The following is a 72,089-nucleotide window of genomic DNA, read 5'->3' on the forward strand; positions in this document are numbered from 1 at the left end:
ATCAATGCGTTTTTCTTTTCTTTTCAGTTGTATAAGATGCAGGATTTATAAATTTGTTACATGAAAACTGATTATGAAATTTGCTTGAAATTATAATTCACCTAACGCTCTAATCTAATTTCCTCAATTAACCAGTTGAATATAAAAGTGTGTGCATATATTTGGATAAGTTAAACTTCAATCCATTTCTTGTGTGATTATAGCACATATTAAAACTTACGTTTTATAATGTATTAATTTATTTCTGTTTTAAGTTTTCTATATATATCTAAATTAGAAGAAAATTATTTTCGTTCATTCTCTTTAACACTAAGGTGTATTGTGGCCTTGTGGGTTCTAATTTTACAAGGTAAAATAAATACAAAATGGTATCTTACATCTTGTTTCTTATGAATTAAGGGTCAACAATTAAAACATACCGTACATTTCACATAAAATGCACACACTATTAGAGCATTCAGAGATTCTCATCGTATTCCATATCTCTGTCTCTATAATTACACTAAAAAACATTACATTTCTCTCTTCTGTTCAATTAAATAATATTTTTTATACCTTTATCATTACAGTTTTCTCTCTCATCTACTCACAATCAATTCAACAAATGTTAAAAAATAAATAGGGGCAAACAATGTTTCCTAAATGTTTACCCAAATTTATAAAAAATCACTACATTTCTCTCTTCACCCTATAATTTACACTCACAATCACTCAAACTTCACCTTATAATTTGCAAACTCTCCACACATAATTATAGGGGATGGGATGAGAATGCTCTCACAGTCCATCCCCATCCATATCCCTATAATTATACTACAAAACACTATATTTCTCTTTCATGTTTAATTAAATAATACTTTTTATATCTTTATTATTACAGTTTTTTCTTCTCTACTCACAAACAATTCAATAAATATTAAAAAATAAATAGATACAAACTTTGTTTCTCTAAATTTACAAAAAATCACTACATTTCTCTTTTCACCCTATAATTTACACTCACAACCATTCAAAACTTTACCTTATAATTTACCAATCCCCCTCATATAATTATGGGGGATGGGTTGGAATGCTCTTATCCCAATGTACAAAATCTCCTCCCTAAATATCAAAAAACAAAAAAAAAAAGTTAAACTACTATGAAGGAACATGGTGTGGTTACGAAATTATGTTTTGTGGTGGGCGATAGGAAGTGGATTGGTTAGTTAAACTTGTAGTTATTTAAAATTATGAATAATTATTGATAAATGACATATTATGTGAGCTACCATAATATGAATGGTAATGAATCAGGTTTCTAGCCGTTTAAGAAATTAAAAAGTAAATCGGGTTTGCAATAAATTTGTCATCTCAAACTATATTTTACCTTCATCGGGTATTCATTTACTTATTAATATTAACCATCAGGTTCATGAGTTTTTCTGCATGGATTGAGAATTATGATTTATGATCTTTCATAACCCTAAAACATGTTCTTATTTTAAAACCAATTTGAAATATTAATTAACAATATAATTCTATATTTTAACTATGTTTAAGTTTTTACCCTGAAATTATGTATTCAAGTTCTACCACTATTTTTAAGAATATTATTTAGCAAATGCATGTGCATATAACAAACAAATACAAAACCAAAATTTCCTTATGAGTCCTGACACAATATTCACAAGGATGAGGTGGTCCAAGTTAATTTGTCTTTCAATAATCAATGTAGGCATGTAGTTATGTGAAGTATTTAAATGGTTATATTATTTTATATTTCATTTTACTGTATTAAATTCTGCAAATTAATCTATTCTATTTATAGAAGAAATGTCTTGGCTTTCTTTGGTTTAAAAACAAGTCAAAGAATAGATCGATAGAGTGGATGAATTGGTGTAGATTTGATTTCATGTAATCTGTTTTGTTTTGTTTTTTGTTTTGGTGTTGTGAGCTGTTCTCCGGCTTGTGGAGTTGTTGCTTGCGCGTTTTTGTGTGCTTGGTGCTGGTTTGTTTATAAAAGTTCATAGTTCGAAAAAAAAAAATCTATTCTATTTATAACTAAAACTCAAATTAAAAGACACAAGTATATAAATTATACACATAATTAATATTGGTATTTTGTCATTTCAAAATTTTAAAAATACTTTTTTTTCCTCATATTTATTCTAATCATATTTTATAAAATAGTTTTAATATATACATGCATGACAATAACTAACAAGAAAAAGCTATAAATAAGTTGCAACCCAAACACCCCCTAAGTTGGTTGAAGTAGCCCCAATTCATGAGATGAATGTGACTTCTGCTTGGGCTGAGCACATGAAGTTTGGGTGTTTGAGAGTTATTGGTTTTGTTCTTTATCTATTATATCATTAAAGTGGATGTAGTTTGGATTGAGCCATTTCTCCACCTCATTTAATATCTTTATATATACTATAATATCAATGTGACACAGACATATCACATATAATTTGTTTATGTAAAAACAGAATTGTCACATGTGTGATGCATAAAAATAGTTGTATAAAGAAACTCGGGTTAACTAAAATTTACGTCCTTAAAAGGACATATTTCTGTTGGTAAGGTGTCTCATCTTCATCTAAAAGATTGATGGTTCAAATTGTGAAATGTATTTGAATAAATGATTCATTGCTATAGTAGTGTATCAAATTTGGCATAATCTAAGAGGTTAAAGATAAATTACTAAACGTATCGATGTCACCCCAACCATGATATCTTAATCATGTTGTTAATTTGATATTTACACTAATTTCTTTCTATATTTCCCCCGGTTAAACTTATTCAAATTAATTACTTGGGCGGGATTTGCTCTAGGGTTGATACCATGAAAATAAGACTCACAACTAATCTTCTCAAATCTCTCATGCCTTTATGACTTTCTAAAGTTAAAATATTTTTTTCTCTAACACAACTAAACTTGCAGGAACCCATTAACAACTTGTAAGTCTCCGTGCTCCGTTTGTTTGGGGGTGTAGTCTTTTGCTAGTCTGGTTGTGAATATAATTCCGTCTTTTAAAAACGAAGAAAAAAACAAGAATTGACTCATTGACTCATATCAGCCCAGTTCATTTAACAAGGCCCAGCTTGTATTTGTTCGGCCCAATAGCTTTGGACATGCAGCTATTCCAGTAGTCCCCATTCCCCAAAGCTTTTACTTATGTAAACTTTAATTTTTATATTGTATAAATCAAGTAGATCAACTCCCAAGTTTTTAAATCTAAATATCTAGACAATTTTACATTTTGATAAGAATTATAACTTTGTAATGTCTACTTAAAAAGCCACACTCGCTATTGATTTCAATATTTAAAGTCAAACGAGATGTCACATGCCTTTTGGATCATTAGCATGCTCGAAATACTGAATATAATGTCACATTTCCACTTAACTCAACGCTATGAGTATTTCTTTTGTGTAAACTGGTATTGAGCATTTGTGGTGGACTGAATTACACATTTTGGTTAGTTTATCACTAATCATATATATCACATTCATTTTCATTCAAGGATTTATCAAAGCATTCCATAAATCTCCATTTATTCATGTATTTTTTCACTTGGGTACTATCATTTATTACAGTAATATATTTTATCATAAAATAGTGATTATATCGATACATAAGGCAAACATGTAACAATAAGTTGCGCCGCTAGTTTTTTTAAGCGAACCTAAGTCGTATAAACTTAACATTCATAGAACGTAGGGTTATAATATTACGATTTTTATGACTCGTTGGACACGACTAACTATAATTTGTATAACCAAGCTAATTACCTTTTTTCGTAAACTACTTAAATTCTTATATCGTATAAATAAATAAATATAAATAATGATGTTTGTATATTATGTAATTTTTTTTATGATAAAGCCAACCAAGTGACGATTTAGTGATACTTTTATATAAAACACAAACCGAGTTACATCTAGATCATGGGTAAGCGAGCAACAAGCTGCGCCGCTATCCCCTTTTGAATCGCAAAGCCTATTCTACTAAATATAAATCCTTGGTTCCTCGGGCTCTGCGAGTCACTGTAGATCACCTTCTGCACCCGCTCCAAAAAGCGAACCGCCTGGGGAGCTAGGGATCCAAAAGTGTCGAAGGCAAATGGAATGAACACGTGTTGATTCTCCAAACACGCTGTCTCATACTTAGCAATCTTCCTAGATTCCGCTCTCAAAACCGCATGTCCCAGTACGAAGCCACTTTCTCTCAGCCCCACCAACGGGGACACCCCAGTGAAGTCAACACACGCATGCTTACCCCTGCCCAACCAAACAGAAGAGGGAAATTTTAAAGTTACATAATTTAAATATTAAATTATGTAATTAAAAGTTAAAGTATTAAAGTATATTTCAGTATTATATATGGGAAATTTTAAAGTTACATAATTTAAATAGTTATAGACGTTAAGAAATTAAATATTAAATAACTAGCTAGAATTATATATTTGTGTCGTGGGGATGGGCATCTAACCTAACAAGTGGCTATATACTGAAGAAATGGTCATATTTGGTTTAATAGCAAGCTTTAAAAATTTTAAAACAATTAAACATAGCTTTTTATTTTATAAAAGTTTAATAAATTTATATATTTAGAAATACATACAAAGTTATTACTAACCATTTTTTTTAACAAAAATATAACACTGAAATGGCCTACTATGTCTATGAGCTCGCTCATCACCACCAACAAAGAAACCAACGACAGGCTATGAACGGACCTGGTAATGCCAATATGGTATTCGACTATTCGTAGCCCTTATTTTTGCTCTAGACCGTATAACTTCTAGGAGTTTCTCTATGCTAATATTGGACATCTTATAAACTTATTTTTTGTATATATAAAATATTCGAACACTATATAAAATAACATATAAACAAACGAATGTTTGATACTTTCATCGGATCCCACCATAGTGGTGGCGATGAGGTCTTGTAGCAACCCTTAGACCACAACTTAACAAGTACGTTTCATCTATACTTTTAATTACAGCCTCCATTCTTCTCTTAAGTGATCATTAATGGCAATTTTCAAAAACATATAAAAAATACTAAAATATGCACAACCGATGAGATTCTTTATCCAATAAGACCAAGAAGTGTTGGCCTAAATATGAAATTGTCTTTAATTATTATTAAAAACATTTAGTGCAAAGTTAACTTTTGTTCTATGTTCCCCTTTTACTCCACAACCCATATATTTGCCATTAAAGATGTGGAATCTTTTCACCTAGGCTTGTCACCAAAGATTCCTTTAAAGGTAAAAAGAGAAAGCTCATTTTGAAGCCTCACCTACAAGATATTGAATAAATGGTTCATTAATCTAACAATTTTAGGGTTAGGTTCATCATTCTTTGACCATCCCAACCTGCACTTGGATATTTGCCATACATTCATAGTTTCATACCCACCTTATTCCTATCATAAGATCTTGTGATTACACATGAAATTCTCTAACAAGGGACTGAAATATTTTTTTGTTAACTATCTATATATAACATATATAAACGAAAAAAAAAAAATCCTACGTGTCGCGATGTGGTCGCTCCCCTTTTTTGGAGTCACCAGATTTGCTTGATTTTTAAATGGAGGTTTCTCATGCATTTGACCTGAATTCACGAGTATGAGTCTTATCAAACCCAGATATTTCTTAAACGGGTTATAACATCTCATTAAATTAAAAACTAATCTCATCAAATATTTGATACAAAAATCCTATAAAGTAGGAATATACTAAAAATTAATATCTGATTTATTTAAAAAAAGATATATGTTATTTATAATTAAAAAACCAATTTTATAGTTAAAAGATAAACGGGTCTTGGGTCTCATCAAACTCATATAGCTTTTAAACTGGATTATAATATCTTATTTATTTATTTACGAAACAATTTAATATCAAACCATAAGTATATTATTAACTTTATACAATAAAAAAATAAAAATTCAAAAAATAGATAAATATTAAAAACAAATAATATAAAACGACCCCCGTAATACGGGGTAGTTGCTATATATATATATATATTTAGAGGGTCAGTCAGGATTTATACACTATACTAGTACTAAAAAATATTCTTCACGTACATGGAATGACCGATCTGTATACAAGAAGGGCCACTCCTGCTTGTGAAGAACCACTCAATAATTTGTCTAGTTAGACAATTATATCCTACTATTATCTAGTTATCTTTACAAGACGATATTTCTAATACGTACTAAACAGTTTGTCAAAAAGTTTGATCTAAACATCTAATTATAGGGGCATAACAATAAGTTTACCATATCTTTTAACATGCTAAAGTTTCTTCAACTCATGATCAATATGCATAATAAATAAAAAAGATTGATCACAACCAAGGGTATAGTTAACAATTGTGTAGGATACCAATTCCAGAAAGCCACCATGCAATTTGTTTTTTTTTATCATTTTGTGGAACTGTGACAAACTTTCTTCTACGCGGTGTGAATCTAGACTGACGAATGCTTGAATTGTCTAGTTCCATTAATTAAAACTAATCGATACCGCATTAAGGAAAGTTGCATATATGCAGTGTAGTAAAATGGAGGGTAAACCTGGAGAAACCCTAATCTGTTTTTGTATTGATATCCAAATTTCTATCTACTACAAAAGATAATGGATGTAGATACAACAAGACACAGCAACACGACAACGAAAAACTAATTTAACATCCAAATATCTCCCATAATGTTTTTAAGAAAAGCGATGATAGATTATTACTACTTACATCTCTTTAGTTACATCAAAATAACATAGCGCATACTGTCGTTAACCATAAGATGATTAACCTCAGACATCCGTGCAAGCTCTCCAGACACCCAAACTCCGTCGGTAGCACCACTTATACCAGTTTGAGATGATAAGCATGATAGAAGTGAGAGTGGAGCCCTTATGATGTTGTAAATAAGAGTAAGATGAGTCGAAAACCTTTGCCTTGTATGTTGAGCCATGTTTGGAAACTCTAGTCCATTTCCTTCTACAAACATGCTTTCATCGGCGACTTTAGGACTCTTCTTCATGTTCCTCATGTTTAACCAAAAATATTAGCTAAGTGGTTTTAGAGTTGTGTGGGAATGAAGTGAAGGAAAAAAAGGCATATAACGAAGGACTTTGTATATGGCCTAGCTATGATAGTGGCATGTCATGATGGACTTGTTAGTGCTAGTACTAGTCATAAAAATGTTTATGTGAGTGCCATTTAGAGGACTCTCACTTCAGTCTTTTTCTTCTTTATTTTATGTTGTGCATGTCAATTTGTTGAAAGCAAAACCTGTCGTCAAGTGTTCAAGAGGTGTAAACCAGCCAAACTGCTAGTAAGCTATTTGAGAACAGTTTGTTAACACTACAAATAAACTGAAGTATCACCGACAAAAATATTATGTTTGAAAAGGTCGTCGGGATATTCCCAATAGATACCGTTAAATTTATTTTAACCAAATTTTTTTTCTAAGGATCGAGCCATCGGTTATCCATCGTAACTGACGACACGAAAATCCATGAGTGATAATAATAGGCATACAATTGTCCTTATTAGCCGTTTCCAGGTTTTATTATCGATCTATTATTCAGCAATCGTTTCCAATTCACGACTTTTTTTGAAAACCAGACATTTTCAAGAAAACGAAAAACATATCATCCCCTATAAACAATTAGCTTTCCAACGATTTAAAATTCAAGAGCATTGTTGGTGAGTTAGTTGGAATCGGTGGTCTCAGAATATAAATACTTGGTCACGTGTGCCTAATAACACGATATGATGTCATATTGGACTGGAATTTAATGGCATGGAATGTGGATCCAGGCCTAATCTATACCTTCAAGCTCAAGTGATCAGAGTCGATGGGCACACGACATGGAGATAACGAAAAAGCATGGTACGATACTCCCGGCTAGCCATGTACATGGATGGGCACACATTTTGTGTTACACTTATTATCATTCTCGTCCTAACTTTTTGATATTTGGAAATGTAATATAACTTTTTTGTAACTAATCCTACTAGATTGTTGGTCTTACAATGAAATAGCCTTAATTATTGTTTCAAGTCTTACGCCTCCTTAACCAACTGAGCTACACAGCGGGGACATGAAATAGCCTTAATTAAGTGTTTGCCTAAGAGATTATCGAGCTCGAATAAGGTCATTAAGATGAAAGGACCGGCCTGCAAGTCGTATGTTAATATTATTTATTAGATTTAATGTGTATTTACATAGTTATTACTATAAACAAACTTTACAGAAATAACTAGTAATTTAAATTTTGGTATGTATAAAAAAAGTATAATCATATATATTTGTAAAAATAATTATAAATGTTTATGAACACACTTACATAGTAATTATTAAATAATAAACGAGTCAAGTTCGAGTTGAAAACTATTCACAAGCCTAGCTTGAGCTATAAATTAATAGATTTTGAAACGAGCCAAGCTCAAGTTCAAGCTCTTGTATATATGTTAAACAACCTGAGTCTAGTTCAAGCTTTTGAAAACTAAGAGACTCTCGTAAGCTAAATGAGCCAAGCAGCTCGACTCGACCTTTACATTCCTCTAATTCGCACATGATTTCATTTGCGTATTTACAAAAGCAACCATAAACTATAATATTTGCTTTAACAAAACATAAATACTATTAGTATTATGGTATTTGATTGTTGTTTTATAATTATAAATAGATTTTAATTTGGTGACGAATAATATATAATTACATTGGAGAATCAGTTCTTGCTATCTTAGTATCACATGAATGGCTGCACTTTCTCTGGCCTATCATTGATTCTTGTTTGCTGTAAAGCTTTGCATTTCATGAGGAATGGTAATATTCGCAACCTTTTTTCGATTTGTTTGAACATATATATCCCTTATTTTGCCATTGATATTATAATAACCCGAACTTTAGTATTATATAACAATAATAATAGTAATAAATAAATAAATAGAACCTGGAAGAGTTCAAAGTTCAAACTCAAGATTTAAGCACATGTGTATTATTCTAAATTCAATCATCATCTACTTACCTTCTTCAAATTCAAACTTGCGGATAGATCGAGATGATATGTTCGTTTCTTTATAAACATCTTCAAACTCTCTCAATCACATCTCATAAGACCTACTAGCTCCTATTCTCACACGACCTTTGTTCTTAGTTACCACCATCGCATCGCCCCGCCACTATTAAATAAGCCTCATCCTCCGCTGCCGCCGTAGACTGCCTCCGCCACTACAAATCGGACACTACCGGGCCGCTAACAACCAGACATCTATTTTGTTCTCAGGTCAGTTTGATTCATGACCAGCATTTAAGATTAGTTGCTTCTTTGATGTTCTAATTGATCAGAAACTTTGTTGGTTTGTTGGACCGATGCAGTCGTAAGCGTCTCCGGATTACCGTCTCTGACGCCCCGCTTCCTGATCATATCATCTCACAGTGCGGGTAATAATTCCAGACCTTCCTTTGTTTTATTCATCCCGATACTTTGCGGCTGTGACGATTGACGGTTCCTGCCATTTAAGGCTTTAAATCTCTATGTGTTAATAGATGCATGTTTGCGTTTAAAGATAAGAATCATTCATCAGAAATAAAGTAAATAAATAAAAAAAGAAAAGGAAGTTGACTAAAAAGAAAATTAATCTGACATTGTTGAATATGCACGTGAGTTTTGTAAAAACTTGTTTTGCACCATACAATTATATAAGAGCATTGGAAATTGTTTTATGAAACCATCATATAACTAAAAGGAATAAAGCAACAATTTTGCTCATACACTTATATCTATACACATATTCTAAGTAATATATAACTTGAACTCTACTGCGTAAATTAGTTTCATACGTTATTTTTGTTTAACTAATAGTATTATTCTATTAGTGTTAAATTCAAAACTCTTGCCATCCATTTAACGTTATATATTAATATTAGTAACAATTACATGACTTTTATGAAATCAAGTGTCGAATTATTATTATTATTTTTATTTATAAAAAGCCCTTGTCGCCGGAAGACCGATCGGTTAATCACGCAATATATTTTGAGTTCAATAAATCTTATGTGAACTATATTATAATGTAGATTCTCAATATAGTTGAAGACAACCTTATCTTTTCTTTTTGCTTTGTTTAAGGTACGGATTCTGTTTTTCTTCACTCATAGTATTGGTTCTAGTCCATTTTATATTCGATGTCCGTCACTTCGTAGTGCGGATTTTTGTTATCTAGTTCGGTTTATTCGTATGATATGGTTATATTAATTTTATAGCATGCAATAGGTTATATATATTTTGAATTCATTATTGCATGTTTCTGTTTAAATATCTTTTAGTTATACGACTTTAGTTCAGTACTCTGTTACCCGAGCATTTCTGACTTGTCGTTGGGGCGTCAACGACATGGCACTTATCGTGACAGTGCGTAATCAAAGTTCACGGCGTCTCTGAAAGTACTCATGTAGTACCTTGGCCACTTAGAGGCGTATAGATCGATCTTAGCTCCGACTCCTGACTCCTGACTCCTGACTTCTGTTTGAGATGGAACAATGTGTGCACGCCACCCACACCGTCTCCTTGGTGCATGGACTAGCTAGCTGTGTACCCCTCTGTTTAGGCTCTGGGTGCTTCCGTATTACACGACCTATTTATTTTAACATCATCGTCGTGTATTTTAGTAATTATATTTTGTTTCGCTATATTTCTGGTCCGTTTTGATATGTGTATATGCATTTGGTTAAATTTGAGTATATTCAGATTACGTCCCGATCGTGTATCGGATTATGTTTCGCATTTAATTATAGTTCGGTCTAAAACGTGGTTTTATATCCGCAATAGTTTCAGTTTTATTTCAGTATGTGTTTTGTCTTATGTATGCCTTTACCTGTACTATTGTTCTCTCCGTTACTGGGCAATTTTTGGCTCAGCCGTATTTTCTTGTTTATGTCTGTCTTATTTGCTAACAGGTAATTCGGGAAATCGGGGAGATCAGTGATGAGAGTAAAATGAAGCTCAAGAATAAGGACTTGATTTAATTTTCTTTTATTTAAGCATTTAATAAATTTGACTTAGAATTTCTTTCAGTGTTTTTAACTCTTTTGGTTGCCATGGGATTCTTTTCATTTCATTTAAATGGTTTTTGTTTGGTCTATGATATCTGTAATAGTGACACGTCAGCCTGCTCCGGGTTGGGGTGTTACAGATATGCTGTCTCATGAAAGTGAACCGGTGCATGTAAGAACACGAGATTACGTGATTCGATCAAGGCGAACTACGTCCACGAGCTGCAACGTAGAGTTTATTTACTAAGGTGTATATAGAGTTACAATTAGGTTTAGTAGCTTAGTGACTTGGAAAACTCGAAGCAGGTCTTCCTCCTTAATTAAACGGACCACCCCATTTGTCTTCTAAATGTCAACAAAAACCCGGCCCAAAGCCTTCACAAACCTAACATTAACAACTAATTAAACATCAAAAACACATTCTAAGCTAATGATGATAAGATAACAATAAACAAAAGAGAACAAACATATCTTTTCACTAGATGCTTCTAAATAGCATTCAAACAAACCAACCAACTCTAAACAAAAGTGGGAAAACAAGATAATTGATTGCATGATTACCTTATCTTTATATTAATCTTCATTGTGGAAAGAGTGTGGGACATTACTAGAAGGACAAGTCAACACCCACACAAATAAAAAGTCAAAGGGCAAGGCCATGATGTAAAAATGGGAACCATACAATATTACAAATAGCAACTGCTAGGATTACTATTCAAGATTGCGAACCATAAGTTTTATTTTGAGTACACAATTGGGTCCTCCACTAATTAATGTTTTCAGTAGCCCCCCAACTCCATACTGGATACCATTATCATGTCAACTTTTTTAAGAACCACCATGTGTTGGTTGCATATGTGAAAATATTATATAAGACAACTAGGTATATACATATTCAGATATATTAGGGAGATATGCGGATAACTCGGGTAATGAAGTTTTTTTTTAACTTATTTTTCCTTTTTATTATCTTGTCAATTTTTTTTTAAAATTAGAAAATATAATAAACCAAAAACACGAGAATTAAAGCGACTGATAACCAAGAGACCACTACCGCTAAGAAGTCCAAATTTTCTTGCTTTTAAGTGGAAACTATTTTTGAATAGACGATCATCGATAAGTTGTTGATGATATTGGCATGTAAGCTTGCATGATACTATGTCAGGAGTCTGTCTGTCTATGATAAACCCTGTTGGTGATCTTTGGATAACATTTTTCAGTAAAGTGTTTACGAAAGCCATTTTAGCTGAGTCTACCGGCCCTAGGGTGGGGTTGGGTGGTTGATCACTTGATTGTGGACTTGATCTAGTGGCAAATGGTATGACTCCCAACCGAAAGGTTATGATATCCAGTCTAATTTGAAACATGTTTAGGCATATTTTTATACAAAAGTTTTTTACATAACCCAAATTATAACCAAGGAAGTCAATTCAAAAACTAAATTATTTAAACCCAACAAAATACTTCTTTTACTTAAGGCTTAAAATATTTTTCGCTTTTGATCCAATACTTTTTTTCAATTCCGGAACCGTTCCGACCCTAAGCTGAGAGAGTATCACAATTGGCATGGGTAGAGCCGTAGAGGTAATTTGAAATTGTAGTTGGTGATTCTATAGGGCACGTATTAATATTACTATTTGGGAGGCCCCACACACAATGATCCTATATGTGGTAAGCCACACTAAGATATGTGGATCGTTGCGACATGTAGACTTATACATTTGGATTATTGCTTGGCAGGGTAATAATTAGGGATATTTTTACGTTCAATGTAAGTTCACAGTTTGCCATTAAAATTCAATACGTGGCTATCGATGCCGATGGTGTGCGCCACTCCCTTCATATTGGGGTGAGTGAGCGGCACAAATAATGTGGATAAATTGCCGCCCAACTCACCAATAATATTGTGGCTAAATATGTTTGATTTGATAATTTCAACAAACAAAAACTATATTTTATTTAATACAACCGTTTAGGTTTTACTGGTTACTTAATTTTTTTAAGTAAATAATTTATTAAACCAAATAAATAAACCACTTCTTTTTCATTTTTTCCAATTAAAATATTACAAATTTCTCTTAAATTAAACTTTTAATTCATTTTTGTTATGGATTTTTCATCTGATGACGAGTCGAGTTCGGTCATTCCGCTTTTTATTCACACGATCGTGTCTACTGTAGCCGCTATAGTATCCAAATAGGGCGAAAATTCGACACTGAAAACAAGAAGAGTTGCTTTGAACAGAGATCGTGAAGCGGCTCACGAGCGTCTAGTAGCTTATTACTTTGGCGACAATCCGGTATATGACGAAAAAATGTTTAGAGACTTTTTCGTTTGAGCTAAGAGTTATTCATAAAGATAGCTTAAGATATAGAAGCCTACTACCCATTTTTTAGACAATCAATGGATGCAAGAGGACGTAGAGGTTTTACAACTTACAAAAAATGCACTGCTACACTATGTCAAATGGGGCACGAGACGACATCTGACGCATGTGATGAGTATTTGAGAATGTCCGAGAGAACCGCACGAGAAAGTATGTTCAAATTTTGTATTTGTTTTCCTCGTTTTATGTTTTATATTAAGTAATTTGTATTTCTTGTTATTTTTCCAATGAATGCAACTTTATTTTTATTTAAATTTTAATTTTAGTTGTATTAAATTAATCTTAGTCATATTAAATTAAATTAGTTATATAAATATTATTATTTTATTTGAAAATGAAGGAGAAGTGGTGAATTGGTGACCATTTTCGATTGTGGAGTTGAGTGAGGTATGATGTGACGCTGACGTGACACTATAAAATGAGAAGTAAAAGACATCTACACCTTATGGTTTAAGGTCACTTTTTAGCACGTGTTCAACTACATAGCATTTGAGGTGGCATTTAGAAGAGTATACTTAATAATAGACCCGTGTGCCGGACCATAGACGTGAAGCTTATAAGTCAATAAGTTGAGTAGAATCAAACCCAAACTTGCAACAGTGTCAAAGGAAGAGGCTTATAGATTATGTCTAAATTTTGACGTAGCATAAGCCTTGTAGAAATTTTGCAACTTTTAACTTTCGTTGTTTTGTATTTGGTACCAATTAGTTACAAACGTCCAGGCCCCATATGGCTAGGCATGAGATAAAGATTCGTGAGAATTTGATTAATAACAAGATAACATTGTAATCGTTTTGAGTTTAATGAGATATGAAGTATCATTTTAACGGAAAAAAAATTCCAAATTGGTTAAACACTGGAAATTACCAAGGCTGATGAGGAACCACCATGTGTGTCGAATGGTATGGAGATAACTAATCTGGTCTCAATTGGTTAAACACTGGAAAAAAAATCCAAATTGGTTAATCTCAATAACTAATCTGGTCTCAATTCTTTTCATTTATTTTGTAGAACAGTGACAATTTCTTGAATTTAGGCTATCGCACTCACTAAATTTGGAGAGCCTCAATGCCCCACTCTGGCCACACTATTGTGTCTTAACCGGACCCACGTTAACTTCAAAGTTTGGCTTGGACGTTCTCCTAGAAAACCATACCACCGACAGTCACTTGACATTCGTTGTGCCACAACAAGAGCAGAATTTTCTAGCGTAACATACGATGAGACGAAAACAGGGGAGGGCTCAGGGTTCGAATTGACAACCTTTGCATAAGGCCTAGCTCAAATCATTCATTGTCAATATCCACCAAAAAGTGACACAAATAGTATTCGAACTTTAGTCTCCACTGGAGAATCCAAACCTCCTACTAGTAGGACACATTTGGGGAATAATTCTTTTGTTTATCTGATCTAGTATTAAAACATTTACATTGGGCTTTGTTGCTTGTTTTATAGCCTGTTTGGACCAAATGGATCAATCTATGGGATGCGATATACTAACACCCTCAATCGACACAACGGTTCGGTTAACATACACAAGAACCCTATTTTGCATTTCTCAATTCAAGTGTGTGCTTGATTATAGCTTGCTTACATTATATCATATTTAAGTGTTTGATCATGGTTACTCAAACATTACTCAAATCATCGAGTCAGAATCAAGAACGAGGGATCATCACTTGATATCAGAGCACATTCATTAATCGACACTACTAGAAAAAATGCTTTTAACGACACGCATTGCGTGTCATTAAATGGTACAGATGCCGCTTATCTCCAACTCGTAAACTTAGCCGATACAAGGCTATATGATAGCACCCAAATTTTTCGATTCGGCGGTTCAATCTATGATTTATCATTCATGGACATTGATAAGATCCATCCATTTAGCAGCACAATGCGTGTAGTTGATAGCCCCGTCATAAACTGTAAATGACACGCATCCGCGTGTCATGATTAATGACATGCATTAATGACACACATTTATGACACACATTTATGACACGTGTTTATGACACCAATATACGACACACCCTTTTGCGTGTCATCGTATATTTATTTTTCAAAAAATATATATTGCTACTTTTTTTCCATAACTAATAATTTTTATATTAATGACACAATTATAGAGTAAAAACTAGAAAAATTATTCATTTCATTTCTTTATTAAACATTCTACATCAAAATATTACAAATATCCCCAAGTTAACTAATATATTGATTAATAGTCAATACAATATATATCACTACCAGAAAATAAACTATGTCGTGTAACTCGACCAATCTTCTCGAACTTCATCAAAATCCGCCCCCGTGTATTCCTCTTTGCATCCCCAAACCTAAGAAGAAAAATTAAAAAAAAGTTACAAAATTTGATCATGTCAAAACATATTAGATTAAAATAAAGCAATATAAACATAAGCAAACATGCAAATTACCCTTACGTTTTCACTCATCTGGACCACTTCAAGCTCAGATGTTGCAAGTCATACCTACATTTCCATCATTAAAGTTACACTAAATGAGGACTTCGTGGATTTATAAAAATCATCAATAATACTAAAGTACATAATTAACCAGACAAGAGAAGAAAACAGATACTTATACCCTTATACCCATATGATTTACCAACATTCCAAAATAATTAATATGTGCTTGGCAATTGAGGGATATGAATATGGCGTGGTACTTGAATTAGCGCCGAAGCCATTGTGTTCTCATTCATGGATATGACTCCTACAAAGGCGCCACATACCTGCTAATGGTATTATTAACGAGACTTGTTTCGTTTTGTCCGCATAAACAAAACCAAATTCAAATGCAATTCAGAATAGGTGTTATATTAGGTGCTAAGAAAAAGATAAATATTAGTCATGGATTAATTTAAGCGTACGCATAAACAAAACCATGTTCAAATGCAATTTAGAAAAATGTGTTGTATTAGGTGACACGACACAGGCAATATATTAGTCACGGATTAATTTAAGCATAAAAGAACTTCATTTTGCACCAAATATTAAGACATTTAAGACAGTTGTTGCTGCATGTTGCAAAAAGGGTAAAACTAAAACTAAAACTAAAACTGCTTTAACATGTGGAAAGAGTAAAGAGCTAAGAGCTAGCAATGTGTTTAAGTAACATGACATAACATGATTTGGTTAATATGATTACATAACAGCTAAATATTATCTGTTGATTTAAGACCATGTTATATCCTATTTGTTGCATCAACATATCATATCATATCTAGTCAAAGATACTACACAAGCTTGGGCCGAGCTTAGGATCGTTTTAAGATTTTCCCCAAAACTACATAAAAATAATTAAAAACATCTATAAATTAAATAATAAATAATCTGTGAGCCGAGCTCGAGCTTGAAAAAACAACTAACGAGCCTAGCTGGAGCTTTAGAAAAAAAGTTCTTTAGCTTTCACAAGTCAAAACGAGCCTAGTCCATCAAAACGTTATAAAATGTAATATTAGAATACTTAACTTGTTATATTCAATAACAGTTCTCGAACTAATCCATCAGATTTGACTTTTTAGTTTCTAAGTATATCATTTATGATTTTCATTTGTTTTAATTAATTTTAACTTTTTTCAATATCAAATTTAAACCAATAATCCCTGTGTACAAACTACAAAGTATACAGACAACAAGTCCCTTTGCTGCAACTGCTCGCATTCTTCCAGTCCCTTTTCACAAAATTAATACTTTCACTTTTTCAGTTTCTAACTAATTCAAATGATTAATTGTTTGATTTGTTATATTATCTCAAACCCAATAGATACCCGGAACCCGTCGGTTTACCAGATACCCAACAGGTAATTACCCGAAAAATACCAAACAGGTTTGGGACGGGCTTTAACAATCGGGTATGGGTTTGGGAATACCTAAACCTGTCCCAAACCCGACCCATTGCCACCCCTAAAGCGAGCCGAGCGGCTCGGCTCGTTTACACCCCTTACTCTTACTCTTATACATGTTTCATACATTTTCCTCAAAACAGATTTCAATTTCCTCAAAACTAGGGCCTGTAACTGTATGTCTACACTACAATCACAAACTAATGCACAATCAATTGAAAATTTAACATAAACAAACTACATAACTGAACATAAAACCCTAAGTTACGCCTATTCCATTGATTCGCCAAAATTAGGGCTTGTAACACTAAGTTAACATAACAATCACAAACTAACACAAAATCAAAATAATAAGATAAATATTCATATGGTATAGAGAACGAAAGTTCACCTCGAGGTCAATATTGGAGCGAGAATAAAGGAGGTGGTTGAACTTGGGCGGTTCACCTCGAGATCAATACTGGAAACTAAAATGGCGACTGAACTTGGGCGGATTATGAAACCCTGGCTTCGAGAAGGTGGTACTCATGGAGAAGATGGCCTGATTTGGTGCTGAGAAACCCTAAGCTTCTTGTTTGTATACCTGGATAGTGGATATAACTTGGAAGTGATTTTGAGAGGTTTTAAGAAGTATTTTGGGCGGGTTTTCAATTTTTCATTTGGAATGCAAGACGACACGCATTTTCCTTTTTTTAAATCATGACACTTAATAAATGACACACAAAAATAAGTGTCATAAATCTTTTAAATTTTAAAGAATACGAAATTTTTTTAATGGCACACACATTTGCAAGTCATAAATCAACGCGTGTCATAGTGCGTGTGTCATTAAAGGCATTTTTTCTACTGGTGGGATGCTGGAGAATGTCACATGGATGCCCTTGGTAAAGATAATGCATTGCTCCAAGTGATATTTAATAAAGAACATGTCTACATTCGATGGAAGGATGTTGTGCTGATAAAAGTGGTGGGTCGCTTCTTCTTTGATTTAAAAGTCAATAAATTATTAAAAATGTTTCTACTAAATTCATTAGTAACTGCAAGGGCAAACTCTTAGAAGTGAATGTCGTATTAATATTTAAAATATGATATGTCAACTTGTGATCATTGTTTTTCAAATAACTAGTCATTGTTTAGTTCATCATTCTAGAACATAATCAAACCAAGTTATTAATCATTAAAGCATTTAGAATCCGATAAAAGTAAATTTACACAAAACCCTAGCCTAAGGTGTTCACAAAGGTTTAGCCTTGCCTCATGGGGATAACAGCTTCAAATCTTGATTCGGTCGAAGGAAACGTGATTAGAGAGGTGATTGGGATGAATGGAAAGGTCCAAAATCAGCCTTAGAATCCCCAAAAACGGCTGGAAAATGGTCTCCCCCAAAATCCTAAAACATATGGCTTTTATAGTGAAAATTTTGGATTTTTTCGCATTAGGCTGTCATTTGCCATATGGTAAGCCAAGTCTGCCGTACAGTACCTTAACTTTGACAAAGCCATACTCCAAATTTCCTGCCATACGCTGATTACTTTCTGCCATACGTTGATTTTGGCGTATGGTACGCCAACTCTGATGTGACCAAATTTCATCTTTTCCCTTGTATTGTGCTCCCGTTCCTTCGATTTGACCAAACTCAAATGGTTCTCAAATGAAGTCATTCTGTATTATTTATGTAGGCATTATTTTGTTTTACTGTCTTATAACATGCATTGTCGTATTTGACTATAATATTAACGACTAGGATAAGTTGATTATCAAGCCCGACCCAAAGGGGGGGGTGGGCTACGGCTCTGGCCCGGTATTCCGAAGGGCCAAATCGTCTCTTTTTATATATGTGTGTGTGTGTATGTGTCAAAAGTAATATATTTAAATTATACATCCACAGTTAGTGTACATTAAAGTTTCATTAGTTCAATTGGAAAAACCGTTATAAGGAAGTGCAAAGGTCACACGTTTAAGTATTGAAATCAAAACAACGTATTTTTATGTCTCTTACTCTTTTTTTCTCTCTTTAAAATATTTTCTACAAAAGTCAATAATTGTTTGAACTATTAAACCAAATTTATAAAAGACACAAAAATCTATATTACTTGTCCCGACCCAAAATGTTCCGAGGATTCTCGGAGCCGGGCATGTTGATTATGTTTTGGTGCTATGGTTTTGTATTAGTTATATATTGTTATAATGTGTTTAGTGTTATAAAGAGTCATAGTAGAGAGTCTTCATGGGTTGGGAGCCCACGCTTATGATGGGTGAATATTGCTTTTAAAAGATCATAATCGGTTGTATGTGATGGTAATGAATTATCATGGGTCATTACAAGTATAAGAAGATACTATTTGGGTTTGTTATGGTGATAACGGGTTGTAAGGGTGATATATATATGGGAGTTTATGCCTAGTATTTGGTGATTATTATTTGTAATGAGTCAGGATAGGTACACTAGCTTATGCCTAGTTATAATTTGATTTTATTATATTGTGTTAAATTGAATCAATACAATTTTGTTAATCTAAATAACTATTTGAAAATGGGTGATGGAATTTATAACTTTTTTCTAGTTCAACATGTTGAATTTGCAAGATGATAAAACTTGATCGAGTACACAACTCGTACGAACACAGGGGCTGAACAAACTTCTTGTTCGACACTTTTTTTTATCAGAATAAAGTAAGTTACAAACTAAATAAAATAACCAATTATTTAAAGACTTCTTCTAACTTGGCCTACAAGAAAAGAAAAACAATTTGAACCTAACTCAAACACTAATTTGAATATGACCATTATCTAATATCAATAAACTAAATGGCCCTTGAACTTTAGTGATCTCCTCCTTCCACCCCTCGAGATCGGACCGTACCTCCCTATTCAACATTGCTCGTTTTTAACACAACATAATTTCTTTAATTCAAAACGGTGGTTGCAAAGTTGATGGCAAGTTTGAAACGAAACTAATTAGTTGCTAAATTAATTTCAAAAAACAGACCCGTCTAATCGATATATTTGGTAGCAATTTATGTTATTAACAGTTCAGTCGAAAAAGGGTTTGCCACAAATAGTTTTGGTCATAATTACAGTGGCTGGCAGTTTGGTCACGAAAACAGATTAGTCGCAAATTCAATTGCTAAATTCGCAACAACAAAAAAATCAAGTCATAAATTTGGTGGCAAAATTTTTGTTGCAAAATGTAGTCGCAAAGCAAATACCTAGCAATGTTTAGCCAGTCGCATATGGTGTCTTTTGTAGGGGAAACATTATAGTATTGTAACAAAGTTTCAAGATTTTTTCAATTAAGACACTCATATTTTTTGTGTCTTATTTACATCACTCAACTTACACCTCGTGTTTTTAAACAAGGGGACTACTACTATCTTATTGTAAGTGATATATTTACTAACAAAAAAAATAAAAAGAATGCTGGTTTAATTGCCGTTTTAGTTATTTATGAAATATATGTGATGGTTAAAAAGATCGTATTAGAATACTATTGAATAACTTAATCAAAAAAAAATAGTATGAGTGACTTAATTGAAACAACCTTGAATCTTAGTTACTATTCTTCTGTCCATTTTTTTTTAATAGTGTTATGACTCAAGAAGAAATTGGTGTTTTTATATGAGTTGGCTGATCCTCGATGTTTTTTAATACCCCTGCACTACAAACAAGCTTCACTGCCACTTTAGTTGCAGATGTTCTCGTGATCCTCCTAAAGCTCACATTTGCTAACTTCACTTTTGATGGAGCATGTAATCATAATAATGAGAATCAACTCTAGCAATACTAATTTGAAGTTAGCTAAATACAAAACTATAGTTATGTAAGATTGATTTCTTTTGAAAACCACTTTGAGTTTTAAGAACTCGAAATAACTAAACCTAACAATTTTATTTTTATTGAATTTTTTTACACATATGTAATATGTAACTGTAAGTAACGTAAAAAAATTACGGTATTATTTTACACACCGAATCGAATTTTTACACATGTTTAACTAACATTTAAACTTGTGTAATTATTAAAAATCTTTATTCTCTCTTCTAAGTCACTTTTAATAAATTTAATCTCAACCACATATTTTATAACCATTTAATTTAATGTGTGGTTCATATTGAGTTATTAAAGTTTTTACAACTCATTAAGTTCTCAAAATATTTCTCCTCTATATATAGAGCAACCACGTGTGTGTGTGTATAGGGTAGAGATACTGTACGTTAATGCCTTAGCGTACGAGAGGTACGCGAGACGCTCAAAGGCAAAAAACAAAGGCATAAACCTAAAACGCTCACAAAAACTTAAACGCTCAGCCAAAAACCTAAAACGCTAAAAAACGGTCTTCGTGAAAAAAGTAAAAAATTGATCGATTAACGATCCAAAACTGTTTTTTTCGATTAGCCAATGATTAACTGGATATGTATTGACGATTCCGAGATGTTGGGATGTGATTTCATGGATCGATTCATGAAACGCAGGATTCGCGTACGTTAATGTACGTTAAAGATTAGTGTATTGGATCTTTTCAAAATATATATATATATATATATATATATATATATATATATATATATACACCAACAGGAAAATGTATCACTTTGTTTGCATGTAATAAGCGAGGTTCTTCCCTATAATTAGGAGCTTTTAATATTCATTATAAATCCCAATTTAATAAATTAGTATACATACACAAATCTCCCTACAACAACTTCTTATGTGCATCCTCATAAATACATATAAAGTTTTTGAATTTTAGCATGAACAATTTTCTATGAGATTTTAGTATCTTTATGTCCCGTTGATGATCCAGATCAAATTGGTTGTATGATATTATGTATGTTGGATCTAGGCTGCACAAACTCCGGGGACATTTTGGCCGGTAGTTTTCGTCTTCGCGTTAGTACACTGTGAGTTGGTCGGTCCTCCATTGAATGTCAAGTTAATACCAGCCACCTCCACATTTTCGCATGGTACTTCTGCACTGCAAATAAGCTTCATCGCGACCTTAGATGCAGATGTTCCCCTAATCCTCCTAAAGCTCACATTCGTTAACTTCACTTTTGAAGGAGCACCTTTCTAGTAATCACAAGAACTAAAATTAACTCTGTACTTTAAAATCAGTGGAGTAATATCCATTAATCGGACTTCAATAGAACTCTTTTATATTAATAGGTGGTTCGAGATACATGTAGGTACTTTCAGGGTGTCTTCAAGCATCATGAAAAAAATTTGGGTCAAAGGCGAAAAAATTTTTGGGCCGAAAGCGAAAAAAAATTGGGCCTTAAATTAGTCAAGTAAATGAGTTTAAACATAAAGAATACATATTTTTTTCATAAAAAAGAATATATTTAAAAAAATTCGGCCTATCAGGGTGTCTCGACGACCCGAAAGACCTGATAACCGGCCTTGGGTAGGTTAGGGGGTCATTTGAAAGTTCTTATACTTCTAGCAAGTGTGCTATCCATGCAAGCAAACTCATGCAAGTTTTTGAGTGATCGCTAAACTTAAGCTATCGCTTACAGTTTTTCACCGAACTCTATGGAGTTCATTCGTAGGGTTGCAAACTGCCTAGAAGTAAAATAACTTATTTCAACGCGTAATAAAGAATCACAAACACCTCAACATGTATAGTAATACCATGCATGCTTTATTTGGACAATACTCTTGATCGACAATCACGGGATTTTGCACATTGTTGATAATGATATTCTCAAATGTTATGTCTCTAACGATTCCAGGGTGAGAATTAGGCCAAGTCTTAATCCTAACTCCATTTATGGCTCCATTAGGCCAAGTCTTAATCCTAACTCCATTTATGGCTCTGTTGACGGTGCAATTCTTCAAAAGGATTCCTTCTACAGGCTCTTCATTTGGGAATTTGCCCAAACTTCCAATGCTGAACCCATGCCCAGGTCCACATGACACTCCCTCAATACGAATATTCCTGCTACCTTCTCCAAAAGATATACAATCATCGCCTGTTCCTATCTTCGAGTTCGTGATGTTTAGTCCGTTTAGCTTTGCGATATGAATACCGTCTGTATTGAGACTGTTTCCCTGTGCATTAATGTTGATATTTTCCATTCTGCTGTTGTCAGAACCCCTTAATGATATGTGGAAGTTCTTGCTATTGATACTTGTTATGTCTTTAAACAGTGAATTTCTCAGGTTACTAAATCTGAGATTATGTAAAAAGGAATGTAGAAAGGTTAGAAATATTCGGAAAATAATCAAAAAGACCGTCTTGAGCAATGAGTTTGACAAAAAAAAAGCTTGATTTTATAAATTTTCAATCAACCAGTGATTGGCAAATTAATCAATCTCTTACGCTGGATTCTTCACCACCTTCATGAAATTTATGTTGCAAACCAATGCATGGCCTAGGAGATCATACTCTTGCATGAAGTGTGAGTCTCATCACGGTCTTCAAGAGAATCTTTAGCCACTTGCGCTAGGGGTATTATGACACATAGAAGCTTCTAGTTTTTTTTTAAGTAAATCTAATGGGAAAATTCCCAAAATAGCCCATTAATAGAATGTGGTTCCAAGTTTTTCACTCCAAATTCAAATTTTCAACTTTATCCCTTTGGTATCTCGTCGCCGGTGACATGTTAGCGAACACCGATGATGCGTTAGCATCACATAGGGTTGACAATGCGTTGTGTTGCTAACATATGGTAGCAGGGATGCGTTATCAACTAACGCATCGTGGAACTCCTGCTTTAAACATTAGCGCATCGTTGCTACCCTATGTTAGCAACATAACTCATTGTCAATCCTATGTTATGTTAACACATCGTCGGTTTTCGCTAACATGTCGCCGGCGACGAGATAACAAAGGGACAAAGTTGGAAACTTGAATTTGGGGTTATGTTGCTAACATAGGGTAGCAGCGATGCGTTATCAACTAACGCATCGTGGAACCCCTGCTTTAAACGTTAACAAATCGCTACTACCATATGTTAGCAACATAACGCATTGTCAACCCTATGTTATGTTAACACATCGTCGGTGTTCGCTAACATGTCGCCGGCGACAAGATACCAAAGGGACAAAATTGGAAACTTGAATTTGGGAGGACAAACTTGGAACCACATTATATAAATGGGCCATTTTGAGGATTTTCCCCTTAATAATATATAATGTTTACGTAAAAACATAAGACAAACGGACAACAAGCTGCGTCGTAAATCTTTTTAAATTGAAAATATCAATAGAAAAAGTCGGTATATTTTGGTTTAAAAAAATGTTTAAGGCTTATTCGTCTAACTCATCGGTCTTTGACGGTTATTTTTGTGAATTTGTCGCAAAAAAAACACTTACTACTGGTATTTGGCATTTTGTAGTCTCTTGGCATTTTGTAGTCTTCCATGTTTCTTGGCCTTGGCCATCAAAAGTACCACCGGTCATGGTCAACTTATCAACACCCCTGATGGAGAACCAACTTTCTGTTGTGAACTTCGCAAGCTCCGGTGGCGCCTTTATGGTGGCTCCATTCGCATTGATCTCAATCGGACCCTTGCATGGACCATTCAACTGAACAGCAAGGGACATATAATTTCCTGGTGGAATCAACAACGAACCCGGTGGTGATCCTTCGCATGCTTCCTTCCACGCCCTCATTATCGCCTAAATTCAGCTCGCACATCAATAGTAAACAAATAATAATATAAAAATCAGCACTAATATATACAATTACCGCTATGAATGAACATAAATATGTAACGATAAAAATGTATGTCAATATTTCCGGACCATCATCGGTTATGCCATCACCCTTGGCACCTTTGGTTTTTATATCGACTATAGCGGCATTGTTAGTCGCAATCAATAACAAGAATAAATATACTGCGCTTCGAATGTAGCCAATCTTACCCATGTTTATTTTTATTGTTATTACTTTCTTATGTAACTGTATGTTATTTTAGATTATAGTAAATTTGCTATATGGCCAATTGATTTCTCACGATTCTTATATAGGAACAGGGAAAAAATTATTTATGTAGTTTGGATTAGGTAGGCTTACCTAAATTAACCTTACAATTGCCAAACTTTCAAAACTCATTTCACTTCATTGGTTAATATAGTTTGTACAAACAGATATCAGTGTTATATTACTTTGGCCAGATTAACTGCCAAGTTTGTGTTTTACAAAATTACTCACCTTGATTGGTAATACATTTGTAATTATAAAAAAATATGAGCTACAATTTTTTCTATGTATCACAAAGAGTACCCGTTGGAGTATCAAAGTAATATGCTTAAGACAACTAGAATATAATAGACTCCATGTTCATCACCTTATTATGTTTATATAGATTGAAATCAAAGCTATATGAAAACCAAATGGTCTTTTGACTAGGATAATGTTATCCCTTTTAATGAGATTGAGGGTGGTGTGTAGACTTAAAATTAGTATTAGTCTATTAGAGGGTGTGTTTGTTAGTAATGCCTCATTATAGGGGTTTCATTTCATATAAATGTAATTTTTTCTTGGATATGTATTGTAATAAAATCGCAAATGCTAATAAGAACAATGTACCATCTAAAAGGAAATTAACATAGTGAAAATTGGAGTAAAGGGCATAAAAAGTGAATGAATATCAGTGTATGGATCATGGATCATAGCATCAAACATGTTAAACAAAATTTGTTAGAATTAAACAAGACAGGGAGTTTATGAGATGAATGATTTTTTCGTCTAGGTAGCCGAAAGTATGTACCTTTAGCTAACTTTCATTGGACGTTACATACTTGGGCATAAAACCTGGTCCCATACCCGACCCAAAACCAGACCTGGTGTACCCGATTCGTGGGTACGAACCAGGTTTCTATTTCCCAGAAAAACCGTATCTGACCCAGAACCAAAACAGACCTACTGGAAGTCGGGAACGCTTCCATCTCTACCCGACCTGGCCAAAACCGGATAAAACCCGAAATAAACTGATCAAAAACTCAACCATACCCGAAATCAAATCCTACCTGATCTGGTTATTGCCTTTGTTAACCAAACCTAGAACATGTTCCTACACAGTTTCAGTTAAAAAAAATCAGTTTGTGCAACTCTTTATAAAAAAAAAAAAAGTTGGACCATTTACAAATAATTATTTTTTAGCCATTCACTAAATAAAGGTAGAGTTTTAGTTTTTCCGCTTAAAATCCAAGCTTTTCACATTTTCACATATTTGTTTCCACGGGCATATTGGACCCTATAATGGGCTGATTACCCGTTTAAGTGTATGTTTGATTATATCTTGCTTTCATTGTTGATTGTATCATATTTAAGTGTTTGATCATGGTTTCCAAACTCAAACGAGTCTTACTTGAATCATCATCAAGAACGAGGGACCGTCACTCGTTATCAGATTACATTCATTAATGGATGCTGAAAGATGTCACATGGATGCCCTTGGCAGGGCCGGCCCATAGCATGTGCGGGCTAGGCCACCGCACAAGGCCACCTTTCAAATGAAGCGGTATGTTTACTCTATATTTGATAAATTTCCATTTAAATTCAAGTCATAGATTGGCTCATAGATCATAACGATCGACTTAGTAAGTCATATATAGTTCTAACTTATCATAAGAGGTATTATTTAGTCATATTTGCAAAGGTTATTCATAAATTGAATATTTTTAGTTTGTATTCGATCGTAAAGCGTATAAACAAGTTGTATTTGCTTGGAAGGTCATTCAAGTCCCGGATCGATAATCAATCACGAACTAACGAATAACTCTCATTTATATTAATCAGAAAATCTCACTCGAAAAGCTGATTACAAACCTCAAACCCGAACTCGGTTTGACTCTTGATGAACCCTAAATCGGTTACATCAACCTCGTTATCTATAATGTCTAACCATAACTCGGTTTATCTAGACTAACCTAATGTGTTAGTCAAGACATTACCAAATATAATAAAATCCTAATTCTTGTGTTGGGCCTTACAATTGGGCCAAACAACAATTGAGCCAACAGGTCATAACGGATATAAATAGGCATTATTTTATTTTAATGTCTTACAGCAGACTTGCCGCACAATTTAGTCGCAAATTCAATCGCTAGTTGGCAACAAAAGTTCGAGACAAATTCAAATTCGGTGGCAACAATATTTTGTTACAAAATGTGGTCTCGAAGTAAACAGCTAGCAGTGTTTAATCAACTGCTAAAACAAGTCGCAAATCGACTTACTACTAGAGAAGAAATTGGTGTTTTTACATATGACTAGTTTTCTTATTCCTCATGAGAGTATATATTAAACGAAACACATATCCGTATAATATGATGGATTTAGGCTTTACAAACTACTGGGACAGTTGCGCCTGTAATTTTTGGCTTGACATTAGAACACTCAGAGGTGGCTGGTCCTCCACTGAATGTCAGGTTAATATCCGCCACCTCGATGTTATCACACGGTACCCCTGCGCTGCAAACAAGCTTCACAGCCACCTTAGTTGCGGATGTTCCCCTGATCCTCTTAAAGCTCACATTTGATAACTTCACTTTTGATGGAGAAGTTTTCTGGTAATCACAATAATGAGAAATAAAATAAAGAAATAATAGATGTAAAGTTTTGTATAATGGAAAGTTAGAAGAATAACCAAAAAAAAGTTTACATTTAGAAAGCATCAAAATACCTAGTATTATTTCTTTTGTTATGTTAAAAAAGGTTTTGTTGTCTCGAGAGACATGGTATACTGGTAAGTTGTCTCTCCTCTATTCTAGAGGTGAATGGTTCAAATATCCTACTAGGTACAGGTTGTGGTTTATAGGAGTATTTAGGAGTAGGTTAGTTTATCGTTAAAAAAATATTTTTCTTTTAATTTCTTTTTAAGTTTAGATATGTTTATTTAATGGTCATTATCATAGCAATCACAAACATATCATAATACCTTGCATTGGTTATTTGGGCAATATTCTTGATCGATCAATATGGGATTTTGCACATTGTTCATGATGATATCTTCAAAATGTATGTCCCTAGCGGCTCCGGGTAGAGAAGCAGGCCAACTTTTGATCCTAACTCCATTCGTGGTGCCCGTCATGGTGCAGTTCTTAAAAAAGATTCCTTGTACTGGTTCTTCACTCGGATACTTGCCCAAACTTCCAACACCAAACCCGTGTCCTGGTCCACACGTCACTTGCTGGATATGCACATTCTTGCTTCCATCTCCAAATGAGATACAATCATCACCCGTTTTTATATTCGCATTTGTAATGTTGAGGCCGTTTAACTTTGCGATGTGCATCCCGTCTGTGTTGACACTGTTTCCAGGTGCGTCGATGACAAGATTTTCAAACCTATTGTTGTCACAAGCCAGTACAGCAATGTGGAAGTTTTTGCTGTTGACTGACGTCATGTCTCGAAACACTGAACCCGTGATTTTATTTAGTCTGAGATTCTGAGAAAGTAAAGAAGAAAGATTGCTATGTGAACACCAAAATCTACTAGTACTAAAGTTGAGTTTAATTTTCGTAACACGAAATATTTTTCGCTTAGGATCCCAACACATGGAAGTATGAAGGCACACATGTATAAGATTTCTAAAAGTGACAACCACATGTATTAGAATTAGAGTGAGTTTTAGTGGAATTAATATCATTTCAAGTATACTTATTCTTTGCTCTCTTGTCAAAACTAAAAATCAGACAAAGTTAAACCCTATTTAGTATCCCTTCAAATATGAAATTCTTTTTAGAAATGGGCATGAATATTTTTAGTTTAAACAAAGAGAGGTGCCGCTCATATTGGTCTTAATAAGTGTGCCATGTGTCCCCGTCGTGTAGCTCAGTTGGTTAAAGAGGCGTAAGACTTGGAACAACAAGTGTGCCATGTAGGAGTCGGTTGTGAAGTGAAAGCTACCACTAAAAGGGCTAGAGTTGCCTACTTTTAAAGTACCCGTTCATGATAGATGAGACATCTCAGTGTAGTCACATGTAACGACTGGTTCTCCAAAACTTGGCAACCTGATGTGATTACACTGAGATGTCGTCCATGTCATGGACAAGTTCTCCAAAACTAAGCAGACGTCGTCCAGGAAAAATTATGAATATGGTATACTCAAGGTTTAGCTTATTTTTAAGAGAAACACTTACAACTGGTATATTGCATGTGGACTGTGAATCCTGGCACTTTGTGCTCTTCCATGTTGCTTGACCTTGGCCATCAAAAGTACCACCAGTCATGGTTAACTTATCAACATTCATGATTTTGATCCAACTGTCTCTTGTAAACTTTGCAAGCTCCGGTGGAGCCTTGATGGTGGCTCCTTTAGCAATGATCTCAATCGGACCCTTACATGGTCCAAGGAAGTCAATAAGAAGTGCCAAATAAGTCCCCGGTGGAATCAACAACGAGCTTGGTGGTGCGCCTGCACACGCGTCTTTCCAAGCGTTCGTTATCGCCTAAATTTAAACAAAGTATATAAAATCAACATCAATATATGCAACTATATATAACAAGAAATATGAACACTAGACACATAACAATTATGTGGTTATTACCGGACCATCATCGGTTACACCGTCGCCCTTGGCACCTTTGGTTTTTATATCGACTACCGCGGCATTGTTCATAGCAATCAGAGACATAATTATAAAGATACAATATACTGATGTAGGTAGAATGTAGGTATGTTTATCCATTTTTATTGTAAGTGTTACTTTCTTTGTGTGCTATATTTTAGGGTTTTTCAATGATGAAATTACAATGGTAAAGGTGGCTATTTATATTAAAGGTTGATATTTCCATACATAAAACGTTTCATATTGTAAATTCAGTCACTTTGAAGTTCTATGTATTTTACAAAATTCACTCACCTTCTTGTTAACTACCTAGAGTTCCCTCACAATTCAAAAAAATTATAAAAAAAAATCATAATTCATAAAAGAACATTTTTTTTATTTGTCAAAATTGATTAATTTTAATAAAAAAAATCACCGGTAATATCCACCGGTAATCAATCCTTTATAGGGGCGGACCTAGCATATGTAAGGTGCGGGTTCACAAGAACTCATTGAGTTTAAGATTTTTTTATAGAATGTCTGTGTAAAAAATGGAAGTCATAACCACACAAAATTCTGAGTGAACCTATACATAAAGTAAATCTTGGTCTAGTGATAAACATTCCTACTTCCTTCCTATAATGCCAACCCGAATTCAACTCCCCTCTTGCACGTAAATTTTTTTATTTTTTTTCTATGTTCAGCTAATTAAATATATTATGCATTGCCATGCTTTTAATTACACACATATGATGTTTGAAAATTGCTACAAAGGTCACACTTATTCGATGTTAAGGTTTAATCTTCCTTTATTGATATTTTCTTTGTTCTTTTTAGTAACAAGTTTTTAGAATTTTGGTCTTAATCTATATGGAACGAAACTGAATGCTTTAGTCAGAATCTTACAGTCTTATAGCAAGCCAAATAATGGAAGATTTAAACCAATGAAATTGGATAAATGCCTTAAATTTTTATTTTGCTTTAGACCTTCTAAATGGTTGAGCTAGCCTTGATTAGAATATATGAATGGTTATGTTGAAATTTGTTTAGTTTTAATTAGAAAATTAGCTGATGACGAAGTTTGCTTTTTGTTATTGTATCATATTTTTATTATGTGATGAACCTTACCCGACTCGAACCGTCAAACCGGCCTCGTACCGAGCCTAAAATTTTTCTCCGGTCGTATACACTTAGAGCATCTAAAAACAGTGAACCCACTGGGAAAAATTCTTGAATCTGCAACTAATCCTTTAATAATCGTATTATAATTTCAATGTATTACCATTGCCCATCGGTATCCACCATCGACGACGGATTTGTTTCAGTCCAAGTCATTCGCTTTGTGGTGAAGTGATCATTCATTTATCGAAATATTCTTGAACCTTGATCGCTTCACGACCTAAAATGGTTTGACAAGTATTACATAAAATCATTTTGACAAGTATTGTATAAATATGCTATATGGCCAATTAATTTTCTCACGACTCTTAATGAAACAGAACAAGAAAAATGATTTATGTAGTTTGTTTTAGGTAGGTTTACCTAAATTAACCTTACAATTGCCAAACGTTCAAAACTCATTTCACTTCATTGGTTAATAATGTGTGTAACAAATTCACTCACCTTTTTTATTACACATGCACTAAAAAGATAATAATGTGTAAAATAACATGAACTACAACATTTTCTAATTATCAATTTATTATAGTACTCGTTGGAGTATCAAAGTAATATTCTCAAGACAATTGGAATAGACTCAATAGTATTCATCACCTCCTAAGGTTTAAATAGATTATACAAAGCAATGATAGAAACCAAATGGTCTTTTGACTAGGGTATCAAGGTCAGTAAAATGTTATCAACGTTGTTCTTCAAGTCGTAAGTGAGGGATGGTAAGGCGGATCAGCTTCGTATGAGTGACCTCACAGTTCAGACCCTTCAGGCGGATCAAAAGTGACTCATCATGAACGATTTCGTCTGTGAGGTATGACTACTGTATATGTATATATTTTAACTTTCTCTCCTATATTTATTAAGCCTTGTACTTTTGTTTAGGTTGTTGAGCGGGTCAAGGATCCTACCTTCTAATGAGATTTGAGTAATGCTTGTTAGGCATGCTTCATTATACTGGTTTCGTTTCGTATAAATGAAAATTTCTTCTTGGATATGCATAATTGTAATAAAATCACAAATGCCAATAATAACAATGTACCATCTAAATGGGAAATAACATAGTGAAAATTGGACTAAAGGGCATAAAAAGTGAAATGAATATCAGTGTATGAATCATAGCATCAAACGTATTGTACGAAATTTGTTAGAATTAAACACGGCATGGAGTTTGTGAGAGTAGTGAGTTTTTTCATCCGGGTAGTCGATAGTATGTAACTTTTAGTTAACCGAACTTTAATTGGACGTTACATACTATCCCAACATTATGGTAGATTAAAGTAGACTTGGGCATAAAACCCATCTTCGGACCCAACACGGGTGTACTGACCCATGGGTACGAATCAGGATTTTGTTTTCCAAAAAAACCCGTATCTAGACCCGGAACCTAACGGACCCACCGGAAGTCAGAAAGCGGTTACCCCTCTACCCCGACTCGGCCAAAACCCGACAAAAACCCTAAAGAAACCAGTCAAAAACCCAACCATACCTAAAACCAGATTCTACCTGACCCGGTTATTAATTGACTTTATTGACTAAACCCACAATCAATTCCTACCCGATTCGGTTCAAAAGAAACCCGGTTTTTGCACCTCTGGCTCTGCATTAGAAAAAGAAGTGGACCATTTACAAATAATTAAATTTTTTGGGTCATTCACTAAATAAAAGTAGAGTTTTAGTCCTAGCTTTTCCTTCCACATATTTGTTTCCATTTGCATATTGGACCCTGTAATGGGCTGATTACCCATGCTGACCCACTAAAACTCTAAGCCCAAATTAGACTAATGAAAATCGTACTGGTGCTGTGCAGTGTGAAAACTGAAAAGTGAAAACCAAGTAAAATCCTTGTCTGATGAAACTTTTGTAACTAAAATATTTTTTTGTTACGAAGTCATCGGTAAATATATTATTATAAAACTCTTGTCTCGAGTTAAATTTAACCTTATAAATTGTGTGTAGTGGAACGTAAACAATAACAAAAGTGCATAATTACATATAAGATTGTCTATCTAACAGAAATAAAAACAATAAATATAAAAATTCAAGAGAAGCCTCGTAAAAAAAAAAAAACCTTTTCTTTTGTGGAATTAAACAGTTTCTTTTTTTAGAAAGACATTATGTTCAAGTAAGCAAATAGAAAAGGTGTCATGGTTACAAGAGTCTATCTATCGCATATAGACTTTAAGGGCATCGTGGCCTAACCGTCGAGGTGAAGTCGGGACCTAAAAGATCGAATGAAACAGTACATAGAAGTTTTAGGTTCAAACGCCGCCGTAATATATAATTGTGGAATTTGATAAGTTATTAATGTTTATTAAATTAAGAATAAATTAAGTTGAAGTTGAAGTTTAGGACTCCATTTAGAATCCTAAAAGGGTTCTCTTGGAGTATTGGAGTATTCGTTAGTGATTTAGTTCGCTCAAAATTGATTAGACTAAAAACAGAATTGAACTGAAATCAATTAAAACCAAACCGGATTAAAATTTTTGCCTTGTGCTCATTCTTAAACCAAAATCAAATTGGTAATTCGGTTTCACAAAATCTAAGTTTTGATTTTACCAAATAAAAAATGATTATGTTTTTGTTATCGTTTATAGCTAAATCAAATTACAATTCTAATCCAATATTATCAACCCAATTCAATTACAAATAATGGTAAAAAAATACCAAATAGAAATAGAAAAAAAAATTATTACCAAATAAAAAGTTATTTTGTTAAACTCGAAACCCGAGCGAAGTTCAAATTTAGTTTGTTTATTTTAATTCAGTTCAGTTTTTGGTTATGATCGAAAAATTTTTATAAGAACCAAATTTGGTTTGTTTATCTTTATTCCATTACGTGGTATGCAAAATATAGGTACTAAATGAGATCCATGTTAGAATTCATGACATCAGTAATACGAATTCATGACATAAGTAAACTCAACCCATGACATTTAATAAGGAAAGTCATGAGACTACCGTTGTACCAATTAGCTCTTTGGTTATGTTTTTTTAAAATATTAACATCACAAACCACACTTCGGGTTCGATTGACTACAATCTGAGCCGGAATGGGTTCAAAATCGCTATCGTATAAATACCAAATATAAATAATAAGAACTGAAAAATATCATGAATCACTCAAAACAACTAATAAATAATAAGAACTCAAAAACCTCAATATAAACATGAAAATGTATCCATATACACAAACATGAATCTCAAAAAAAGAATATAACACTCAAAATAAATAAACCTAGCCATAACACATCTTAATAAACCACTCATCTATGCTGACTGGCCATTACCGTTGAGTCCATTAGCTCCTGCGTGTGTCCTCTTATCTTCATTCTTCTTTTTTATAAAAATAAACCATGTCAAAGCTTCCAAAATAACTGTAATAACTCCCAAAGAAATAAGTATGCCGGTGTAGGCATTCTTCCATTTCTTCTCAGGGTCCAAGATATCGAGCCCTTCATAGACGTTAATGATGCTCATAACAATAATCGAGTATCCAAGACTATGGTGGTAGATGTTCCAATAGAATCTGTATTTATTATCCGGCTTCGGCCTCAAAAGCAAAGCGAAAACCTACAAAGGTTTACCACAAAACAATTAATTTAACTGTCTAAATTCATTTTTCGCGTACATGTTACCTAAAGTAATGGACCAGGGTGTACCTGAAGTGTTGCTAAGGAAAACAGGATGATCCCAATGTTGCGATGAGTGTCGTGTGTGATTCCAACTGAGTCACTCCCGAGCTTGAGCCCGGTAGCCCACCCGTCCTACTATATAGGCCGATGTTTGGGTTGCGACATGGATGTAAAACCAAGCGGGGTTAGCCACGGTAAACACCTTCAAGTATCTTGCAGCCATAGCTCCCATGGGCATCAATACTCCCCAACTAACCGCGTTCAATACTCCATGAGTCTGTCAAACAAATATTCAAAACAATAAGAAAAAGATCAAGATTTTATGATCACAAGTAATATTGAAAATCTTAATATCCATCAATATATTCATAACCACATGAAAATATCCAAATTTTTTGTATGATCAATTGCAAAAATTTAAACCCACATGAAAAAGACCCATACTAAACAATCAAGTGGGTCATCATAATCACAAAAAATTTTAAAGTGGGTTAACAATTTCATCAACAAAGACCAAACTTTATCAAACAGTAAAGTAGGGGTGTGCGTGGTGCGGTGTGGTTCGGTGCGGTTTTAGGCTAAAACCAAAACTTCGGTTTTTGGATTTTTTGAAACCGTTCAGTTTCGGTTTTTCAGTTTCCATTTTGGTTTCGATTCGGTTTCGGTTTTTGTCATTTGAGCTTGAAAATTTGAGGTCGAAAAAAAAAAGTTAGCAAAAAATAATGAATTTAAGTATACATAATTTTGTTCATTGTTAACTAATAGACTATTATACATTTTTGACCAAAAATATTTGAGTTTCATATTTATTAAATAAATTCTTATAAATTACTTAAAATAAAATAATAAAATTAAAATTTAGGAATTCAGTTCGGTTTGGTTATTTCAATTTTTATTACATGGAAAACCAAAACCGAACCGTTAGTTCGGTTTTTACAAAAACATAAAACCAAACCGTTAGTTTTTGTTTCGGTTCGGTTTTTTCGGTTTCTTGCACAACCCTACAATAAACTCACACAACACAAAACTAATCTTGTAAACCATCAAAATTCAAACCCACATGAAAAAAAACCAAACTTCTTATAAAAATCACAAAATATTCAATTTTCCAAACTGGGCTTTCAATTTCATCAACAAAGACCCAATCTTTATCAACCACACATAACCAATCTTGATTATCTTGAAAACCCCCAAATGAATAAAAAAACAAATTTTCTAAAAAATCAAGTGGGTTTATCTTAAATCACAAAAATTTTAAAATTTTTAACCCGGGTTTTCAATTTCATCAACAAATATTCATACTTTCGGGTACAGGTACCGGTACAAAACTTAACCGGTACAAAACCGAACCATGTACACCCTTATTCAAAACCATACCAAAAAAATCCATTTTTTTTTTGACAATCAAGTGGGGTTTATCTTTAGTTGAAAATTTTTCACCTTTTCAAAGTGGGTTGGTGATTCTTATTCCATTAACAAAAATCAAATCTTTATTAACCAATAAACACTTAACACACACACACAAGTAATCTTTGAAAATCTTGATTACAATCACATCAATCCAAACGCACATGAAAAGACCCAAAATTCTTTTTAACAATCAAATGGATTTATCTTTAATCACAAAAATATTCAATTTTTCAAACTTGGTTTTCAATTTCATCAACAAAGACACAACCAATCTTGATAATCTTGAAAACCCCCGAATGAATAAAAAACAATTTTTCTAAAAAAAATTCAAGTGGGTTTATCTTAAATCACAAAAAATTTAAAATTTTTAACCTGGGTTTTCAATTTCATCAACAAACATCCGTGCTTTCGGATACAGGTACTGGTACGAAACCAAACAAACAAAAAATTCAAAAACTTACATTCCTCCTGCGGAATCTAGACCCGCCAACACTCCCACCCGCACTCGTCTGGCCACTACTAAAATCCACGGACCCAAGAGACGCGGTATTGTCACCCGACAACCCATGTACACCCGGAGCCCCATTACTCACGGGGCCCACCTGCCACACCTGATTAAACCTCGTCCCTCCACCTGGCAACACCAACGTCCCATAAACCACCACGTCACCATTCACCCTCTCACCCGACACACCCGTCACCTCAAAACTCAACCCGCTCGGTTGCAACCTGGTGTTGTAACCCGTGACTGCTGACGTGTAGGCCCTAACCGTACCGTTTGATTCAGGTAGGCCCACAAGGGCCTGAGCACCAATCATGCCACGACCGTTGATATTAAGTGCCCATGCCACCCACGTGTTTGTGTCGGGTCCCGTGTGTCGGAATGCCACGTCGACAGTGTTGTTACTCGGGTGGTGGGTCCAGTGGAGGTGTGAGTTTAACACGGGTAAACTCACACACGTGGCGTATATTGTGTTTCTCGAAAAAGTATAACCGTTGCAGTCTTGTGCATAACAACATGATACAAGGTTTGATGTTATTATGAAAAATAAAAAGGTTAAGATTTTACCCATTTGGAAATTATTTATGGGTTTAAGTTTAAGAACACCTTGAAAATAAAAGTTGATTTTTTTTTTTTTTTTTTGAGATGGGTTTGAAGATGAAGAGTAAAGGTGTGTGGTTTATATAAATAGGGAAGAATGGTTGACTGGTTCTAATTAGGAAGAATAGTTATAGAAAATAAGTGGATAGAAGGAGCCAAGAAGGGTGTGGGTAGGGTTGGGTTTGTCATATGTGTGAATTATTCTGAGGGTGTGTGTTGAAGATTATGTCATATGTGTTGTACTATAATAGTACAATAATGAATAATATATAGTACATTAATAATCATGTTTAAATGTGTGATTATTAGTTATTTTTATAATAAGTTTGTATTCACTTTCCTACTTTATATTATATAGAAACAATATAATTATAATGTTCATGAGAATTTGTCTTTTACAATGAACTAGTTTTTGGATATCTGGGTGAATGAACGAATTAGGGTTTTAATCTTGGGTTTGAACTCAACAGGGGATGAGGGTTTACGGATTCCATCTAGTTCCTGCGTATCAGGGAGGTACGGTCTCATGGCAGTCGATAAGTCGACCTTGGACATAGCCCCGGATATGGTAGGTTTCCATGTGATATCTTTTGTCGTTAAAAAATTATATGTAATTATACTAGTATAATCTGGTTTATAACAAGCTATTGGTTCGATATGAAAATGATAAAATCAAGGTAATTTTTTTCTTCGTCTTGTAAGATATAGATGTTGCTCTGCTAAGGCCAAACTCCTTTCCGTTCTTAGTTTTCTCACATTAAAATAAACAAAAGCACGATGTTGTGAAAATAATTAAATAAGTGTTCGAATTTTGCTACACTTATTGTGTTATTTAGATAGGTATAACTAGTATGTGGGTGAAAGAGTAATGTGTCAAATAAAAATAACGTTACAACTAACGTTTTCTATGAGTAACTATAACTATAAGGTAGATGTAAGAATATTATTAACGTATCAATGTTTTTCTATTATGTCATTAAACATTAATGATATGCATTAATTAGGTCATAACTACAAATATGAAAACGTTTTAAAACAATTAATGTTAATGAACGTATAACACAAGGAAGAAAATATAACTATTTTTAATAAGATTCCAATTAATTAATAAAAAATTCAACAATAAAATCTAGGATATAATAAGTTAATAACTTATTTGATTCTTAATAAAACCTATAATAAGACAGAATATAAGTTTTCATTATTCTCGTCTATTGAAAAATTATTTGTTAGCTTTCATATTGAATAAGTAAGCATATAACGAAAGTTCCACTTTCAAGTTTCAACTGGTATTTAAATAACTTTCTAAACGAGTCATTGACCACCGCGTCTCAATTTCAAACAAAAATACTTCACATTTTTTGGTAGGTGAAAATAATAATAATTTGGCCCCTACTTTTGAGGATTATACTTTATACACATTTAGTCCTTTATTATTTAACAATTTAGTTATGGTTAAGAGTTGTTATATGAATAGGATTAAGGTTATAATTTTAAGATCATAATGCTTCACGGCCGTTTTCGAAAATTTATACCCTTAGGCCGAGCTGAAATAAGAAGGCTTATAGCTTTAATGAGTAACGAAATATATAAGCTATTTTTATAAACGGTGCTTATGTTATAATATTAAACATAGAATAATATATTATTAAAATCAAATACCGTAATAATTGATAATTAAACGATGATTCGTGAAGTTTTCCTAACCTGGAAAAAAAACATAGCTTGGTTCTTGGTGGTTGGCTTGGTCAACGACGTTGCGTGAAGGAGCCTGGTGGTCAACGACGAACCAACAGTGATGACCAGTTGGGTTGGTCGTTGTTTAAGTTTTGTTCAATATTCGCAAAGAAAGGAGCCAATGAGGAATTTTCAGTCAGACGCAATTTTTTTTATTTTGCATTTGGTTGTTATTTTTATTTTTTTATATTATAGTTTTAGTTTGAGCCCAATAATTTAAATTTAATTAAATGGATTATGAGTAAAAAAGGTTTCGAGCCCGATAACTCTAACATTATGATTTTAAATATCTTAAAATTCAAATAATTCAAGGTAGCTAAGATTCGGTGGTCTGAATATCAGACTAAGTATTAAGCAGGACACATCATGATAACCTATTTTAGTAAGGTGCAACGTGAATGTAGCTACGTGTCCGGTCAAGATATCATAGTTCGTTCACCGCCGACCATTTCGTTATAAAGCGAATTAGCATATTCAGTGCTTTCATTTCTCCCTTCAAATATGCTATACGATTCCAGATTCCCTAGTGTTTGGTAAATAGATAGTTGCTAGTCATTGTATATGTTGTCTTTCTTTTGTCAAAGATTATCCCTTATTTCAAACAATTCTATTCGTTTTTTTTTTTTTTGAAAAAAAAGTTATTCCTTTTTATTTTGATAGTTTTTTTTTTAATCTTTTCGTATCAACAAGTAGTCTTTGATTTATTACTTATTTCATGTTTGTTCGCATTAAAAGTTAAATTACTTATTTGATTATTAGTCCGAAAACATATCAAAGTATATATGGTTTAAGAGATTGCTTTAAGCCATAATAAGTAACTCTGTAACTGGCACATCATTTATAAATTAATCACCAAAAACTTTAAAACTTCAATAGCTTCAATACTTCCCCATTCTCCTCCGAGTATATGCACCAAAGAAAATTACTTAAAAATGTGACAAAAAAACATTTATTTTTAAAGAATTATGAGTTATGATATAAAACATGTATTTTTATTGAATTATAAAAATAACGAGGTAAACCCATTGGCTCTTTACAAACAAGACGGTCTTATCTAAATAATCGAATATGATTCAAACTTGTTTGAATAAATCTTAAGAATGTGAACTTCATGTTATGCTAGTGATCGGTCATAAATTCTCACGAGTATGTTATTCTAGTTATTAAAGTCTAAACCATTAACTTGGTTAATTACTATGCTTGTGTGAATCTTACTAGGTGTCCCTTCTTATCGGGCTTATGGACACACATCAGGTTTGTTTCTAGGCAGGTTGTGTTAAAGACGAAAATAGGAAAAAAATTTAAGCACGAGAAAGCGTTTCTCAACATGCCTTCGTTCATTTTGCTTCCGATACATTTGGGTATCTTGCCCTCGATCGGCTACGTTTCTGAAAAAAGTTTAGCGGGTCGTGCACAGTAATAAAAAAAAATACTATGGATCTATAAAACCAATATTCAAAAGAAATTGTTGATGACAGAGTTGTAGCCGTGCCTTCCTTGGTATGTTTGTGTGGATATAAATCCAAGCTTAGGGTTCATCTTTGCAGATTCAGGTATTTGATTCAATTCTGCGATACAAATTTGTTTTTCGCCTTGTTTTGTAAATCAATTAGCCGCATGAACGATTCTGATGATGTTACAGTCAATTGACATTAGATCGAGTGATTTTGTTTGTGATATTCATATATGTCACCAGGATGATATATGATTAGATGATGGTTATGGTACTGTAGTCGTGAGCGAATTGAGGTGTTATAGCTTGATATGGAATTTAGATGCTCGATTCTTGTTACTAACTTGATTAAAGATGGTTGATTATTGTTTGCATTGATAATTTTTGTTTTTGCTAAAGTATTGAAGTATTTGGAGATTTAATTAGGTTTTTTGCTAAAGTTTTGCGATTTGTGGTTCTGGTCGCAGCCCTGGGTGACAGTTTAATAGGTGGCCTCTGCTTTAAAGTTCATTCACCGTGAGTAAAAGTGTCTTATCTAATATTTACTTATTCTCTTTAAAACTCTGTTTATGGTACGACAATTTATATTAATTGTGTTTCGTTGCAGAGAGTGCGACTCATGGTAGGACAACATACATGCACGGCAAAGCGAGGAGAGGAAGGAGTACAAGTGTTCTTTGTTATTTGGTAGCATTCGGTTTTATTTATTAGATTAATTAGTGTCAAATGAAGTTGTGAATTTGAATAGCCTTTTGCAGGTTGAATGCCCTAAACATATGACCTCAGTTTCTACATTGAAGTATGTGCAGTCTAGGCGAGCGAGAGTGCTATTGGCACCATTTCAATGGAAGGTTAGTCTTCCATTCGAGTCTTAATAATAATACAAGACTTATAATATGTGCGTTTTAACCTGCATATGTTATGTAAGGCGGTTAGGAATATAAGCAGTGGCGAATGGTGTCAACTACTACATCAGCATCTTTAGGGGACACGATACTGATAACGAAAGCATATTTGGAAGGGTACAATTTCTCCAAACTTATGATTATTTAAGTGATTACAGTGAAGAGTTGTTTATGTTGTGTTTGAAGTTGTTGACATATCAAATGAGCAAGGTTAAGATCGCCTGCAGTTGATCTGTTGATGCATCAGCATATGGAGCATATGGAGCATATGGACTTCATCTTTCTGATTAATTGACTGACTCCTTTAAAGAACATCTCTATGGTGCGCATTTGTTTAATTGTTTAGAGCTTTAGTTTGTTAAAATCTGAGTTTTTTGTGCAATTATATGCTGGCACCTTAAGCTTAATTGATTAAATTATCTTGATGTATCTCTGGTTGGAGGTGCAGTGTTGTTGGCCACTTGGAATCAACTAATGGAAACAAGCTCCATCGCCAATGCCATCATAGTGAGTATTAACAAGTTTTTTGAAATTATTAGTTTATTAAAATCATATAAACTTATAAACTATTTGATCATGATAAAAATAAAGTAATATATATATATATATAGGGGTGGGTTAACGTACAATAATGGCTTATCATACATTAAGTACGCGACATTCTAGAGCGTTTGATTAAAAAACGCGCGGTGGCAATTTCGTAAATAACCCAACAGTAGTTCGCAATCAAAATTCGTCGATTACAAATCAACTCTGATCCAAATTCGGAACTTGTCGCTCAATCTAATCCAATTTCTAAACTCTAATCACAGCTTAAAGTATGAAATCTCTAAAGTCAAAAACCAAAATTGAAATAGAACGTCCCTGAACATTAAAAATCTTCAAATTGATCAAAAATTGATGATTTAATCAATCGAATTGATGTGTAAGTGGCTTTAGAATCATCAATCGATTATGAAAATACAAATTAACACACTTAATTGAGCTATTATTAGGGTTCATGTTTAAATGTTCTGCTCAAAGTTAAAACGTTCTGACCAAAATAAACACCAAAATTGATGATTTAATCAATCGAATTGATGTGTAAGAGGCTTTAGAATCATCAATAAATTATGGAATTGCAGAAATAACGCACTCAATCGAGCTCTGATTAGGGTTCAAAATATTATGTTTAAACGTTCTGAAACAAAACTGGACCTTTAAACGTTCTAACCAAAAAAAAGCATCTTTAAACGTTCTAATACTTTCAATGAAGTTCTGTGTGTTCAAAAAACAATGAACATCTTTAAAACTTTCTAATACGTTCTAAGAAGTTCAGGGTGTTAAAAAAAGTTTAGAATTTCTGATAAAGTTTAGAAGTTCTAGGTGTTAAAAAAAGTCTAGAAGTTCTGATAAAGTTTAGAAGTTCTAAAAAGTTCTGGGTGTTCTGATTTTCTAAAACTAACACAAAAAAGTAAACACCTGTGAACATAAAATTGAACACTGAAATCACTTCATATAATCTCATAATTATCGTCAATTGACCGTTAATTTGATCATTGATTCGATCATATGAACAAAATATGGTACGTCTGCAACTGGGTTTCTGTAAAATGGCGCTTAAAACTTTAGACGCTCAGTTAAAACCCATCACTCAAAACTCAAAGTTGATCAATTGAAACTTCAAATTGATGATTAATTGGATCAATTTCAAAGTTTAATTGGTCAATTAGTTTAACAATTTCAATTTCAATTGGTCAATTTTATCAACAGGTCGTGACGGAGGAAGATGGTGTACGGTGGACGGAATCATTGGATGGTGGACGGTGGACAGGATCGTTGGATGGTGACGGATTGCTGAACGGTCATGTTGAAAGTGGACGAAATCGATGGGAGCAACGATTTGATGAATATTACAATATTGCCACCGCGTGTTATTTGAAATCGACAGGGATGCGAGTCGCGTACGTAATGTACGATTAGGGATTATTGTATTGGATCCTTTATCTATACATATATATATATTATGTTTTATATAAAGTATATGATTAAAATATTAATGAAATAATAAAAAAATGCATACACACATTAATAAATAGTAAATGAACGGAGCTCGAGATTGAAAACTAATCACGAACTGAGCTCCTTTTTTATAAGTAAAGCTCGCTATGAGCTAAGCTCGAGTATGCAAAACTAATCATGAGCCAAGCTAAGCTTGATCTCTTGTAAGTTAAATGAGCTTAAATCAGATCTTTAACATAACTAATTTGGCGTAGAGAACTGCGATAAGGAAACATACAAGATGAATTTTTGGATATTTGTTTTTTGTAACTAATGAATATTTGTAAATACTTTTTTGTGCGAGACCTGTCATGCTGGAAGCGCCTATCTCCGGAGGTGTTCCTACAGTCGAGGCTAGAAACTTACATTCATGGTACCAACTGAAAATCCGAATATTAAATTAAGTTTTCCTTAACTGAAGTTACTTAAATTTTGTTGTTGCTATGTTTTTTTTAAATTGAATGGACTATATGTCGTTTATCGAGTTGGGGCACAAAAGAAGCTTACAAGGTGGCAAAAGCGAACTAAACTGGTTTCAAGTTTTAACCTGGTCACACCCGAACCGAATATGGTTTAATCCGGTCAAACCTGAACCGAACAGGTTTCAACCCGGTTATTTCACCTTCAAAAATTGGTTTCAACCCTAACCGGTTGAGGCAAAAAACCATGTTTGACTTTCTTTGACCAAACCGCCCTGGTTTTAAGCTGAACCAGTTTGGGCCAGTCCCCGATTTTAGAACCAAAATGAGCCAAATGGGTTGAAAGTCACCCAAAGGTTAGTTATAACTTTTAATGCATACAAAATAAATTGGTTTATTCAAATATTTAGTTTGTCAATCATAATAATATTGTTTTTGTATTCGTAGTTAAAATATAGTATATTAATAACACAAGTGGCACCAAAAAGTGTTCGTTGGTCGATCCAACTTGCCATGGCCCGGTCCGTTTCAGCACATACCAAAAATGAATCGTTTTGTGCTTAGGTACTTCGTTATGGCCTGTTTAACTGTACTACATTATATAGCATTGTTTGATTATTTTGGAATTCTAATAGAAGTTAGTTTTTGTTAGGATGAAGACCAATCAAGTCAACCCTTATCAGGTTACTAATGAAGTTATGCAAAAAATTGAATTATTTGATCATGTAAGTGTGTAACTATTATCTTGTATTTCAAAACATTAGGCCGATAATATTATAAGTGGATCACCCATGCCAGGTGTGAGGGTGAATAGTTAACTAATTTTTTCGTTTTTATTTTCAGTTCGGTTTTGTATCAGATTGGTTTAGTGCTATCAGCTTTTGGTTTTAGCTTTTTTTTTATTTTGGTTTTTAACATCATTTTTGTTTTGATTTTTCCTGGTTTTTGTTTTCTTTCTATTTTAGATTTTTTTTTCCTTTATTATTTTTGAGTTCGTTTTGGTAAGATTAATTTCGTTAGTTTTGTTTCAGTTTTGTGGTTCCTACTTTTTAGTTTTATTTTGCTTTGGTTTCAGTTTATTAGCTTCCGGTTTCGGTTCGATTTCATTTTTTAAGTCTCGCTTCAGTTCATTCTTGTTTATTTGGTTGTTTATATTTGTTTTGGTCTGGTTTCGGTATTTGGTTTCGTTTAGGCTTCAGTTTTTTTGGTTTCTACGAAACCAAAAACCAAAAAATAATGACCACCAAAATGAAATGAATCTAACAAAACGAACCGAAATAATGAATCTGAACTGAAACTGAAAACCTAAATCCACAAACCGAATAAAGTGAAACCGGACTAAAACAAAATTAAAAAGAGGAAACTGAAACGGAAACCAAACCAACAACAAAAACATCAAACTGAAACGAAACTGGCCAAAATCAAAATTGAAACTAACAGAAACAAGAAACAAGAAAAGTCAAAACTTAAACCGAAACAAAACCGAATAAGTTGAAACCAAACTTAAACGAAACTAAAAGACTGAAAGCAAACCCAAACCAAAAACCGAATAAACTGAAACTGGACGGAAACTAAACAAAAAACATGAATCCAAAAACTAAAAAAAATGAAACGTAATCCGGTATGTGAATATTATATTTTCTTTCAGTAGGCGTGAAACAAATGTTTCTTTCAAACTTCTATCATAGCTTCCAAACTGCCAATCGACCAGATGCAGGAGTTTTTGCTTGGGTCAAAATGGGTCGGTTCAGATTGCCCGTGAAACACTTTTTTCTATTAAGTTTTGAGTTTTGTAACATCGAATTTTAATCCGTTTGACCAATGACCTGTCTCATATTTTTTTTAGCCATTTCACCTATTGTTGATAAAATATCCATAAGAAACTTGAGATTGCAAATGGGAAAACCATCTGTTACCACACTACGTGCCAAAATGCGAGAGGAGTCCATGAAACCGTCTTAAACTAAGGTTTCAAAAACCCTTTTGTATTCACCGACTTATCACCAAGGGTATATGAATAAACAAATCTTATCTTCATTTTCTTTTTTACTTGCATAGATTAGTTGGTCTTCATGTTGCTGTTACTTTTTTGATGTTGATACCTGGTAATACTTCAAATGTGTGTTCAACTTTGCAGCAAATTCAAGGGAGGCCTTACTTGAATACGGTACATTTCTGATTCTCTGTTAACATTTTGTTTATTCTGTTGCTTTTCTTTTTTTTAACTCACGAGCTTTTACAAGTTATAGGAAATTAAACAAGAAACTAACTTGGATAATATACAAATATCTTTGCCTGCAAATCTTTAATAGGTAATTTTGCAGTCAGTAGTCTAGACTTGGTGTTGGTAATCTTTCTGTAGTCAAAGTTTGACCTTTAAGACATTTATTTGATTGTTACAGTTTGACTTCACGGCGTTAACGGTGTTTGTGGTTTATTGGTAAAGTTGGATTGCAATTTAGATTGTGTTTGTAATACATTAAATACCTTTGACGTGCCCCCGCCGCAACGCGCGGGCACTAATGCTAGTAATTTATAATTAGCAAACGTGTGCGTCAGTGCGTGTGCCCAACACATAAGTAGAAGCCAAGGGCATAATCCATACTAAATAATAAAGTAGTGTTCACAACTTAATTTAATGTATGTACACATGACCGGCCGGTTTGGTCGGTAGACGGGCTATAAATTTAATATTTTTGAGGTATGATTAGAGAAAATATTATTGTCAAGATTCGAACCAAAGACCTTCAGTGGTAAACATGGGTTTGGTGCATAGTGAACGAACACAAGCAACGTTTCGTTCGCTATATGTTTGACAAATGTTTGTTTGTCCAATAAAAACATAACGAACGAACGTGAACAACACTTCGTTTGTTTAATTCCATAAGGTCGTGTTCATTCATTTGTATATGTTTGTGAACGTCCGATAATATGTTCATTCATTTACGTTCGTTAATTAGAATTTTTTATCCCATGTCATAATGTGGTTAAAGAAACTCCACTTGTAGGTAAATGGTAATCTATTAATATAAAAAGTTTTGGCCTTTTTACCAAACATTTTTTTTAATTATATGTTACCATTTTCAAGGTTAAAAGATACTCTCTCTCTCTCTTATCTAGAAAGTTAACGAAGAACATGGACAAGTTCTTTTCTTTAACGGACGAACACGAACACCAGGTTTACTTCAGTTTTGTGTTCATGAACCGTTATTTTGTTAAATAAAACCTTAACGAACGTACACGAAGAAGGCTTCGTTCGATCAATTTGGTAAGGTCGTGTTCGTGAATGTCCGCTAATGTGTTCATTCATTTACAGTGGCGGATTCATTACCAGTTGAGGGGGGGGGGGGGGGTAAAGACCCCCACTAAGCTAAAGGTCATTAGGGTAAAAAATCAACATTTAAATAACAAATAATGTTTAGCCTCCAATATGATTTTTTTATAAGCCCCTATGTAGAACCCTTGAAGCCTCCAATTAAGTAGAACAAATTCAAAAACTTTTAGAAACCTTCAAATTCCAGTCGAAATCAATGAAGTTTAGAAGATATATTGAAAAAGAGAGAAATGGGGGAGATCAATAAGAAGGTGGGTTATTAGGCTATGTGTGGTGGAAATGATACAAAATGGGGTGTTTTACGTCATGTGGCGCCCAGTCAGCAAATGGTGGGTTTTGTTTTTAGGGTGTAATGGTGTTGTCGCCATATATATATATATATATATATATATATATATATATAAAACAATAATTTTGTGAGAAACATAAGAAGAGATCTAGACCCTTGGATCTAGGATCTGACGGTTGAGATTGGTAGTTTCTAAAAACCGTATAGTTTCCTATTTATATGGTATAGTTTTTTATTTAGATGGTTTGCTTTATTTTAAAGTATTTTCACACTTCTCACAAAACAATTGTTTTTTATTTGAATCTTCTTATATATATATATAGGGTAAGGATCCTAAGATAACCATTTGCAAATTAAGAACTTTGAGAACCATTTTGGATCACTAAAAACACCTTTAAAAAAAATATTTAAAAAATCATAAAACAAAAAATAATAAAATTTTTAAAAATGTAAAAACACCAAAATTCTTATATTTCATTCCTTCATTAAAAAAATTAATAAATAAATAAATAAAATAAAATGTCGTATTATACACATATGTATAATTTTATATAATCTTAGTTACGTAATATACACATATGTACATTATCATTTATCTTAAATTATACACATATGTACATAAAAACATGTAAATGTACATATATGTATATATTATTCATATGTGTATATAATTTAGCTAAACCGATATTTTTTTATGAAACCGGGATGATAAAATAAGAATTTTGGTTTTTTTACTTTTTTGAGTTTTTTTTATGATTTTTTTTTATTTTTGGGTTTTTTGTGGTCTAAAATAGTTCTCATAGTTCTCAATTTCAAAAAAGTTCTCTCATAATCCCGATCCTATATATATATATATATATATATATGGATGAGTTATTCTAAAAAGAAATAGTTTTGTAGGAATAGTATGAATAAATCTAGGCCTTTAGATTTAGAATCTAGTGGTTGAGATTGTTAGTTTTCAAAATATCAAATAGTTTCCTATGATCTAAGATTTAGGCCATATTTCTCTAAATAGGCTCACACAGTTTTCTTACTCTAAATTTTATGTTCTTCCTACTTTTCTTTTAAAACTCTGCATTTTTATTTTAACCAATTTCTATATATATATAACACAAACAAATATAATAATAATAATAATAAAGAAAAAGGAAGTCGGTGACAAATAGTTTGCCCCCCCCCCCCTATCGCCCCACATTTCGCCCGGGGAGATGGGGGGTGCTCGCCCACTTTCGCCCGATCTCGCCCTAAATCATTGCCCACTACGGGTGGTCTTAAAAGACAAACTTATCATAAATGTGAACTAAAGATATTATTATCCACCCCTTTTAATTTAGCAAAGTTACAAAACATACCTATTACCTATTAGTTTCATTTGAATTTTCAACAACCTTAGAGAGTTAGAGTTAAGCATTTTATATTTATTATTAATCAAATCTAATTAATATGAATAGGTTAATAATTGTTTTTTTTTTACTTTTGGTTTACAACCGCCTTGCATTTTCTTATATTGTTAAATTAGTATTGTATGAACTATTTTTGTTTTGAGTAAACTTTGAATTTTTATTATACTCGTTATTAACATTTGTTTGATTTGATCGAAAAAATTTCAACAAAATCATTATATTCATAAGCAAATAAGTATTAAAAGTTTTATAATATCGTTAAGCAAACAAGTTTGGATTATGCTGATTCGACAGCTCATTGTAATCCGACCCGTTTTAAACCAGCTTCTTTTGAACATGCCTATTTTTACCCCCACTCATAAAAAATCCTGAAGCCGCCACTGCTCGTTTACGTTCCTTATTTACGTTTGTTAATGTGGAATTTCTTATTCCACATCCTAATCCGATAAAAGAAACTCCACTTGTAGGTTAATGCTAACATAAAAGTTTTGACCTTTTGATTGTTATACCCTTCATTAGTTAAACTTTCTTTCTTTCTTTCTTTCTTTTTATTATCATTTTGAAGGTTAGAAGATCCATATATGCATTATAGAAGTTGCACCTTCAAGAAAAAAAGATTTTATGGTTCACTTGCAATTTGCAAGAAGTAGATACACACAAAAAAGAAATGTTATATGGGCTTGGTAGAATGGTAGATGATGTAGCTAGGTAGAATGGTAGATGATATAGAAGGAGCAGATATCATTATTGTAATATTTTCAGGCAAATACATATTTATTTACATGTGTACACCACCTTTTTTTGGTTTTTTTTCACTAATGTAAAATGTAATTATAACATGCGGAGGGTGAAATAGACAAACTTGCAACGGAAGAAGCGGGTTTTATGAAGTGTGTGTCTTTGATGGTGCTCATGCACAAGTTTCCTCTCAAGTTTTACGGTCTCAAGGAAAGTTTAATGTAACTTAAATTTTAAATTATGTCATTTTTGTGTTTTCTTTACGAATCTTTATGGAAATAAGTATTAGTCTTTTCGTAATAAACGAAGTTTTTTAGTTATATAGATTACGGTTTTGAAGAGTTTTTATTTTATCTATTTACAAACTTTTATAAAATGGTGGATATACATGGCTAAAGGTGGAAAATTCGTAAAATGTTGACTACCAGGATTGGAGCGAATTCATAACATCCTGAAGGTTAAGATAATTACATATTAAAAAAAAAAAGTTTATGCAAACAAGATAATCAGCGAAATAACGAAAGTTATGTTATACTGGTTTTGCATATATTTTGTGCAACTCTTATTTATGGCAAATCAATCCAACAACTACAAAGCTTTAACTTGGACGCAAGTGCAACAAGTTAAAGGATGTGTGTGTGTGTGGGGGGGGGGGGGGGGGGGTGTTAAGTCAAACGGTTCAGTCATTCATCATATTAGTCTTTTGGAGGGTGGACTCTTATGTGTGATATGTTAAAGAAACACACACAAATTTCTCTATAAAGGTAATATTAGATCATGCCTTCTTTTCTTTAAAATTATATATTTTAAAGTTTCTCAAGCTAGTTATAAAAACTAAAAACAACCTAATAAAACCGTTAAAGACATGATTCTAAGTTTTGAGTTATTGAGATCTTTAATTTAAGTTCATAATACTTTTGAGTTGAACAACTTATAAATCTTAGAGTTTTTGGTTCGACTGGGTTTGACTAAAGTTTCATGTCGAATCGTTTAACTAAACGTTCAGAAAACCCAAACCAAACTGGTTTCTATCAGTCTGCTATTTTGTCTGGTCAAACCAACTTTTAAACACCTTAAACTTGGATTAAAAAAAGCTAATGATAAAGATTTTAGATTCAAGACAAAGAAAGTTTTGTACTTGCAATCATGCCTATATTCTATATGCATTTGAGAATGACTTCTATCTGTATATATATATATATACAGATTCAAAGCTTATACTGGTCTAATGACATATTTAAACTATAATACATGCATGCATGTATACCGGAAACACATTTTCTTTGGATTAGCAGACAACAACACAAAGTTATACTTCCATTCTTTTTTTTTTTACATATATTAGAGTACATGTCATGAGCGAGGCGAAAATGGACTTTCACAGTTATACCAAGTTGTATGTTATGATGAGGTAGAATGTGATTGTGGAAGAAATGAACTATTCACGCCCATAACACTCGTCTTACTTGCATCATGCCGTTCCAAAACATAACACTCGTCTTAATTTCACATGTTTTTGGATGGAAAAACTAACAGACGTTAGATGGAGGGACTAATCTGGTTCGTTTTTTAAACCACAAGGACTAAAGCTGTTCAGTTTTTTTTTCAGGGACTAATAGTGACTCCGCTGTTAAACCCCACGGACGAAAACAGTAATTTTCTCAAAATTAAACATCATATGTATACATTTTTAATATTTGTTTGTTTGTGCCTGTTTATTAATAAATGAGATTTCTTATTAATTAAAATTTGTTTTACTTATCCAATTTGATATTGTTTTCAACTTACAAATGATATTGTTTAATTTTGGCTACAAGATACCTTCATTGGCTCGTGATGGCATGATCCCATAAAAGAAAAGCTGAGGGCTTAAACGGTAATTTGTTCGATCAATGCTCTTGAGCTTTAATATACGGTTATGTAGATGAACCGAAAGAATATGAATGGGGCTTGTTCGTATTTGTTTGGTTAACTTTAACAAAACAACGAACAAACGCGGACACTTAATTTCAAGAGTTTTCTTATTGTGCCCGTTCATTAAGAAAATGAATGTTTTGTGTTTTTTAACTTCATTGGTTAGTTTTCAAACGTTTAATCTGACCGTTTGGCTAAAAAGTTAAATTTGGACCGTTTGAAACAAAGTCCAAAAGACAATCTAAAATCAAAACATGTGATAATAAAGATGGACCAAAAAGAACTTTTTATGGGTTTGGTTTAGTTATAAAAGATGGTTCGGTTTTTATGTGTCAATTCATATCTTTTAATATATAATAAATAAACTTTTGTTTTTTTTTTTTTCTTATAGTTGAAAGCATTATTGAGGCAGATTTATGCTATCATGAGACAGACTTCTTTGAACCATGTAAGTTGTTATAAAGAGTGTTTTTTTAGTAAAGCATTCGGTAACATGTTTGATTTATTTGGTCTTACGAAATTTCAGGTATCTTTGATGCACTGCAAATGTCCTAACAAGAAATTGTTGGTTTTATGATGTTGCCGAGACACATCATAAAGACCGGTGTGAATGGGATGAGCAGTAAGATGGGTTTTTATTTTTTCTATCGTCAAGGACTGGTGTGATGTATATCATTTGGATTCGCTTTTTGTAGAATCGAATATGGATCTTGGAAATTGTTACCTATTGGCTTTTGGTTTTCATGACACTTAAATTGAATTCTTTGAGATTGTACAGAATTTGCTGCGTATTTCTTGGCAACCGTTTCTTTTCTTGAATAATTGCCATAGAAAACACATATCATGGTATCGTGACGAACTGAACCGACTATAGGGATAGCAATGAAACCCGAACCTGATAGGAAAACCCGAAACCCAACATAAATGGGACGGGTAATACCCGACCCATTAGGTTTTGGGACGGGTTTGGGATTAGTTTTGAAATTTTTCATGGGTTTGGGACGGGTTTGGGATTTTTAATATGCCCGATTACCCGATAACATAAACCCATTTACCCGATTATATACCCGATATAACGTATTATATTATATATATACTATATTCCATATATATTATTTGTCGAAACTAGTCACTGATGTAAAGCAATTCAGAAAGAGGTGGCGGCGCAACTTGTTGCCCGCCTACCTGCTATATTGATGTAATATCTATGTTTCTACATATTAGAACCCAATTTTTGACCAAAAAAAAAAAAAAGTTTGTTAAATAAAACGATTTTTGTATTATTCCTTAAGCGGTTTTAGCTAACTGTAAATGATCTTGTGGTGACGAAACCGCAGGTGTTGGACATGATGCTTGTTGATCTTGAGCCTAGCTAGTTAATAGTAGGCATCTGAGTGAGAAGCTTCCCGGACCGATGGGTTTGACGTGGCAAAAGCAGAGGTGGAGCCTCTCCTTCCTTAATAGTCTCTTGCGCGAATGTTTTAGCTCTATCTACGTGTGAGGCGGTGGCGTTTCTCGGCGTGGTCATTAAGGCTAGGCAGGAGGGATTCCCAAATCGAAAACTTTGCTGTAGGAAATACATAACTTCCGAGATCTGGTTCATCGCAGAACAATCTGATCGATGCTTACGCTTATCAGGGGCTCAGCCTGAGGGATTTGGTTGGCTTATCTGGTAAATTTACCTAATAAAGCAACGAGGTCTCCCAGGCTAAGCCTATGAGTACTGATGAGTGTGCCCAATGGTGAACCTGACCCTGGTAGTTCTAAATTTGTTGCATCGAGGTTGGCCGTTCTTGAATCTCTCTGGCCAGCCTTAACGGCCACTCCGGACCGTCATGAAAAGCCATAGTTTCTCACGTAGTGAGTGCTAAAACATTTGCGCACGAAACCATTCTAGGACACACATGTTCTACCTCTTCTTTCCAAGACCAAATGCATCCATATTTGTAGGGTTAGTCACTTTTACCCGAAACCCGAAAACCAACCAGAGAAAACCTGAACCCAACTAACCCGACCCGAAAAACCAGAACTCGAGAAAAGGCCAACTCGAACCTAAGTAATTCCGGTTGGTTATTGGGTCTGATTTCTAGATTTCGGGTCAACCTGAAAAACCTGAATAAACTATTTGTTTAAAAACATAATATTATTATTAGATATGTACATTGTATACACAACACTTTAAGCATTCCACTTGTTCCTATTCCACCTATTATGGCTAATAACAATGTAATAGAAGAAAATATGTTGGTTTACCGGGTTATATATATTTATTATCTAGTTATTCACGTAACGAGTAAAGAAAAATCTTGCCAGGAGGACAGTCACGAACGGTCATGGTAGGCGATGGAAGCTCATGCTCCCACTCCGGAAGGATGCCATAAGTGTGCATGTACTTGTCGAAGTCACTCAGACTCATGCGAAAGGTAACAATGTCCATGGTAGGAACTTTCTTCTTACCAGGAGCATCAGCCATGAAGCAGGCAAATGAACGGCAGGGAAGACTGATTTCATGAGAATGTTCACCGATAAACGGAAAATATTCGCCGGAAATCAGAGGGAATTTGAGAGAAGGAAAGAAGGAAGTAAACGAAAACGGTGAATTCTCCTTCTGTTTATAGTCATCGCAATAAATGCGATGTTTAGAATGGTAGAAGAGAGAGAAAGGGAGGTCGAATGAAAAGGCGCCATGGGAAAGATAGCCGTCATAAGGAAAACGTGCAGGCGTGTCTCCGAGATTCGTGCCCACGCCCCTGACACAAGCGAAAAAACAGCATGCAGAAAGGATCTTTGTTAGTTGTCAAATCGCCCTCTCACCTCCTAGATTTTACCAAACACGGGTTCAAATTCCTCCCCTCTTTAAAACATATATATTACATACTATGTTAGAACCCGTGTGATACACGGGTTTGTCGAAAAAGATTTGAACAAAACTATGATTTTCATAATTTTAAAATAAAAAAATAAACATTTAAAAATAAAATCAAGAATAATGATATACCATATACAAAGTTAAAATAAAATTTTAAAATCATTATTTCATAATTTTTAGAGTCATCCCAACAAATTTATTTGTTATTGTTAAGAATTAATAGATTTTTCTTAACTTCCGGAATGCCACCTTAAACAATAAACAAAAAACATATAAGTGAGACTCATAATGAAATAAAAAATGCCAACCATGAAAAGCTTATATTATCTGATTAGTTAACATATTTAAAGATAAAAGTTTTATCAACCATGATTCAGTTTCGATAATAACAAAAATAATAATTCTTAACAGCATAATTAGATTGTAGTTAAGAAATAAAAACAATGAATCGTGATGATGCTTGAAAATGATTCAGGTAACAACAACATTAACATTTAGCGATAGGTAGATGATTAATCTTTACTAAAATGGCCTAACTGAGGAAAAAAATTTTGAAATAGGAAAAAATGAAAGAGTAAAACGGTTTTTAGGAGAGAGAAAAATTGTATTAAAAAAATAGGAGATCCGCCATTTGAAATGGCGGATGTCAACAAACAAGTGGGGCCTGTCAGATCTTGTCTGGTGAGGTGGACAAGTAACACGTAATGGCGGATCACGAATATTTTATTCGCCTTCCGCCATTTGAAATGGCATATGTCAACTTTGGTGATCCGCCAGTTTGACTGGCAGGTCATAATTTCCAAAGTAGGCTACCCCTATGTGTAAAAGTGTATTTTAATGGACATCCGTCATTTGAAATGGCGGATGTGAATAGTATTTCTGACTGATTTTACACACCTTATTGACTAATTTGACACACCACCTTTTCAAATATTATTATTTATTTTTTTTTAATAACATTTTTTTAAATAAGGTTATTTAACATAAAAAGTGTATTTAACAAATAACGTTTTTAAAATACGTTTTGTCTTTATATTATTTATTAGTTTTCTAAATATCATTATTTAAAAAAATACAAAATTTAATATTAGAGAAGTTGTTCCAAAATATTATATTTGTATTCAAGTGTAATTATCATGTAATTCTGTTATATATTTTATATGTTTAAATAGAAATTATGACATACTTTTTAAACTTATTATTTATTAGTTTTCGAAATATCATTATTTAAAAAATATACAAAATTTAAACTCAAAAAGGTTTTTTTTATAAAAAACACTAACATGTGTAATTTTAATATTTTGATGGACAATAAAATACAAAGGTTTTTATTAAAAAATCTTTTTAATATTAAATTTTGTATTTTTTTAAATACTGATTTTTAGAAAACTAAAAATAATAAAAAGACAAAACATTTTTATTAAAAACACTAACATGTGTAATTTTAGTATTTTAATATTTTTTATAAAATACAAAGGTTTTTAGTAAAAAAAAACTTGTTAATATTATATTTTGTATTTTTTTAAATAATTATATTTAGAAACCTATATAAAGATAAAACGTATTTTAAAAACGTTATTTGTTAAATACACTTTTTATGTTAAATAACCTTATTTTGAAGAAAAAAAAACGTTATTAAAAAATAAATAAATAATAATATTTGTAAATGTGGTGTGTCAAATCAGTCAAAAAGGTGTGTCAAATCAGTCAGAAATACTATTCACATCCGCCATTTCAAACGGCGGATGTCAAGATGACATCTTCCATTTCAAATGGCGGATGTCCATTAAAATACACTTTTACATATAGGGGTAGCCTACTTTGGAAATTGTGACCTGCCAGTCAAACTGGCGGATCACCAAAGTTGACATCCGCCATTTCATATGGCGGAACACGAATAAAATATTCGTGATCCGCCATTTAAAATGGCGGAACACGTGGTACTCGTCCACCTCACCAGACAAGATCTGACAGGCCCCCCTTGTTTGTTGATATCCGCCATTTCAAATGACGGATCTCCTATTTTCTTAATACAATTTTTCTCTCTCCTAAAAACCATTTTACTCTTTCATTTTTTCCTATTTCAAAAATTTTTTCCCTAACTGAGTAACACTTTATAAATTTGAGATCTTTCAAGTTAGAACATGTTAACATACACTATAAATAACAGAACAGAACCTAATAAAACAAAAGGTATTCAAAAATCGACTATTTTTTGTAACTTTCTATTCAAGTTATTTACAATACTCATACCTGTTGGTGTTATGATCTTACAGTTGCAGAGCTCAAGTGTTCATAGATGCTTTGAATTCAAAAAACTTATTTGTAAGGGAATTCGTTGTAGAAATTGAAATTCAGGATATGAACTAACCGAATCACAATGGGTAGATTGAACTCCTTGGAATAGAATAGCCTCCATCAGTGAACCATGAAATATCGTCTCCTTTACCTACCTAATTCCTTTTAACCGACAAGTAAATGAAATAGTTTTCGAAATCACAATACTCCAAATCAAACAATCCATAAATAGAACACATTTAAAATTAGGTTAATATAATAAAATGATCCAATTACAATAAAGAGACAGGTAAGCGGGCAACAAGCTGCGCAGCCACCTTTTGAATAGCAAAACCGATCCTACTGAAAATAAAATTATCGTTCTTTGACGTCGTTGAGTTACTGTGCACGAAGCCAGTTTAGAATCAAAGAACATGCCGGCGAGAACACAATAATGGGATATGAACAAAGAACACAATAATGGGATTTGGTAAATCTAATCAATAACAGCGATGAAGGTGGATTGATTTAGAAACCTGCAATCGTGTGCTCGAAGGGAGGAAGAATTGGTAATCGAGGGTTGGCAGTAAAATTAAGAATCTGGTAACAAAATTGATTCGATTGTGAATCAAATGAAGGATGATGATTGTTGAAGCAGAGAAATTGAATGGACGATTGAAGAACAAAATTAGGGTTGCATGAAATGGGTGCTTGATTATTTTCAAAAGTGAAATCGGGTTAAAAGAAAACCCATCGGATCCCGCCAAATGTTGTAGTGAGTTGCCATGTGGACAAAAATCACAATCTAACTGCCATGTGGCAAAATAACTCATTCTTATTAATAGTTTTTTTTTTAAAGATAAACTTCATTGAACAAAAACAAAGAACAAAAAGGGAAACAGACTGCAGGCCTCTTCACAGAGAAACGGAGGAGCACCGCAACGCCCTAAAAAACCAAAATTACATTAACGCATTCTTGCACCAATTATCCCAAACCAAATCACCTATCTTTAATCTATTTTTTAACCAAAGAAAACCTAAAGCTTTAATATCTCCCATTATGTCCTCAATCTTAACCTCAATGTCTTCAAAAAGTTTAAGATTTCCAAACCCTCCAAGATCTGATAATAATAATGCCAAGAATCTCTTTTTCTCTCTTACCCAAATCCATAGAAGAGTGAATCTCCATAATATCTAATGTTTTCAGACCCGGTCCGGAAGTGGACTCGGGCGCCTTACCGGGTCAAAGGTCGGACCGACCCGGAAGGGGGGATCGGTTTTGACCCGGATAATATCATAAATAATATATATATATATATATATAATATAATAATACCTTTTAATTTTAAAATATACAAATAAATTAAAAAAACAACAGAGAATCCGTATAGTAACTTCCAAGTTCAAATCTTCAATTACATTTTTAATTTTTATTAAATATTCAATTTTCAATCACTTACCCCAATAATACACATCTCTATCCTATTTTTTCTCTCAAACCCTAAAAAAACAACCGTCGCTCTGCTTATTCACAATCACAAAACTTGAATCAAAATCAACTATCCTTTTTTTTCTTCTTCTTCACAAAACTTTCATCGTTCTTCACCACCATCTCTTCTATACAGCAGCCTCCTGCTTTGACCGAACGTCTATGGTGAGGGGCTTCGAAGCCCCTCCAAGTGCCACGTCAGCGTCACGTGGACACTGGGGGGCTTTAAAGCCCCACCCCGAAGATTCCCTCTATGATGCGGGGGCTTCGAAGCCCCTTTAATTTTTTTTTATAAAACTAAAAAACCAAACACCCAAACCATCCTCATCCTCAACCTCTGCCAAAACACCAAACACCCAAACCCTATATATCAAACTCAAAAACTCAACCTCACCCTCTGCCAAAACAAAGATCTCCGACCATCTCCATCTCAATCTCATCAAGAAAAGGAAGCAAATCTGAGATGAAAAGGGTTTTGTCTGGACCTCCGACCACCTCCGGTTTATTTTCCCCAACAAACCCGACAAGAAGAAAGAAGCCACCGGTGACGAGCCACATTTCAAATCTGAGATGAAAGCCGCTGGAGGGGGGCCCACCTTTTATTCTCCATCCGCGTCGGCCGTTGGCTTGCTGGGCGCCACCACGCCCTTGGTTGGACCGCGCCCCACGGCGGTGTTTGGCGCCCAACGGTGCCCGCCACCTCAGCCATGGACGCCCCATAGCGACCAGCCTTATTAATAATAGTTGTTTAAGATTCCACTCTTTTATTATATAGGAAGATTTATCCATTTAATAAAAAATAACCTTTTTATTTACTATTTTAGCCTTTAAATTAAAAATATATGTAAATTAGATATAAAAATCAACCACCATCATCTTCTCCAGTGCCCCCACATCGTCTCCGATGAGCAACCGCCATAACCACCATTTTGTTTTACCGATTTGCTAGATCTGATTTCCGGCGAACACCGTAACACTCAACCCACCCAGACAACTAGTAAGCTCAAGATTCAAGCAATCATTTGTTTCGAGAGTAGCGGGGTGGAGGAATCGGCATCACCGGTGGGGTTAGGTATAGGGAAAAACATGTATTCATGTTAAAAGCAGTTGAAAACTAAAGTCAAATATTTAAAATACTTGAAAACCTTCAAACTCTTATTTTTCTGTATTTTTTTCATCCATTAATATAATAAATTAATAATGTACACAATGGCTGTGTAAATATGGTTTATTAAGCAAATTGGCCGTGAAAATAGGTTTAAACTACTAAACATTAAAATAAGAAACCACCAGGTAAAATAAAATAGATATTAAAGTCAAATACAAATAAAATTACTTAGTATCAAATCTCTCATCATGCACCTGATTAATTGTCTTATTTATTTTAAATAAATACATTATCTATTAAGTTTCACCATTAACTTTGGAACAAACAATTCTCACCTCTCCTTGATCCCCCGTGAGAGTCTGTATCTCCGTGAGCCTTGGCATGGCGGCTGAGAAGTCGGACATAAAGAGTTCCTGCTTGTTGTTGTATTCCATGAACTATCGGGTCCGTGATCCCACCACTAAAAACTTGTTGGTCTGAGTGCAGCAATCTTTTCTTGGCCATAAGGTTGGCGAAATAGGAGTTGTCAAACTGTTCGGGCGTGTTGGGATTCAGTTGTGCCAGAGTTTCGCCCCAACACACCCGAGCAATTTGACAATACCCGTTTCTCCAACCTCATGGCCAAGAAAAGTTTGTTGCACTCAGATCAACAACTTTTAAGTGGAGGGAACACTGACTCGATAGTCGTGGAATACATCAACAACCAAGAACTCTATATGTCCGACTTCTCACAAGCCATGACAAGGTTAACGGAGATACAGATTCTCACGGGAGATGAAGGAGAGGTTAGAAGTGCTTGTTTCAAAGTTAATGGTGAAACTTAATAGATGAATGTGTTTAAAATAATTAAGACAAGCAGGTGCATGATGATGAGAGATTTGATACTAATTTTATTTGAATTTGTTTCCTGTTTTATCTGGTGGTTTCTTATTTTAATGTTTAGTAGTACATGGAATAAAACTACATGAAATGAAGATATAAATACATAAAATAGAGGTGTAAGTAAAAATAAATGTATAAATACATAAAATGGTGGTATAATTATATGAAATATAAGTATTAACGCTAGAATATAATAAAATATGAATAGCTCGGTTCAGTTAATTCGGTTTTCGATTATTTCGGTTTTATCGGTTTTCGGTTCGGTTTCGGTTAACGATTCGGTTATTGCTCACCCCTACAAACCACGGTTAGTGATCCGTTTCTAACCGATTCTCTAACTGTATTCTACCCGGAAAAAACCGATGGTTAGTGACCGGTTATTATACATTTTGGCGCATAAACTAGGGGTGTTCACCGATCAGTTTAAAACCGCGAAACCGGTCATCGGTTTGGCTTCGCGGTCGGTTTTGTTTTACATTCGGTCGGTCGGCTTCAAGATTTTCAAACCGTAATGAACGGTTTAGCTTGCGGTTTTTATTGAAAACCGGTCGTATAAAACCGAACCGGACAGAAGGATTTATTTGTATATAAATTTTAAATTTTTCTATATTAGATTTATATAATTATTTATAATATTTCATATGTTTCAAAAATTAGGCTTCTTGCCTTAGCCCAGTGTAAGATGCAAGTGTGTAAAGTTGCAATTTAGCCCAACTTTAGTATTGAAGTTTAGAGCTAAATTGTGGACAATAGGTAGTTTGTTTTGGACAATTTGTTTTAAGCTTTTATGTATTTTGACCACATGTTATAAGCTTAAATTCTATACAATATGATTACTTATGAAAAACTTTCATTTTGGTTGTTATTTTTTGGACAACTTGTAATCTTGTTGTTAGAAGATACACAAATAGAAAATTTGAGCAATCGCCACCAAAATTTGCTACCAAAAAAACCGGTAGCAAATTTAACGACTGATTTAGCAAATTTGCTACCGAAAATACCAATTACTTTATGCGGTGGCTAGGCGATCAAAGTTTTTGCAACCGTTTATTTTCGGTGGCTAAGCGGTCGGAGTTATTGTAACCGGTGGCTAGGCGTCGTAGTCTTTTTGCAACCGGTGGCTAGGCGGTCGGAATTTTTTTGCAAGCGGTGGCTTGGCGGTCGGAGTTTTTTTCAACCGGTGGCTAGGCCGTCGGAGTTTTTTCAACCGTTCCCTGTAAACGAACCGAACGAACATGAACAAGGGCATGTTTGTGTACGTTCATTTAACTTAAACAAACACGAACACGAACACTTAATCGAACACATATTTTGTGTTCGTGTTCGTTTATTTAAAAAATGAACATGTTCGTGTTCGTTTGTTTAAGTTCTAAACAAAAAGTTCACGAACATAAACGAACATAACTGAACAAAGATAAACAAACATAAATGAACACAAATAAACATAAACGAACATAAATAATCACTCTTAAATAAACATAAATGAACAAATATAAAACCATTAAATAGATTAATATTCAAGATAATATTTAATTATTTTTGTTAATATGTAAACGAACATAAATAAACGGATATAAATGAACATAAACGAACGTTCACGAACATAAATGAACGAATGAAACATGTGTTCATGTTCGTTCGTTTAATTAAACAAACACAAAAAATTTTGTTCATGTTCGTTCGTATATTTAATAAACGAACTTCCCGCCGAACAGTTCACCGAACGTTCGGTTCGTTTACAGGCCTAGTTGGCAAGGCGGTCGGAGTTTTTAACCTTTTATTTAAAAAAAATTGATTTGCAGCCGTAGTCTTAGCGGTAGCAATATGTTATTTTAAATAAACCACATACTACACTTCAAACAAACTGATGTTACAAACTCTGGAAATCCATTTCAAAACGCCACCTTCACTTAGCAGTTTACAACATATCGATCGTGAGATCTAGCTGATGGGACTTTGACGATAACCATGATGAAGTTGATTTTGATGATGAACATTCTGAAGACGAATATTTTGATGATGAAGAAATTAATGAAAATTTGCAACAAAATTAACATAATACCTTCTTGTTTTGAGATTTATAGTTTAAAGTGAACATATGATTTAGTTTGATTATACAAATGGATCTAGCCAATTGCAGTTTTATTGCACGAATTGTTGCTTTTAGTTTTGTTAGTAATTTAGGTTTGGTTTGCTTTTTTATATATTAGAGCTTGTGCAAAAGGTAGTTTAACTACGGTAAAATGATAGTATTAGTTATCTACTGTAAAATGGTAGTTAAACTGCTAGAAATTGGTTCTCTATAATGGTGCAAAAGTTTTGTAAAATGGTGTAATAGATATGCTGTAAAATGGTGGTTTAATTGTTGTATATAACACATATTCAATACAAAATGGCCCTGCACAGTTTTGATAGATTTGTGCATAGCAGTTTAGGCATCATTTTCAGCCTGAAATTCCGAGAGATTTGACCAAAATGCCTCTACAAAGATTTGCGCATAACAAATTAGTTTCAGACTAACGCCATCCGAGAGATTTTTGTTATTTTGTTGCATTCTTCACATGCTGTATACTGTATAGTTTGTAATCTGGAATTTTATTTGGTTTTGTAGAACTGCATGAGGTTGTTGGTGAGGCTTCATATGGTCTAAATTCTATATTTTCATTTGGTTTTGTAATATGTCATATATGATGAAGATGTTTTCAAAGATACTACACAAGTCTTAATTTTATATTTCAAGTGTCAAGTTTGTTAAAACAAAGATCAATCTGTTGGTAATGCAATCTTTTATTATTTTTTGTTACAACTTTTTGGCTGGTTCCATTGGGTTCATGCAAATCTGTTCAGTCGCTTTTTGGCCGGTTCAGTTCATTTTAACCGGTTTTAATGGTGAGAATTATAAACCACTCTAGCGGATATATCAAATATGACTACAAAAATATAATGTTTAATAATATATGATATTGTGAAACTTAAATGAGCCTAGTTAGTAATACGAGCTGAGCTCTGTGAAAGTTAAACGAGCCGAGCTCGGGCTCGGGTCGTTTACACCCCTAAGCAACACTAGCATTTAAAGTTTATTTACAACATATAACTACTAGATTTTTTTATTTCTAATCATCATCATCGTACTCAGTATATCCCACCAATAGCAAAGCTATGGTAGGGTCTGAGGAGGGTAAGATGTAGACAGCCTTACCTCTACCCCATAAGGATAGAGAGGCTGCTTCCGGTGAGACCCCCGGCTCGATAGTAGTTTTGCATCAAGCCTTGGACATAAGGCACATAGCACTCAATCATCGGGACACCGGCTGATCGGTCATGTACCCTTGTCTTTCGGCTATCAACGCCACTACATGATGCCTGATTAACCGTCCGTCACTTTTAACGTCATTTTCACGAGATTAGTAAAATAACGTCAAAATTAGTGCAATTTCACTTTTGCCCACCCGAGGGTTCACACATATATACATCATATGTGCGCACCACAAGCAGGGCTTGAGATTTTTTTTATTTCTAATCATCATCATCGTACTCAGTATATCCCACCAATAGGTGCGCACATATAATGTATATTTGTGTGAACCCTTGGGTGGGCAAAAGTAAAATTGCACTAATTTTTACGTTATTTTACTAATCACGTGAAAATAACGTTAAAAGTGGCGGAAGGTTAATCAGGCATCATGTGGTGGCGTTGATAGCCGAAAGACAAGGGCACATGCACCAATCAGCCGGTGTCCCGATGATTGAGTGTTATGTGTCTTATGTCCAAGGCTTGATTCAAAACTACTATCGAGCCGAGGGTCTCACCGGAAGCAGCCTCTCTATCCCTATGGGATAGAGGTAAGGCTGTCTACATCTTACCCTCCTCAGACCCTACCATAGCATTGCTATTGGTGGGATATACTGAGTACGATGATGATGATTTTTTTATTTCTAATAAAACTTATAGGGGTATATTAGTGAAGTATTAAAAAGTGTAGGGTGTAACTTCTGAAGTTTATTGGACTATTATATAAACTTTTAGTGAACTAGTTTTTTTTTTTATTTCTAATAAAACTTATAGGGGTATATTAGTGAAACTATTAAAAAGTGTTGCCGTAACCGTAAACGAATTACGCATCTGCTCATCCGACGATCTCCGCAAACTAATCATGCATATGTTCGTTTTCTCATTACTCACTCGCACTATTGAACGATTGTTAGCATTAACGATTAGGTTATATTGTTAGTATCGATGATTGACCTAAATTAACGATCCGATTTGAATGTTATGAATTTAGGTTATATTGTTAGAGATGAATCTAGTGAAAATAACAAAATGGACACTGCTATTATTTTTTTGTTTTTTTACTTTGTACCTATTCTCATATCTTTTATTCAACTCGTTACAATTTAAATTATAAACATCTACGGAACTAATTTAATCACATCAAGTTTTGCCAAGTGCATGGCATAAGTTAGTTATTATTATTATCAAATGAAACGTTGCGTGACGTATCTTCTAGAACTAACTACTTAGTAAGTACGATAACTTTTAAAAAATAATATTCATGCCTGTTAAATAATTACTTTTCATATATGATTTCCAAACATTCAACATCCTTCAAGACTTCAAACTCGTCGGTCTTAATTATTTTTCTTTATTTCTTGCATATCTTTCTCATCCATTAAAATATTAAAATTAATAATATACATAATAAATGTGTTAATATGGTTTTTAAGCAAATTATTTATAAATAAATGGCCGTGAAAATAGGTTTAAAGTTGATAATTGTCAAAATCTCACCCAAACAGAAAGCATGAATCATAATTTATTACCTAATCACGATGGTTTAATCCTACATTGTGCTTTTTGAATTGAGCTTGAAAGTAAGGACGGGATACTTGGATGTGTATTAAAAAAGTTGAGCAAGACACTATCAAATTTAATTTAGACCTAATACTAGTACAAAATTAGCGTGCTGACGTTCATGGCTAGGGACGAGCTTAATTATACAAGTTTCTGTGCCCCTTTCATTCATATTTGATAACTCTGATGGCGCATCTTGTAAATTTTTAATTAATAAATATGACACACGATTAGGTAAAAACTGAGTCATGAATTAGACTAACAATTTTTTTTATCATATTTAATAGTAGGTAAATTTTCACTTTTAAATAATGTAAATAATTTTAAAAAGTTAGTTTTAAAAAACATATAAAGAACTAAAATTTGCATGAACAATATGTGATTTGTGTGCAATTTGTTAGCATCCCAATTTGATGATTATAAAGTTTTTATGGGCGGACATGGATGAGAGAAGGAAGGAGATGTGGTCTATGGGGCTAATCCGAACGCCCATGAACAACCTTTGTAAGAGGTGAAGGAAAGCGAATGTGTTTTAACTTTTAAAGCGGTTTACAAGTCTAAACATATATTCGTCTTTAAGAGTATACGTGGAGAAGTAGATGATCTTGAAAACAACCATTTTTTAATTGACCCGTTTTGACCCAAACTCATTCTGATCCATGACTCATTTCAACTTATAACCCATTTCAACCCATGACTCGATCGACCCAACCCAACCCATTTGCCACCTCTAATGGCCAGTCAATATTTGTGGAATTTGGATCTTAGATCAAGTCTAAGATGTAATGATGGGTCGGGTCATGATTCTGACTTCCGAAGCTACTTGGAACATGGGTTAAAGGTTACTTTGGAACTTCTAGAACCTTTTGTGTGTTTATTTTCGTAATAATATGATGATGGAATAGGAAATAAAATCATACTTGTTTTATTGTGATTGCGTTTGATCAAAATGGTGTCCAAGAAGAACTCGTTCGAGAGACAACTTGATCAAAAGGCCCACAATTTCCAGCCCTATGAACTGAGAGGTTTGAGACTTGCTCCCTTCAAGCATCTATATTGGTTAACAAGTTATGTTTGCTTTATAACAAAATATTGATATATCAATGTATAGGTTTGTGGTATTCTAACTCACCCCTAATAAACTATATAATTTTATGCATAATTTGTTAAACAAGGAGATATCAAGAACATGTAACTGATACAATTTAAAATTAAACTCCAAGTAATTAACAACCCTTTAACGTTGTGATTTCCTCCATAACCTCTCGTACCACCCTAAATGCCATTCGAGTTAACCCGTATAAAAATATGGTACTGCTTATAATTAATTCCACATTAATAAATTTAGTGAACATACAAATAATTTTGTTGAAGAAACCGTATGCGGTTCATACAAACAATGGGTATGTGAAAGCATTTGATGTTTCATATCGAACAATGTCATTCTTCACGCTAAATAACCAACTTAATTATAGAAGAATATTAGTGTAGCTTTCCACTTCCACTAGTGAAGAAACACTAATCGTCCCCGGGCAGATTACGGATAATCTGGGGGTTAAATAGATGTTTCACACGAGGATGAGGTCCAGCAAAGAGTTGTTCTTCAGGTGACCTGCAAAACAGACACCGTAAGCTCGTCACTGAGAAGGGGGGGGGGGGGTTCCTCCTTGTGACCACCCTCCGGTGTGAGAATCAAACTAGATTACTCTGAATATAAGTGTATATTAAGAGATTGCTAGAGAAGATAAGATAGTGAGATATCCGATCATGTCCTTACCATTCCAAGGTGTTGGAGTATTTATAGCCGAAGGTAGGTTTCCAAGAAGGTACAGCCGGCTGAATAGTATTCCTGTTCTACCAACAGTGGGCTACGCTTGAGCCATGCTGGTTGGTGGATAGGCTGCGGCCGATAGTGACAAGGCCGGCTGTATACTGTTCCTTTACTGCCGGCTATGCACTGTTCCACCAACTGTAGGCTACGCACGTCCCACAGCGAGGGTTGGTGAGTAGGCAGCGGCTAACAGTGACAAACAGTACTAGAGAGTGCTCCTCCTCGTACTGTTGTCGGTGAGCTGTCACCCTGTGATTGGTTCATGGGCTGCTTTGGTCGGATCTTGTCTATTTTGTCCATACCTTGGCAGGTATAGTACAAAAGATCTTCCAGAAGCATACGGACTGGCTCATTTGGGCGGGAGTATTCCCGCCTTGCTCATTCCTTCAGGTGACATTACTGAAGTATCAAGAGTTAGTGCCTTGTGCGTGTAGCCTTGCTATTAGTGCGGGTAGCCTTCCCTGATGGCTTGTATCCGCGGCTGCGGGAACAGGCGGGGTACTTCACCATTGGGAGGCTTTCCCTGCGAGAACAGCTGGCGTACTGCGCGTAAGGTCTTCATCTCTGAGCATGGTGGGTCCTGCGGAACCAATTGGTCTTTGCGCAGACGTCCCTCTTCAAGGTGAGTCTTGCGGGTCTAACTGGGCCCTGCTGGGACCTACCTCTTCAAGTCCCCCCAGTCCAATGTTCTTCTCATGAATTGTTAATAAGTGAGGTGAACTTTTGGACTAAAGCAAAGGGTTTTGAAAAGGGTTTTTAGTTTTAAGGTTTTCCGTGGGGATTCTTCCCGCGGTTTTCCTAATGTCACGTGCAGAAATTCCCGACTTTTCTGCTTGATCTTTGGGTATGATGCGGGTAGGTTTGTAACCTCCTCGCAAGTCAGGAGCGTTGAGTTTCACTTGTGTAGAATCTCCATGAGGTTTTGGTAGTTTTAACATAGTGATCAATTATGTTAAACAACCAATTCCATCTTGGAGCTTCAAACAATCTAGTTGTCAACGATCCCGCTATGCGGGGATGTTATTCCCGTTTCCGCAAGCACTGCCCAGAAGATTCTTCTTGGTTTCAATTCCCAGCGGAGTGCTAGGTATGTGAAGGGTTTTGCCTTGACACTGTACCCGCACTCGTCTTATAGTTACTTTACTTCAAAGGTATTCCTGGCTTCAATTCCCTGCGGGTGCTAAGTATGTGAAAGGTTTTGCCTTAACACTGTACTCGCACCTGTCTTATAATTTCTTGGTTGCCAAGGTAAGGGGTATTTTCCCGCTTACTTTTGAATCTTTTTGAAATTCGAAGAGTTGGTAAAAGGATAAGAACAGTCCAAACTGTTGAAACGTCATCCGACGGTTTCTTCTGACAGTGTCAGGACGTGCAGGAAGTTATGGCGACGTGACAGTATATGGTCATTCCAGGCGCTTTTTCAGGCGCGTGGGCGCGATTTTTCGGGCGCGTGGCCGCGAAATTAATGGCACGCGTCCTTTCAATAGCTGTTGCCAGCTTGCTCTTTGCCACGTGTCATAGTTTCATTGCACCTGCGATTTCTCTCTCTTCCGCATTAAATTCATCGCATTAATTGCGGTGACTATATAAAGGGGGAGAGGGTGCATCTTAATCCACACCTTCACTCTTCTCTTCTTGTAAACGATTTCCGGCGAATACTTTCTGCGAAGCATTCTCCTGAAATCGTTCTTCTTTACCTCCAAACCATGTCTTCTACTCACGATTTCGAAGCTGCTGCCGAGGAATCTGACGTGCACGTCGAGATCCCGACGTCTACGTCTGATAAAGACGATAAGAGCACTGCTGGCGAATGCCAGTGTGCTCTTCCCACTGACCTTTTTCAGTACATTGTCCGGAAGTTCATGCTCTGGCAGTTCGAGCCTGAGTTTCCGGAGCCACACCAGACGGTGTACGATGCCCCCAAGGGCAAGATAGGGGTGTACGCCGCATTCTTCGTTTATGGGAATCTCAGGTTCCCATTGACGAAGTTTGTATACCGTGTCTTGGAGAGGCACGGTGTGCATCTGACGGAGGTACACCCGATGACGATCGCCAAGATCCGCCACTTTGAGTGGGTGTGCCTCATTCTGGGCGTGGAGCCCCACGTAGATCGGTTGATGACCTTCTACTCCTGGAGGTGCATCCAGGGGTGGTACACCTTGGTCAATCGGATCAAGGGGTTGAAGATCTGCGCTACCGAGCGCAGTCTTCGGTCGTGGAAGCGTGAGTTTTTTTATATCTCCGCTCGCGTCGTCCCTCTTGCGATGACCTTTAAGAATGGGAGAGCACTCCCCGCCCTTCACGCCCTCAACTACCTGGAGGCGGAGTGGTTCGCCAAGATCTCCCGGGTCCAGACTCCGGTGTACCGCTTTGCGGAGTCTGGGATGGTGATGCTTGGGATGAGCCGGGTGTGGAAGGAGGTGTCGCAGGTTCCCATCGTCCTCGAATACGGTTTGAACTCTGTCCCTTACGGTATGCTCTGTCTTCTTTGTTGATATAGGTTTTTCTTCTAACTGTTTATTTTTTTATTTTAGAGGGGAATGACTTGCAGTCGCTCCTGCATCCGCGGGAGGCTGATGGTCCCGCTCGGATGGGTACTTGTGCTCTAGATGAGAACGAGTTGCCCATCCTTGAACAGACAGCGGATCGGTTCGTGGAGGCCTACCCGCCAGGCCACGAGATCCTGAGCGCCAGGCGGCCAGGTAAGGAGTTATTCAACCCTCGACCTCTCAATGCTGAAACCTCTGCTGGAATTCCTCTAATCTTGTCTTCTGATGAGGAATCCGCAGATGGTCCTCCTTTGGTGCGGAAAAAGAAGGCTGCCGGCGGGAAGGGGAAGGCGAAGATTGCCTCCACTGCCGATCCGGTGAATCGGTCTGATTCAGAGACCGAAAGCGAGGAGGTGGCGGGGAACCCTGGTGGTGATAAGACCACTGCTCCGGAGGCTGCGACGACTGTCACCTCCGGGCAGCCCAGGATGACGACGGTGAGCGGAAGAGGCCGGCTCCATCGGGTTCGTCCCCGCCTGTTCGCACTTTTAGGCTCAAGAAAACCCGTAAGTACAAACTTCCTTTACTTTTAACTTCATAGCTTTCCACCATTATACTTATATATCTTCTTTGTGCAGGCGTGGATGCTACCGCATTCCAGGGTGGAGCGGGGAGGAGCACCTCCGGACCCATGATGGTAGGTTTGGTCAACCTATCTGAGGCGATGACCCAGGCGTCTGCGCCTGCTTCAGTTGGTTCAGTTGCTCACCCGGATGAGCCAACTGTTCCAACTGTGACCACATCTCCGCCGGCTGTCAGTGCCATATTTACTGAATCTTTCACTGAGCCGGCGGTGACTATTTCTGCGGGCTCCTCCGCAGCGGCGACCACGGTTGTGAGTTCACCTACGGTGAGTTCACCTCCGTTGGTTTCTACCACGGCGGCCTCCACTATGCCTCCTCCGTCATCGGCAACGACGGCCGATCCTTCAGGTATGCTTGGGGCTTCTCGCCAACCTCTACCTCCTTCCCATCTGCCTGACCTCTTGGATGGATTTCCCTTGGGTTCGGGTGATGGGTTTGGCGGCTATCGGCCTGTTGTCGACCCTACAGGTGCGTAGGGTTCTTTTGGCCTTTTTTTTATATCTTTTCCTAACTGCTTTTTGCTTTTGCAGTGTCGGATTCCAATGAAGTGTATGTTCCATGATGGAACATCCGCCGAGGAACAACCCTTCGCACGCCTGTGGAGTGCGTGGAGTGGGCTCGTCACGCAGCTCCCAGTGGTGCGTTGGGGGAAGCAATGGCTAGCTACCAGGAGGGTAGGCTAACCAATGAGCTTCGGATTCTCTTGGCCCGGATGCAGCCGCGCGTCGAGCTGCTTTGTCGTGAAAACGACAAGTTAAAAGCAGCTCGTATCCAAGAAGTAGCTCAGGCGCGGGCTGTCCGGGAGGAGAACAAGAGGCTTACCGCAGTGGCTGCGGAAAAGGAGAAGGCCTTCAAGGCCCTCGAGGTTGAAGTTCAGGTCCGGCTCGAGGCCCGTTCCAAGGCTGCCCAAGCTGTTAACGAACAGCTTCGGCTGGCAAAGGAAACTGCACGGAACGCAACTGAGAGGGCCACCAAGGCTGAAGCTGTTGCCGAGCCTCTACGCATTGAGAATGAGGAGCTTAAAGCCAAGCTAGAGAGGCTCCAGCAGGCTCATGATGCCTTGGCTATGGAAAACGCCAAGAAGCTCCAAGAGATCTTGGACCAGAGGGGCGTGCTTGACCATACTGAGCGGAAGCTAAAGGGCGTTGAAGAGGCTGCTGCTAAGGAAGTGTTGCTCGCCAACCTTAACAAAAGTGAAGCCGAACGCGCCCGTAACCAAGCTCAAGCCGCCCTCCAGGAGGCTCTGGTTGCCAAGGAATGACTTCTACGAGAAGCGTTGTCGCAGGTAAGCTTAACTTCATAATGTCTTTACGCTTTTCTTTGTATTTAGAAAAGGTTTTGACATATTTTCTTTTTGTAGGTTGTGCATCGGGTCTTTACGGATACATCTTATGACGATGCTATGAGCGCAGCCCTCAACGCTTCTCATGAGGATGGGGAAAAGGCCGGCTTCCTGCTTGGTCTAGGGTTCGTTGAGAAGGGCATCCCGCCTTCCAACTTCCCTTTGTATAATGTAGATACTGAAGCTGTATATGACCAAGCAGTGAATCAGTATGCCGCCTTCCCGCATCCGGTGGTGGAGAAGGTGAATGAAGTTGCTGCTGCTGATGATGGGCTAGCTATCCTTAAAGCTTTCCTTGAACCGCCACGCTCTACTGATGGTGCGGGTCCAAGTGGAAGTGGTCCTGAAGCTTGATCTTGAAGATCCCTTTCCACCATTTTTTATTTTTGTATAGCTTTTTTTGTATGCGGGTATGTACCCAGCAATCTGTAATATTTGAATTTCGATGGAATAAAGATTATTTGCTAATTCCTTGCCTTGTTTATTTTACGCATATTTTGATTTAACTTAGCAATTTCTTTAGTACTTAGATAAGTTAACTTTTTAACGTGGCAGATTATAAGTTTAAGTTTCGCTTCCTCTCTCGTGATTGTGCGGGTATGACCGTCACTTACACTTAGTAGGATGGCTAAACTTTACTTATATCTGTCCTGCGTGGAAGTTTTCCTCATCTTTTCCTTGGAAATTTTCTAAGTACTTTGAATAAGTTAGCCTTTGTACGCGCGGTTGTTAATAGGTTAATGTTCAGTTTCCTCTATCATGATTGTGCGGGTAGGACCGTCACTTTCATTTAGTGGGATGACCAAACTTTACCTATAACTGACCTGCGTGAAGGTTTTCCTTATCTTTTCTTTTGAAATTTTTACCGTTTTATGTGTTTATGCGGGTTTTGCCGCCTTCCACACGTAACGACTTACTTCTTCCCATATTTACTC

The 72,089-nt window shown here is 34.9% G+C and overlaps 3 protein-coding genes and 1 pseudogene across 4 annotated transcripts; all 4 read right to left on the reverse strand.

Annotated features, from left to right (window-relative positions):
* Positions 1-6,713: 6,713 nt before the first annotated feature.
* On the reverse strand, positions 6,714-7,240 carry LOC143560254 (uncharacterized). Its single transcript, XM_077048592.1, has one exon. The coding sequence runs from the start codon at positions 7,051-7,053 to the stop codon at positions 6,763-6,765; it is 291 nt and encodes a 96-aa protein (XP_076904707.1). The 5' UTR covers positions 7,054-7,240; the 3' UTR covers positions 6,714-6,762.
* A 14,920-nt stretch (positions 7,241-22,160) lies between these two features.
* Positions 22,161-25,333, reverse strand: LOC143560265 (exopolygalacturonase-like). The gene is made up of 4 exons (XM_077048603.1): positions 25,042-25,333; positions 24,640-24,944; positions 22,953-23,502; positions 22,161-22,391 (listed from the first exon to the last, which is right to left on the reverse strand). Exons 1-4 carry the CDS (start codon positions 25,192-25,194, stop codon positions 22,161-22,163), a joined length of 1,239 nt encoding a protein of 412 aa, XP_076904718.1. The 5' UTR covers positions 25,195-25,333.
* A 2,268-nt stretch (positions 25,334-27,601) lies between these two features.
* On the reverse strand, positions 27,602-30,075 carry LOC143560255 (exopolygalacturonase-like). The gene is made up of 4 exons (XM_077048593.1): positions 29,820-30,075; positions 29,412-29,720; positions 28,208-28,717; positions 27,602-27,836 (listed from the first exon to the last, which is right to left on the reverse strand). The coding sequence occupies exons 1-4, from the start codon at positions 29,958-29,960 to the stop codon at positions 27,606-27,608; spliced, it is 1,191 nt and encodes a 396-aa protein (XP_076904708.1). The 5' UTR covers positions 29,961-30,075; the 3' UTR covers positions 27,602-27,605.
* Positions 30,076-34,125: 4,050 nt separating this feature from the next.
* LOC143560259 (cytochrome b561 and DOMON domain-containing protein At5g35735-like) lies at positions 34,126-37,199 on the reverse strand (annotated as a pseudogene). The gene is made up of 3 exons (XR_013140089.1): positions 36,496-37,199; positions 34,652-34,901; positions 34,126-34,562 (listed from the first exon to the last, which is right to left on the reverse strand). The product of XR_013140089.1 is annotated as a cytochrome b561 and DOMON domain-containing protein At5g35735-like (transcript).
* Positions 37,200-72,089: the final 34,890 nt, after the last annotated feature.

The sequence above is a fragment of the Bidens hawaiensis genome, unplaced genomic scaffold, assembly GCF_021521415.1.
Source record: "Bidens hawaiensis isolate Kalapana, Puna unplaced genomic scaffold, B.hawaiensis_p1.1 tig00020321_1, whole genome shotgun sequence".
In the NCBI taxonomy this organism is placed as follows: domain Eukaryota; kingdom Viridiplantae; phylum Streptophyta; class Magnoliopsida; order Asterales; family Asteraceae; genus Bidens; species Bidens hawaiensis.

Excerpts from the sequence above, each read along its gene's own strand:
- LOC143560254 (XM_077048592.1), bottom strand. The coding sequence starts at position 7,053 with ATGAGGAACATGAAGAAGAGTCCTAAAGTCGCCGATGAAAGCATGTTT.
- LOC143560265 (XM_077048603.1), bottom strand. The coding sequence starts at position 25,194 with ATGGGTAAGATTGGCTACATTCGAAGCGCAGTATATTTATTCTTGTTA. Across the intron at positions 24,945-25,041 it reads TATTGACATACATTTTTATC|GCGATAATGAGGGCGTGGAA; the intron begins GTTACATATTTA and ends AGCTGAATTTAG. Across the intron at positions 23,503-24,639 it reads ACAAAATGCCAAATACCAGT|TAATCTCAGATTTAGTAACC; the intron begins AGTAAGTGTTTT and ends TTCCTTTTTACA.
- LOC143560255 (XM_077048593.1), bottom strand. The coding sequence starts at position 29,960 with ATGGATAAACATACCTACATTCTACCTACATCAGTATATTGTATCTTT. Across the intron at positions 29,721-29,819 it reads GTGTAACCGATGATGGTCCG|GCGATAACGAACGCTTGGAA; the intron begins GTAATAACCACA and ends GTTTAAATTTAG. Across the intron at positions 28,718-29,411 it reads CCACATGCAATATACCAGTT|AATCTCAGACTAAATAAAAT; the intron begins GTAAGTGTTTCT and ends TTACTTTCTCAG.